Source organism: Salmo salar, chromosome 11, assembly GCF_965601325.2.
Source record: "Salmo salar chromosome 11, fSalSal1, whole genome shotgun sequence".
NCBI lineage: Eukaryota > Metazoa > Chordata > Actinopteri > Salmoniformes > Salmonidae > Salmo > Salmo salar.
Window position 1 is genome coordinate 14,211,549 of NC_138301.1, and position 72,089 is coordinate 14,283,637.

Consider the following 72,089-nt stretch of genomic DNA (forward strand, 5'->3'; position numbering starts at 1 on the left):
TTGTCTGTAGTCTACTGTACATGGTGGAGGAACATATTGTCTGTAGTCTACTGTACATGGTGGAGGAACATATTGTCTGTAGTCTACTGTACATGGTGGAGGAACAAATGTTCTGTAGTCTACTGTACATGGTGGAGGAACATATTGTCTGTAGTCTACTGTACATGGTGGAGGAACATATTGTCTGTAGTCTACTGTACATGGTGGAGGAACATATTGTCTGTAGCCTACTGTACATGGTGGAGGAACATATTGTCTGTAGTCTACTGTACATGGTGGAGGAACATATTGTCTGTAGTCTACTGTACATGATGGAGGAACATATTGTCTGTAGTCTACTGTACATGGTGGAGGAACATATTGTCTGTTGTCTACTGTACATGGTGGAGGAACATATTGTCTGTTGCCTACTGTACATGGTGGAGGAACATATTGTCTGTAGTCTACTGTACATGGTGGAGGAACATATTGTCTGTAATCTATAGACATGGTGGAGTTACATATTGTCTGTATTCTACTGTACACGATGGAGAAACATATTGTTTGGAGTCTACTGTACATGGTGGGGAAACTTATTGTCTGGCTGTAGTCTACTGTACATGTTGGAGGAACATTATGTCTGTTCTCTACTGTACACTGTGGAGGAACATATTGTCTTTAGTCTACTGTACATGGTGGGGGAACATATTGTCTTGCTGTAGTCTACTGTACATGGTGGAGGAACATATTGTCTGTCTTCTACTGTACATGTTGGAGGAACATATTGTCTGTAGTCTACTGTACATGGTGGGGGAACATATTGTCTGTAGTCAACTGTACATGTTGGAGGAACATATTGTAAGTAGTCCACTCTACATGGTGGAGGAACATATTGTCTGTAGTCTACTGTACATGGTGGAGGAACATATTGTCTGTAGCCTACTGTACATGTTGGAGGAACATAATGTCTGTAGTCTACTGTACATGGTGGGGGAACATATTGTCTGTAGCCTACTGTACATGGTGGACGAACATATTGTCTGTAGTCTACTTTACATGGTGGAGGAACATAATGTCTGTAGCCTACTGTTCAAGGTGGAGGAACATATTGTCAGTAGTCTACTGTACATGGTGGAGGAACATATTGTCTGTAGCCTACTGTACATGGTGGAGGAACATATTGTCTGTAGTCTACTGTACATGGTGGAGGAACATATTGTCTGTAGTCTACTGTACATGATGGAGGAACATATTGTCTGTAGTCTACTGTACATGGTGGAGGAACATATTGTCTGTTGTCTACTGTACATGGTGGAGGAATATATTGTCTGTTGCCTACTGTACATGGTGGAGGAACATATTGTCTGTAGTCTACTGTACATGGTGGAGGAACATATTGTCTGTAATCTATGGACATGGTGGAGTTACATATTGTCTGTATTCTACTGTACACGATGGAGAAACATATTGTTTGGAGTCTACTGTACATGGTGGGGAAACTTATTGTCTGGCTGTAGTCTACTGTACATGTTGGAGGAACATTATGTCTGTTCTCTACTGTACACTGTGGAGGAACATATTGTCTGTAGTCTACTGTACATGGTGGGGGAACATATTGTCTTGCTGTAGTCTACTGTACATGGTGGAGGAACATATTGTCTGTCTTCTACTGTACATGTTGGAGGAACATATTGTCTGTAGTCTACTGTACATGGTGGGGGAACATATTGTCTGTAGTCAACTGTACATGTTGGAGGAACATATTGTAAGTAGTCTACTCTACATGGTGGAGGAACATATTGTCTGTAGTCTACTGTACATGGTGGAGGAACATATTGTCTGTAGCCTACTGTACATGTTGGAGGAACATAATGTCTGTAGTCTACTGTACATGGTGGGGGAACATATTGTCTGTAGCCTACTGTACATGGTGGACGAACATATTGTCTGTAGTCTACTTTACATGGTGGAGGAACATAATGTCTGTAGCCTACTGTTCACGGTGGAGGAACATATTGTCAGTAGTCTACTGTACATGGTGGAGGAACATATTGTCAGTAGTCTTCTGTACATGGTGGAGTTACATATTGTCTGTATTCTACGGTATATGGTGGAGGAACATATTGTCTGTAGCCAACTGTACATGGTTGAGGAACGAATTGTCTGGCTGGAGGCTACTGTACATGGTGAAGGAACATATTGTCTGTAGTCTACTGTACATGGTGGAGGAACATATTGTCTGTAGTCTACTGTACATGGTGGAGGAACATTGTCTGGCTGTAGCCTACTGTAAATGGTTGAGGAACATATTGTCTGTAGCCTACTGTAGATGGTGGAGGAACATATTGTCTGTAGTCTACTGTACACAGTGGAGGAACATATTATCTGGCTGTAGTATACTTTACATAATGGAGGAACATATTGCCTGTAGACTACTGTACATGATGGAGGAACATATTGTCTGTACTCTACTGTACACAGTGGAGGAACATATTGTCAGTATTCTACTGTAAATGATGGAGGAACATATTGTCTGTAGTCTACTGTAAATGATGGAGGAACATATTGTCTGTAGTCTACTGTACATGGTGAAGGAACATATTGTCTGGCTGTAGTCTACTGTACATGGTGGAGGAACATATTGTCTGTAGTCTACTGTATACTGTGGAGGAACATATTGTCTGTAGTCTGCTGTACATGGTGAAGGAACATATTGTCTGGCTGTAGTCTACTGTACATGATGGAGGAACATATTGTCTGTACTCTACTGTACACAGTGGAGGAACATATTGTCAGTATTCTACTGTAAATGATGGAGGAACATATTGTCCGTAGTCTACTGTACATGATGGAGTAACATATTGTCTGTAGTCTACTGTACATGGTGGAGGAACATATTGTCTGTAGTCTACTGTACATGGTTTAGGAACATATTTCCAGTAGTCTACTGTACATGATGGAGGAACATATTGTCTGCAGTCTACTGTACACGGTGGAGGAACATATTGCCTGTAGTGTACTGTACATGGCGGAGGAACATATTGTCTGTAGTCTACTGTACATGGTGGAAGAACATATTGTCAATTGTCTACTGTACATGATGGAGGAACATATTGTCTGTAGTCTACTGTACACGGTGGAGGAACATATTGTCTGTAGTCTACTGTACATGGTGGAGGAACATATTGTCTGTAGTCTACTGTACATGGCGCAGGAACATATTGTCTGTAGTCTACTGTACATGGTGGAGGAACATATTGTCTGTTGTCTACTGTACATGGTGGAGGAACATATTGTCTGTTGCCTACTGTACATGGTGGAGGAACATATTGTCTGTAGTCTACTGTACATGGTGGAGGAACATATTGTCTGTAATCTATGGACATGGTGGAGTTACATATTGTCTGTATTCTACTGTACACGATGGAGAAACATATTGTTTGGAGTCTACTGTACATGGTGGGGAAACTTATTGTCTGGCTGTAGTCTACTGTACATGTTGGAGGAACATTATGTCTGTTCTCTACTGTACACTGTGGAGGAACATATTGTCTGTAGTCTACTGTACATGGTGGGGCAACATATTGTCTTGCTGTAGTCTACTGTACATGTTGGAGGAACATTATGTCTGTTCTCTACTGTACACTGTGGAGGAACATATTGTCAGTAGTCTTCTGTACATGGTGGAGTTACATATTGTCTGTATTCTACGGTATATGGTGGAGGAACATATTGTCTGTAGCCAACTGTACATGGTTGAGGAACGAATTGTCTGGCTGGAGGCTACTGTACATGGTGAAGGAACATATTGTCTGTAGTCTACTGTACATGGTGGAGGAACATATTGTCTGTAGTCTACTGTACATGGTGGAGGAACATTGTCTGGCTGTAGCCTACTGTAAATGGTTGAGGAACATATTGTCTGTAGCCTACTGTAGATGGTGGAGGAACATATTGTCTGTAGTCTACTGTACACAGTGGAGGAACATATTATCTGGCTGTAGTATACTTTACATAATGGAGGAACATATTGCCTGTAGACTACTGTACATGATGGAGGAACATATTGTCTGTACTCTACTGTACACAGTGGAGGAACATATTGTCAGTATTCTACTGTAAATGATGGAGGAACATATTGTCTGTAGTCTACTGTAAATGATGGAGGAACATATTGTCTGTAGTCTACTGTACATGGTGAAGGAACATATTGTCTGGCTGTAGTCTACTGTACATGGTGGAGGAACATATTGTCTGTAGTCTACTGTATACTGTGGAGGAACATATTGTCTGTAGTCTGCTGTACATGGTGAAGGAACATATTGTCTGGCTGTAGTCTACTGTACATGATGGAGGAACATATTGTCTGTACTCTACTGTACACAGTGGAGGAACATATTGTCAGTATTCTACTGTAAATGATGGAGGAACATATTGTCCGTAGTCTACTGTACATGATGGAGTAACATATTGTCTGTAGTCTACTGTACATGGTGGAGGAACATATTGTCTGTAGTCTACTGTACATGGTTTAGGAACATATTTCCAGTAGTCTACTGTACATGATGGAGGAACATATTGTCTGCAGTCTACTGTACACGGTGGAGGAACATATTGCCTGTAGTGTACTGTACATGGCGGAGGAACATATTGTCTGTAGTCTACTGTACATGGCGGAGGAACATATTGTCTGTAGTCTACTGTACATGGTGGAAGAACATATTGTTCATTGTCTACTGTACATGATGGAGGAACATATTGTCTGTAGTCTACTGTACACGGTGGAGGAACATATTCTCTGTAGTCTACTGTACATGGTGGAGGAACATATTGTCTGTAGTCTAGGGTACATGGCGGAGGAACATATTGTCTGTAGTCTACTGTACATGGTGGAGGAACATATTGTCTGTTGTCTACTGTACATGGTGGAGGAACATATTGTCTGTTTCCTACTGTACATGGTGGAGGAACATATTGTCTGTAGTCTACTGTACATGGTGGAGGAACATATTGTCTGTAATCTATGGACATGGTGGAGTTACATATTGTCTGTATTCTACTGTACACGATGGAGAAACATATTGTTTGGAGTCTACTGTACATGGTGGGGAAACTTATTGTCTGGCTGTAGTCTACTGTACATGTTGGAGGAACATTATGTCTGTTCTCTACTGTACACTGTGGAGGAACATATTGTCTGTAGTCTACTGTACATGGTGGGGGAACATATTGTCTTGCTGTAGTCTACTGTACATGGTGGAGGAACATATTGTCTGTCTTCTACTGTACATGTTGGAGGAACATATTGTTTGTAGTCTACTGTACATGGTGGGGGAACATATTGTCTGTAGTCTACTGTACATGTTGGAGGAACATATTGTAAGTAGTCTACTCTACATGGTGGAGGAACATATTGTCTGTAGTCTACTGTACATGGTGGAGGAACATATTGTCTGTAGCCTACTGTACATGTTGGAGGAACATAATGTCTGTAGTCTACTGTACATGGTGGGGGAACATATTGTCTGTAGCCTACTGTACATGGTGGACGAACATATTGTCTGTAGTCTACTTTACATGGTGGAGGAACATAATGTCTGTAGCCTACTGTTCACGGTGGAGGAACATATTGTCAGTAGTCTACTGTACATGGTGGAGGAACATATTGTCAGTAGTCTTCAGTACATGGTGGAGTTACATATTGTCTGTATTCTACTGTATATGGTGGAGGAACATATTGTCTGTAGCCAACTGTACATGGTTGAGGAACATATTGTCTGTAGCCTACTGTAGATGGTGGAGGAACATATTGTCTGTAGTCTACTGTACACAGTGGAGGAACATATTATCTGGCTGTAGTATACTTTACATAATGGAGGAACATATTGCCTGTAGACTACTGTACATGATGGAGGAACATATTGTCTGTACTCTACTGTACACAGTGGAGGAACATATTGTCAGTATTCTACTGTAAATGATGGAGGAACATATTGTCTGTAGTCTACTGTAAATGATGGAGGAACATATTGTCTGTAGTCTACTGTACATGGTGAAGGAACATATTGTCTGGCTGTAGTCTACTGTACATGGTGGAGGAACATATTGTCTGTAGTCTACTGTATACTGTGGAGGAACATATTGTCTGTAGTCTGCTGTACATGGTGAAGGAACATATTGTCTGGCTGTAGTCTACTGTACATGATGGAGGAACATATTGTCTGTACTCTACTGTACACAGTGGAGGAACATATTGTCAGTATTCTACTGTAAATGATGGAGGAACATATTGTCCGTAGTCTACTGTACATGATGGAGTAACATATTGTCTGTAGTCTACTGTACATGGTGGAGGAACATATTGTCTGTAGTCTACTGTACATGGTTTAGGAACATATTTCCAGTAGTCTACTGTACATGATGGAGGAACATATTGTCTGCAGTCTACTGTACACGGTGGAGGAACATATTGCCTGTAGTGTACTGTACATGGCGGAGGAACATATTGTCTGTAGTCTACTGTACATGGCGGAGGAACATATTGTCTGTAGTCTACTGTACATGGTGGAAGAACATATTGTTCATTGTCTACTGTACATGATGGAGGAACATATTGTCTGTAGTCTACTGTACACGGTGGAGGAACATATTCTCTGTAGTCTACTGTACATGGTGGAGGAACATATTGTCTGTAGTCTACTGTACATGGCGGAGGAACATATTGTCTGTAGTCTACTGTACATGGTGGAGGAACATATTGTCTGTTGTCTACTGTACATGGTGGAGGAACATATTGTCTGTTGCCTACTGTACATGGTGGAGGAACATATTGTCTGTAGTCTACTGTACATGGTGGAGGAACATATTGTCTGTAATCTATGGACATGGTGGAGTTACATATTGTCTGTATTCTACTGTACACGATGGAGAAACATATTGTTTGGAGTCTACTGTACATGGTGGGGAAACGTATTGTCTGGCTGTAGTCTACTGTACATGTTGGAGGAACATTATGTCTGTTCTCTACTGTACACTGTGGAGGAACATATTGTCTGTAGTCTACTGTACATGGTGGGGGAACATATTGTCTTGCTGTAGTCTACTGTACATGGTGGAGGAACATATTGTCTGTCTTCTACTGTACATGTTGGAGGAACATATTGTTTGTAGTCTACTGTACATGGTGGGGGAACATATTGTCTGTAGTCTACTGTACATGTTGGAGGAACATATTGTAAGTAGTCTACTCTACATGGTGGAGGAACATATTGTCTGTAGTCTACTGTACATGGTGGAGGAACATATTGTCTGTAGCCTACTGTACATGTTGGAGGAACATAATGTCTGTAGTCTACTGTACATGGTGGGGGAACATATTGTCTGTAGCCTACTGTACATGGTGGACGAACATATTGTCTGTAGTCTACTTTACATGGTGGAGGAACATAATGTCTGTAGCCTACTGTTCACGGTGGAGGAACATATTGTCAGTAGTCTACTGTACATGGTGGAGGAACATATTGTCAGTAGTGTTCAGTACATGGTGGAGTTACATATTGTCTGTATTCTACTGTATATGGTGGAGGAACATATTGTCTGTAGCCAACTGTACATGGTTGAGGAACATATTGTCTGTAGCCTACTGTAGATGGTGGAGGAACATATTGTCTGTAGTCTACTGTACACAGTGGAGGAACATATTATCTGGCTGTAGTATACTTTACATAATGGAGGAACATATTGCCTGTAGACTACTGTACATGATGGAGGAACATATTGTCTGTACTCTACTGTACACAGTGGAGGAACATATTGTCAGTATTCTACTGTAAATGATGGAGGAACATATTGTCTGTAGTCTACTGTAAATGATGGAGGAACATATTGTCTGTAGTCTACTGTACATGGTGAAGGAACATATTGTCTGGCTGTAGTCTACTGTACATGGTGGAGGAACATATTGTCTGTAGTCTACTGTATACTGTGGAGGAACATATTGTCTGTAGTCTGCTGTACATGGTGAAGGAACATATTGTCTGGCTGTAGTCTACTGTACATGATGGAGGAACATATTGTCTGTACTCTACTGTACACAGTGGAGGAACATATTGTCAGTATTCTACTGTAAATGATGGAGGAACATATTGTCCGTAGTCTACTGTACATGATGGAGTAACATATTGTCTGTAGTCTACTGTACATGGTGGAGGAACATATTGTCTGTAGTCTACTGTACATGGTTTAGGAACATATTTCCAGTAGTCTACTGTACATGATGGAGGAACATATTGTCTGCAGTCTACTGTACACGGTGGAGGAACATATTGCCTGTAGTGTACTGTACATGGCGGAGGAACATATTGTCTGTAGTCTACTGTACATGGCGGAGGAACATATTGTCTGTAGTCTACTGTACATGGTGGAAGAACATATTGTTCATTGTCTACTGTACATGATGGAGGAACATATTGTCTGTAGTCTACTGTACACGGTGGAGGAACATATTCTCTGTAGTCTACTGTACATGGTGGAGGAACATATTGTCTGTAGTCTACTGTACATGGCGGAGGAACATATTGTCTGTAGTCTACTGTACATGGTGGAGGAACATATTGTCTGTTGTCTACTGTACATGGTGGAGGAACATATTGTCTGTTGCCTACTGTACATGGTGGAGGAACATATTGTCTGTAGTCTACTGTACATGGTGGAGGAACATATTGTCTGTAATCTATAGACATGGTGGAGTTACATATTGTCTGTATTCTACTGTACACGATGGAGAAACATATTGTTTGGAGTCTACTGTACATGGTGGGGAAACTTATTGTCTGGCTGTAGTCTACTGTACATGTTGGAGGAACATTATGTCTGTTCTCTACTGTACACTGTGGAGGAACATATTGTCTGTAGTCTACTGTACATGGTGGGGGAACATATTGTCTTGCTGTAGTCTACTGTACATGGTGGAGGAACATATTGTCTGTCTTCTACTGTACATGTTGGAGGAACATATTGTCTGTAGTCTACTGTACATGGTGGGGGAACATATTGTCTGTAGTCTACTGTACATGTTGGAGGAACATATTGTAAGTAGTCTACTCTACATGGTGGAGGAACATATTGTCTGTAGTCTACTGTACATGGTGGAGGAACATATTGTCTGTAGCCTACTGTACATGTTGGAGGAACATAATGTCTGTAGTCTACTGTACATGGTGGGGGAACATATTGTCTGTAGCCTACTGTACATGGTGGACGAACATATTGTCTGTAGTCTACTTTACATGGTGGAGGAACATAATGTCTGTAGCCTACTGTTCACGGTGGAGGAACATATTGTCAGTAGTCTACTGTACATGGTGGAGGAACATATTGTCAGTAGTCTTCAGTACATGGTGGAGTTACATATTGTCTGTATTCTACTGTATATGGTGGAGGAACATATTGTCTGTAGCCAACTGTACATGGTTGAGGAACGAATTGTCTGGCTGGAGGCTACTGTACATGGTGAAGGAACATATTGTCTGTAGTCTACTGTACATGGTGGAGGAACATATTGTCTGTAGTCTACTGTACATGGTGGAGGAACATTGTCTGGCTGTAGCCTACTGTACATGGTTGAGGAACATATTGTCTGTAGCCTACTGTAGATGGTGGAGGAACATATTGTCTGTAGTCTACTGTACACAGTGGAGGAACATATTATCTGGCTGTAGTATACTTTACATAATGGAGGAACATATTGCCTGTAGACTACTGTACATGATGGAGGAACATATTGTCTGTACTCTACTGTACACAGTGGAGGAACATATTGTCAGTATTCTACTGTAAATGATGGAGGAACATATTGTCTGTAGTCTACTGTAAATGATGGAGGAACATATTGTCTGTAGTCTACTGTACATGGTGAAGGAACATATTGTCTGGCTGTAGTCTACTGTACATGGTGGAGGAACATATTGTCTGTAGTCTACTGTATACTGTGGAGGAACATATTGTCTGTAGTCTGCTGTACATGGTGAAGGAACATATTGTCTGGCTGTAGTCTACTGTACATGTTGGAGGAACATATTGTCTGTACTCTACTGTACACAGTGGAGGAACATATTGTCAGTATTCTACTGTAAATGATGGAGGAACATATTGTCCGTAGTCTACTGTACATGATGGAGTAACATATTGTCTGTAGTCTACTGTACATGGTGGAGGAACATATTGTCTGTAGTCTACTGTACATGGTTTAGGAACATATTTCCAGTAGTCTACTGTACATGATGGAGGAACATATTGTCTGCAGTCTACTGTACACGGTGGAGGAACATATTGCCTGTAGTGTACTGTACATGGCGGAGGAACATATTGTCTGTAGTCTACTGTACATGGCGGAGGAACATATTGTCTGTAGTCTACTGTACATGGTGGAAGAACATATTGTCCATTGTCTACTGTACATGATGGAGGAACATATTGTCTGTAGTCTACTGTACACGGTGGAGGAACATATTGTCTGTAGTCTACTGTACATGGTGGAGGAACATATTGTCTGTAGTCTACTGTACATGGCGGAGGAACATATTGTCTGTAGTCTACTGTACATGGTGGAAGAACATATTGTCCATTGTCTACTGTACATGATGGAGGAACATATTGTCTGTAGTCTACTGTACATGGTGGAGGAACATATTGCCTGTAGTCTGCTCTACATGGTGGAGGAACATATTGTCTGTAGTCTACTGTACATGGTGGAGGAACATATTGTCTGTAGTCTACTGTACATGGCGGAGGAACATATTGTCTGTAGTCTACTGTACATGGTGGAGGAACAAATGTTCTGTAGTCTACTGTACATGGTGGAGGAACATATTGTCTGTAGTCTACTGTACATGGTGGAGGAACATATTGTCTGTAGTCTACTGTACATGGTGGAGGAACATATTGTCTGTAGCCTACTGTACATGGTGGAGGAACATATTGTCTGTAGTCTACTGTACATGGTGGAGGAACATATTGTCTGTAGTCTACTGTACATGATGGAGGAACATATTGTCTGTAGTCTACTGTACATGGTGGAGGAACATATTGTCTGTTGTCTACTGTACATGGTGGAGGAACATATTGTCTGTTGCCTACTGTACATGGTGGAGGAACATATTGTCTGTAGTCTACTGTACATGGTGGAGGAACATATTGTCTGTAATCTATGGACATGGTGGAGTTACATATTGTCTGTATTCTACTGTACACGATGGAGAAACATATTGTTTGGAGTCTACTGTACATGGTGGGGAAACTTATTGTCTGGCTGTAGTCTACTGTACATGTTGGAGGAACATTATGTCTGTTCTCTACTGTACACTGTGGAGGAACATATTGTCTGTAGTCTACTGTACATGGTGGGGGAACATATTGTCTGTAGTCTACTGTACATGGTGGAGGAACATATTGTCTGTCTTCTACTGTACATGTTGGAGGAACATATTGTCTGTAGTCTACTGTACATGGTGGGGGAACATATTGTCTGTAGTCTACTGTACATGTTGGAGGAACATATTGTATGTAGTCTACTCTACATGGTGAAGGAACATATTGTCTGTAGTCTACTGTACATGGTGGAGGAACATATTGTCTGTAGTCTACTGTATACTGTGGAGGAACATATTGTCTGTAGTCTGCTGTACATGGTGAAGGAACATATTGTCTGGCTGTAGTCTACTGTACATGTTGGAGGAACATATTGTCTGTACTCTACTGTACACAGTGGAGGAACATATTGTCAGTATTCTACTGTAAATGATGGAGGAACATATTGTCCGTAGTCTACTGTACATGATGGAGTAACATATTGTCTGTAGTCTACTGTACATGGTGGAGGAACATATTGTCTGTAGTCTACTGTACATGGTTTAGGAACATATTTCCAGTAGTCTACTGTACATGATGGAGGAACATATTGTCTGCAGTCTACTGTACACGGTGGAGGAACATATTGCCTGTAGTGTACTGTACATGGCGGAGGAACATATTGTCTGTAGTCTACTGTACATGGCGGAGGAACATATTGTCTGTAGTCTACTGTACATGGTGGAAGAACATATTGTCCATTGTCTACTGTACATGATGGAGGAACATATTGTCTGTAGTCTACTGTACACGGTGGAGGAACATATTGTCTGTAGTCTACTGTACATGGTGGAGGAACATATTGTCTGTAGTCTACTGTACATGGCGGAGGAACATATTGTCTGTAGTCTACTGTACATGGTGGAAGAACATATTGTCCATTGTCTACTGTACATGATGGAGGAACATATTGTCTGTAGTCTACTGTACATGGTGGAGGAACATATTGCCTGTAGTCTGCTCTACATGGTGGAGGAACATATTGTCTGTAGTCTACTGTACATGGTGGAGGAACATATTGTCTGTAGTCTACTGTACATGGCGGAGGAACATATTGTCTGTAGTCTACTGTACATGGTGGAGGAACATATTGTCTGTAGTCTACTGTACATGGTGGAGGAACATATTGTCTGTAGTCTACTGTACATGGTGGAGGAACATATTGTCTGTAGCCTACTGTACATGGTGGAGGAACATATTGTCTGTAGTCTACTGTACATGGTGGAGGAACATATTGTCTGTAGTCTACTGTACATGATGGAGGAACATATTGTCTGTAGTCTACTGTACATGGTGGAGGAACATATTGTCTGTTGTCTACTGTACATGGTGGAGGAACATATTGTCTGTTGCCTACTGTACATGGTGGAGGAACATATTGTCTGTAGTCTACTGTACATGGTGGAGGAACATATTGTCTGTAATCTATGGACATGGTGGAGTTACATATTGTCTGTATTCTACTGTACACGATGGAGAAACATATTGTTTGGAGTCTACTGTACATGGTGGGGAAACTTATTGTCTGGCTGTAGTCTACTGTACATGTTGGAGGAACATTATGTCTGTTCTCTACTGTACACTGTGGAGGAACATATTGTCTGTAGTCTACTGTACATGGTGGGGGAACATATTGTCTGTAGTCTACTGTACATGGTGGAGGAACATATTGTCTGTCTTCTACTGTACATGTTGGAGGAACATATTGTCTGTAGTCTACTGTACATGGTGGGGGAACATATTGTCTGTAGTCTACTGTACATGTTGGAGGAACATATTGTATGTAGTCTACTCTACATGGTGAAGGAACATATTGTCTGTAGTCTACTGTACATGGTGGAGGAACATATTGTCTGTAGTCTACTGTACATGGTGGAGGAACATATTGTCTGTAGTCTACTGTACATGGCGGAGGAACATATTGTCTGTAGTCTACTGTACATGGTGGAGGAACAAATGTTCTGTAGTCTACTGTACATGGTGGAGGAACATATTGTCTGTAGTCTACTGTACATGGTGGAGGAACATATTGTCTGTAGTCTACTGTACATGGTGGAGGAACATATTGTCTGTAGCCTACTGTACATGGTGGAGGAACATTTTGTCTGTAGTCTACTGTACATGGTGGAGGAACATATTGTCTGTAGTCTACTGTACATGATGGAGGAACATATTGTCTGTAGTCTACTGTACATGGTGGAGGAACATATTGTCTGTTGTCTACTGTACATGGTGGAGGAACATATTGTCTGTTGCCTACTGTACATGGTGGAGGAACATATTGTCTGTAGTCTACTGTACATGGTGGAGGAACATATTGTCTGTAATCTATGGACATGGTGGAGTTACATATTGTCTGTATTCTACAGTACACGATGGAGAAACATATTGTTTGGAGTCTACTGTACATGGTGGGGAAACTTATTGTCTGGCTGTAGTCTACTGTACATGTTGGAGGAACATTATGTCTGTTCTCTACTGTACACTGTGGAGGAACATATTGTCTGTAGTCTACTGTACATGGTGGGGGAACATATTGTCTTGCTGTAGTCTACTGTACATGGTGGAGGAACATATTGTCTGTCTTCTACTGTACATGTTGGAGGAACATATTGTCTGTAGTCTACTGTACATGGTGGGGGAACATATTGTCTGTAGTCTACTGTACATGGTGGAGGAACATATTGTCTGTAGCCTACTGTACATGTTGGAGGAACATAATGTCTGTAGTCTACTGTACATGGTGGGGGAACATATTGTCTGTAGCCTACTGTACATGGTGGACGAACATATTGTCTGTAGTCTACTTTACATGGTGGAGGAACATAATGTCTGTAGCCTACTGTTCACGGTGGAGGAACATATTGTCAGTAGTCTACTGTACATGGTGGAGGAACATATTGTCAGTAGTCTTCTGTACATGGTGGAGTTACATTTTGTCTGTATTCTACTGTATATGGTGGAGGAACATATTGTCTGTAGCCAACTGTACATGGTTGAGGAACGAATTGTCTGGCTGGAGGCTACTGTACATGGTGAAGGAACATATTGTCTGTAGTCTACTGTACATGGTGGAGGAACATATTGTCTGTAGTCTACTGTACATGGTGGAGGAACATTGTCTGGCTGTAGCCTACTGTACATGGTTGAGGAACATATTGTCTGTAGCCTACTGTAGATGGTGGAGGAACATATTGTCTGTAGTCTACTGTACACAGTGGAGGAACATATTATCTGGCTGTAGTATACTTTACATAATGGAGGAACATATTGCCTGTAGACTACTGTACATGATGGAGGAACATATTGTCTGTACTCTACTGTACACAGTGGAGGAACATATTGTCAGTATTCTACTGTAAATGATGGAGGAACATATTGTCTGTAGTCTACTGTAAATGATGGAGGAACATATTGTCTGTAGTCTACTGTACATGGTGAAGGAACATATTGTCTGGCTGTAGTCTACTGTACATGGTGGAGGAACATATTGTCTGTAGTCTACTGTATACTGTGGAGGAACATATTGTCTGTAGTCTGCTGTACATGGTGAAGGAACATATTGTCTGGCTGTAGTCTACTGTACATGATGGAGGAACATATTGTCTGTACTCTACTGTACACAGTGGAGGAACATATTGTCAGTATTCTACTGTAAATGATGGAGGAACATATTGTCCGTAGTCTACTGTACATGATGGAGTAACATATTGTCTGTAGTCTACTGTACATGGTGGAGGAACATATTGTCTGTAGTCTACTGTACATGGTTTAGGAACATATTTCCAGTAGTCTACTGTACATGATGGAGGAACATATTGTCTGCAGTCTACTGTACACGGTGGAGGAACATATTGCCTGTAGTGTACTGTACATGGCGGAGGAACATATTGTCTGTAGTCTACTGTACATGGCGGAGGAACATATTGTCTGTAGTCTACTGTACATGGTGGAAGAACATATTGTTCATTGTCTACTGTACATGATGGAGGAACATATTGTCTGTAGTCTACTGTACATGGTGGAGGAACATATTCTCTGTAGTCTACTGTACATGGTGGAGGAACATATTGTCTGTAGTCTACTGTACATGGCGGAGGTACATATTGTCTGTAGTCTACTGTACATGGTGGAGGAACATATTGTCTGTTGTCTACTGTACATGGTGGAGGAACATATTGTCTGTTGCCTACTGTACATGGTGGAGGAACATATTGTCTGTAGTCTACTGTACATGGTGGAGGAACATATTGTCTGTAATCTATGGACATGGTGGAGTTACATATTGTCTGTATTCTACTGTACACGATGGAGAAACATATTGTTTGGAGTCTACTGTACATGGTGGGGAAACTTATTGTCTGGCTGTAGTCTACTGTACATGTTGGAGGAACATTATGTCTGTTCTCTACTGTACACTGTGGAGGAACATATTGTCTGTAGTCTACTGTACATGGTGGGGGAACATATTGTCTTGCTGTAGTCTACTGTACATGGTGGAGGAACATATTGTCTGTCTTCTACTGTACATGTTGGAGGAACATATTGTCTGTAGTCTACTGTACATGGTGGGGGAACATATTGTCTGTAGTCTACTGTACATGTTGGAGGAACATATTGTAAGTAGTCTACTCTACATGGTGGAGGAACATATTGTCTGTAGTCTACTGTACATGGTGGAGGAACATATTGTCTGTAGCCTACTGTACATGTTGGAGGAACTTAATGTCTGTAGTCTACTGTACATGGTGGGGGAACATATTGTCTGTAGCCTACTGTACATGGTGGACGAACATATTGTCTGTAGTCTAATTTACATGGTGGAGGAACATAATGTCTGTAGCCTACTGTTCACGGTGGAGGAACATATTGTCAGTAGTCTACTGTACATGGTGGAGGAACATATTGTCAGTAGTCTTCAGTACATGGTGGAGTTACATATTGTCTGTATTCTACTGTATATGGTGGAGGAACATATTGTCTGTAGCCAACTGTACATGGTTGAGGAACGAATTGTCTGGCTGGAGGCTACTGTACATGGTGAAGGAACATATTGTCTGTAGTCTACTGTACATGGTGGAGGAACATATTGTCTGTAGTCTACTGTACATGGTGGAGGAACATTGTCTGGCTGTAGCCTACTGTACATGGTTGAGGAACATATTGTCTGTAGCCTACTGTAGATGGTGGAGGAACATATTGTCTGTAGTCTACTGTACACAGTGGAGGAACATATTATCTGGCTGTAGTATACTTTACATAATGGAGGAACATATTGCCTGTAGACTACTGTACATGATGGAGGAACATATTGTCTGTACTCTACTGTACATGGTGAAGGAACATATTGTCTGGCTGTAGTCTACTGTACATGGTGGAGGAACATATTGTCTGTAGTCTACTGTATACTGTGGAGGAACATATTGTCTGTAGTCTGCTGTACATGGTGAAGGAACATATTGTCTGGCTGTAGTCTACTGTACATGTTGGAGGAACATATTGTCTGTACTCTACTGTACACAGTGGAGGAACATATTGTCAGTATTCTACTGTAAATGATGGAGGAACATATTGTCCGTAGTCTACTGTACATGATGGAGTAACATATTGTCTGTAGTCTACTGTACATGGTGGAGGAACATATTGTCTGTAGTCTACTGTACATGGTTTAGGAACATATTTCCAGTAGTCTACTGTACATGATGGAGGAACATATTGTCTGCAGTCTACTGTACACGGTGGAGGAACATATTGCCTGTAGTGTACTGTACATGGCGGAGGAACATATTGTCTGTAGTCTACTGTACATGGCGGAGGAACATATTGTCTGTAGTCTACTGTACATGGTGGAAGAACATATTGTCCATTGTCTACTGTACATGATGGAGGAACATATTGTCTGTAGTCTACTGTACACGGTGGAGGAACATATTGTCTGTAGTCTACTGTACATGGTGGAGGAACATATTGTCTGTAGTCTACTGTACATGGCGGAGGAACATATTGTCTGTAGTCTACTGTACATGGTGGAAGAACATATTGTCCATTGTCTACTGTACATGATGGAGGAACATATTGTCTGTAGTCTACTGTACATGGTGGAGGAACATATTGCATGTAGTCTGCTCTACATGGTGGAGGAACATATTGTCTGTAGTCTACTGTACATGGTGGAGGAACATATTGTCTGTAGTCTACTGTACATGGCGGAGGAACATATTGTCTGTAGTCTACTGTACATGGTGGAGGAACAAATGTTCTGTAGTCTACTGTACATGGTGGAGGAACATATTGTCTGTAGTCTACTGTACATGGTGGAGGAACATATTGTCTGTAGTCTACTGTACATGGTGGAGGAACATATTGTCTGTAGCCTACTGTACATGGTGGAGGAACATATTGTCTGTAGTCTACTGTACATGGTGGAGGAACATATTGTCTGTAGTCTACTGTACATGATGGAGGAACATATTGTCTGTAGTCTACTGTACATGGTGGAGGAACATATTGTCTGTTGTCTACTGTACATGGTGGAGGAACATATTGTCTGTTGCCTACTGTACATGGTGGAGGAACATATTGTCTGTAGTCTACTGTACATGGTGGAGGAACATATTGTCTGTAATCTATGGACATGGTGGAGTTACATATTGTCTGTATTCTACTGTACACGATGGAGAAACATATTGTTTGGAGTCTACTGTACATGGTGGGGAAACTTATTGTCTGGCTGTAGTCTACTGTACATGTTGGAGGAACATTATGTCTGTTCTCTACTGTACACTGTGGAGGAACATATTGTCTGTAGTCTACTGTACATGGTGGGGGAACATATTGTCTTGCTGTAGTCTACTGTACATGGTGGAGGAACATATTGTCTGTCTTCTACTGTACATGTTGGAGGAACATATTGTCTGTAGTCTACTGTACATGGTGGGGGAACATATTGTCTGTAGTCTACTGTACATGTTGGAGGAACATATTGTATGTAGTCTACTCTACATGGTGAAGGAACATATTGTCTGTAGTCTACTGTACATGGTGGAGGAACATATTGTCTGTAGCCTACTGTACATGTTGGAGGAACATAATGTCTGTAGTCTACTGTACATGGTGGGGGAACATATTGTCTGTAGCCTACTGTACATGGTGGACGAACATATTGTCTGTAGTCTACTGTACATGGTGGAGGAACATAATGTCTGTAGCCTACTGTTCACGGTGGAGGAACATATTGTCAGTAGTCTACTGTACATGGTGGAGGAACATATTGTCAGTAGTCTTCTGTACATGGTGGAGTTACATATTGTCTGTATTCTACTGTATATGGTGGAGGAACATATTGTCTGTAGCCAACTGTACATGGTTGAGGAACGAATTGTCTGGCTGGAGGCTACTGTACATGGTGAAGGAACATATTGTCTGTAGTCTACTGTACATGGTGGAGGAACATATTGTCTGTAGTCTACTGTACATGGTGGAGGAACATTGTCTGGCTGTAGCCTACTGTAAATGGTTGAGGAACATATTGTCTGTAGCCTACTGTAGATGGTGGAGGAACATATTGTCTGTAGTCTACTGTACACAGTGGAGGAACATATTATCTGGCTGTAGTATACTTTACATAATGGAGGAACATATTGCATGTAGACTACTGTACATGATGGAGGAACATATTGTCTGTACTCTACTGTACACAGTGGAGGAACATATTGTCAGTATTCTACTGTAAATGATGGAGGAACATATTGTCTGTAGTCTACTGTAAATGATGGAGGAACATATTGTCTGTAGTCTACTGTACATGGTGAAGGAACATATTGTCTGGCTGTAGTCTACTGTACATGGTGGAGGAACATATTGTCTGTAGTCTACTGTATACTGTGGAGGAACATATTGTCTGTAGTCTGCTGTACATGGTGAAGGAACATATTGTCTGGCTGTAGTCTACTGTACATGATGGAGGAACATATTGTCTGTACTCTACTGTACACAGTGGAGGAACATATTGTCAGTATTCTACTGTAAATGATGGAGGAACATATTGTCCGTAGTCTACTGTACATGATGGAGTAACATATTGTCTGTAGTCTACTGTACATGGTGGAGGAACATATTGTCTGTAGTCTACTGTACATGGTTTAGGAACATATTTCCAGTAGTCTACTGTACATGATGGAGGAACATATTGTCTGCAGTCTACTGTAGACGGTGGAGGAACATATTGCCTGTAGTGTACTGTACATGGCGGAGGAACATATTGTCTGTAGTCTAATGTACATGGTGGAAGAACATATTGTCCATTGTCTACTGTACATGATGGAGGAACATATTGTCTGTAGTCTACTGTACACGGTGGAGGAACATATTGTCTGTAGTCTACTGTACATGGTGGAGGAACATATTGTCTGTAGTCTACTGTACATGGCGGAGGAACATATTGTCTGTAGTCTACTGAACATGGTGGAGGAACATATTGTCTGTAGCCTACTGTACATGGTGGAGGAACATATTGTCTGTAGTCTACTGTACATGGTGGAGGAACATATTGTCTGTAGTCTACTGTACATGATGGAGGAACATATTGTCTGTAGTCTACTGTACATGGTGGAGGAACATATTGTCTGTTGTCTACTGTACATGGTGGAGGAACATATTGTCTGTTGCCTACTGTACATGGTGGAGGAACATATTGTCTGTAGTCTACTGTACATGGTGGAGGAACATATTGTCTGTAATCTATGGACATGGTGGAGTTACATATTGTCTGTATTCTACTGTACACGATGGAGAAACATATTGTTTGGAGTCTACTGTACATGGTGGGGAAACTTATTGTCTGGCTGTAGTCTACTGTACATGTTGGAGGAACATTATGTCTGTTCTCTACTGTACACTGTGGAGGAACATATTGTCTGTAGTCTACTGTACATGGTGGGGCAACATATTGTCTTGCTGTAGTCTACTGTACATGTTGGAGGAACATTATGTCTGTTCTCTACTGTACACTGTGGAGGAACATATTGTCAGTAGTCTTCTGTACATGGTGGAGTTACATATTGTCTGTATTCTACGGTATATGGTGGAGGAACATATTGTCTGTAGCCAACTGTACATGGTTGAGGAACGAATTGTCTGGCTGGAGGCTACTGTACATGGTGAAGGAACATATTGTCTGTAGTCTACTGTACATGGTGGAGGAACATATTGTCTGTAGTCTACTGTACATGGTGGAGGAACATTGTCTGGCTGTAGCCTACTGTAAATGGTTGAGGAACATATTGTCTGTAGCCTACTGTAGATGGTGGAGGAACATATTGTCTGTAGTCTACTGTACACAGTGGAGGAACATATTATCTGGCTGTAGTATACTTTACATAATGGAGGAACATATTGCCTGTAGACTACTGTACATGATGGAGGAACATATTGTCTGTACTCTACTGTACACAGTGGAGGAACATATTGTCAGTATTCTACTGTAAATGATGGAGGAACATATTGTCTGTAGTCTACTGTAAATGATGGAGGAACATATTTTCTGTAGTCTACTGTACATGGTGAAGGAACATATTGTCTGGCTGTAGTCTACTGTACATGGTGGAGGAACATATTGTCTGTAGTCTACTGTATACTGTGGAGGAACATATTGTCTGTAGTCTGCTGTACATGGTGAAGGAACATATTTTCTGGCTGTAGTCTACTGTACATGATGGAGGAACATATTGTCTGTACTCTACTGTACACAGTGGAGGAACATATTGTCAGTATTCTACTGTAAATGATGGAGGAACATATTGTCCGTAGTCTACTGTACATGATGGAGTAACATATTGTCTGTAGTCTACTGTACATGGTGGAGGAACATATTGTCTGTAGTCTACTGTACATGGTTTAGGAACATATTTCCAGTAGTCTACTGTACATGATGGAGGAACATATTGTCTGCAGTCTACTGTACACGGTGGAGGAACATATTGCCTGTAGTGTACTGTACATGGCGGAGGAACATATTGTCTGTAGTCTACTGTACATGGTGGAAGAACATATTGTCCATTGTCTACTGTACATGATGGAGGAACATATTGTCTGTAGTCTACTGTACACGGTGGAGGAACATATTGTCTGTAGTCTACTGTACATGGTGGAGGAACATATTGTCTGTAGTCTACTGTACATGGCGGAGGAACATATTGTCTGTAGTCTACTGTACATGGTGGAGGAACATATTGTCTGTAGCCTACTGTACATGGTGGAGGAACATATTGTCTGTAGTCTACTGTACATGGTGGAGGAACATATTGTCTGTAGTCTACTGTACATGATGGAGGAACATATTGTCTGTAGTCTACTGTACATGGTGGAGGAACATATTGTCTGTTGTCTACTGTACATGGTGGAGGAACATATTGTCTGTTGCCTACTGTACATGGTGGAGGAACATATTGTCTGTAGTCTACTGTACATGGTGGAGGAACATATTGTCTGTAATCTATGGACATGGTGGAGTTACATATTGTCTGTATTCTACTGTACACGATGGAGAAACATATTGTTTGGAGTCTACTGTACATGGTGGGGAAACTTATTGTCTGGCTGTAGTCTACTGTACATGTTGGAGGAACATTATGTCTGTTCTCTACTGTACACTGTGGAGGAACATATTGTCTGTAGTCTACTGTACATGGTGGGGCAACATATTGTCTTGCTGTAGTCTACTGTACATGGTGGAGGAACATATTGTCTGTCTTCTACTGTACATGTTGGAGGAACATATTGTCTGTAGTCTACTGTACATGGTGGGGGAACATATTGTCTGTAGTCTACTGTACATGTTGGAGGAACATATTGTATGTAGTCTACTCTACATGGTGGAGGAACATATTGTCTGTAGTCTACTGTACATGGTGGAGGAACATATTGTCTGTAGCCTACTGTACATGTTGGAGGAACATAATGTCTGTAGTCTACTGTACATGGTGGGGGAACATATTGTCTGTAGCCTACTGTACATGGTGGACGAACATATTGTCTGTAGTCTACTGTACATGGTGGACGAACATAATGTCTGTAGCCTACTGTTCACGGTGGAGGAACATATTGTCAGTAGTCTACTGTACATGGTGGAGGAACATATTGTCAGTAGTCTTCTGTACATGGTGGAGTTACATATTGTCTGTATTCTACTGTATATGGTGGAGGAACATATTGTATGTAGCCAACTGTACATGGTTGAGGAACGAATTGTCTGGCTGGAGGCTACTGTACATGGTGAAGGAACATATTGTCTGTAGTCTACTGTACATGGTGGAGGAACATATTGTCTGTCTTCTACTGTACATGTTGGAGGAACATATTGTCTGTAGTCTACTGTACATGGTGGGGGAACATATTGTCTGTAGTCAACTGTACATGTTGGAGGAACATATTGTAAGTAGTCTACTCTACATGGTGGAGGAACATATTGTCTGTAGTCTACTGTACATGGTGGAGGAACATATTGTCTGTAGCCTACTGTACATGTTGGAGGAACATAATGTCTGTAGTCTACTGTACATGGTGGGGGAACATATTGTCTGTAGCCTACTGTACATGGTGGACGAACATATTGTCTGTAGTCTACTTTACATGGTGGAGGAACATAATGTCTGTAGCCTACTGTTCACGGTGGAGGAACATATTGTCAGTAGTCTACTGTACATGGTGGAGGAACATATTGTCAGTAGTCTTCTGTACATGGTGGAGTTACATATTGTCTGTATTCTACTGTATATGGTGGAGGAACATATTGTCTGTAGCCAACTGTACATGGTTGAGGAACGAATTGTCTGGCTGGAGGCTACTGTACATGGTGAAGGAACATATTGTCTGTAGTCTACTGTACATGGTGGAGGAACATATTGTCTGTAGTCTACTGTACATGGTGGAGGAACATTGTCTGGCTGTAGCCTACAGTACATGGTTGAGGAACATATTGTCTGTAGCCTACTGTAGATGGTGGAGGAACATATTGTCTGTAGTCTACTGTACACAGTGGAGGAACATATTATCTGGCTGTAGTATACTTTACATAATGGAGGAACATATTGCCTGTAGACTACTGTACATGATGGAGGAACATATTGTCTGTACTCTACTGTACACAGTGGAGGAACATATTGTCAGTATTCTACTGTAAATGATGGAGGAACATATTGTCTGTAGTCTACTGTAAATGATGGAGGAACATATTGTCTGTAGTCTACTGTACATGGTGAAGGAACATATTGTCTGGCTGTAGTCTACTGTACATGGTGGAGGAACATATTGTCTGTAGTCTACTGTATACTGTGGAGGAACATATTGTCTGTAGTCTGCTGTACATGGTGAAGGAACATATTGTCTGGCTGTAGTCTACTGTACATGATGGAGGAACATATTGTCTGTACTCTACTGTACACAGTGGAGGAACATATTGTCAGTATTCTACTGTAAATGATGGAGGAACATATTGTCCGTAGTCTACTGTACATGATGGAGTAACATATTGTCTGTAGTCTACTGTACATGGTGGAGGAACATATTGTCTGTAGTCTACTGTACATGGTTTAGGAACATATTTCCAGTAGTCTACTGTACATGATGGAGGAACATATTGTCTGCAGTCTACTGTACACGGTGGAGGAACATATTGCCTGTAGTGTACTGTACATGGCGGAGGAACATATTGTCTGTAGTCTACTGTACATGGTGGAAGAACATATTGTCCATTGTCTACTGTACATGATGGAGGAACATATTGTCTGTAGTCTACTGTACACGGTGGAGGAACATATTGTCTGTAGTCTACTGTACATGGTGGAGGAACATATTGTCTGTAGTCTACTGTACATGGCGGAGGAACATATTGTCTGTAGTCTACTGTACATGGTGGAGGAACATATTGTCTGTAGCCTACTGTACATGGTGGAGGAACATATTGTCTGTAGTCTACTGTACATGGTGGAGGAACATATTGTCTGTAGTCTACTGTACATGATGGAGGAACATATTGTCTGTAGTCTACTGTACATGGTGGAGGAACATATTGTCTGTTGTCTACTGTACATGGTGGAGGAACATATTGTCTGTTGCCTACTGTACATGGTGGAGGAACATATTGTCTGTAGTCTACTGTACATGGTGGAGGAACATATTGTCTGTAATCTATGGACATGATGGAGTTACATATTGTCTGTATTCTACTGTACACGATGGAGAAACATATTGTTTGGAGTCTACTGTACATGGTGGGGAAACTTATTGTCTGGCTGTAGTCTACTGTACATGTTGGAGGAACATTATGTCTGTTCTCTACTGTACACTGTGGAGGAACATATTGTCTGTAGTCTACTGTACACTGTGGAGGAACATATTGTCTGTATTCTACTGTACACTGTGGAGGAACATATTGTCTGTAGTCTACTGTACATGGTGGGGCAACATATTGTCTTGCTGTAGTCTACTGTACATGGTGGAGGAACATATTGTCTGTCTTCTACTGTACATGTTGGAGGAACATATTGTCTGTAGTCTACTGTACATGGTGGGGGAACATATTGTCTGTAGTCTACTGTACATGTTGGAGGAACATATTGTATGTAGTCTACTCTACATGGTGGAGGAACATATTGTCTGTAGTCTACTGTACATGGTGGAGGAACATATTGTCTGTAGCCTACTGTACATGTTGGAGGAACATAATGTCTGTAGTCTACTGTACATGGTGGGGGAACATATTGTCTGTAGCCTACTGTACATGGTGGACGAACATATTGTCTGTAGTCTACTGTACATGGTGGAGGAACATAATGTCTGTAGCCTACTGTTCACGGTGGAGGAACATATTGTCAGTAGTCTACTGTTCATGGTGGAGGAACATATTGTCAGTAGTCTTCTGTACATGGTGGAGTTACATATTGTCTGTATTCTACTGTATATGGTGGAGGAACATATTGTCTGTAGCCAACTGTACATGGTTGAGGAACGAATTGTCTGGCTGGAGGCTACTGTACATGGTGAAGGAACATATTGTCTGTAGTCTACTGTACATGGTGGAGGAACATATTGTCTGTAGCCAACTGTACATGGTTGAGGAACGAATTGTCTGGCTGGAGGCTACTGTACATGGTGAAGGAACATATTGTCTGTAGTCTACTGTACATGGTGGAGGAACATATTGTCTGTAGTCTACTGTACATGGTGGAGGAACATTGTCTGGCTGTAGCCTACAGTACATGGTTGAGGAACATATTGTCTGTAGCCTACTGTAGATGGTGGAGGAACATATTGTCTGTAGTCTACTGTACACAGTGGAGGAACATATTATCTGGCTGTAGTATACTTTACATAATGGAGGAACATATTGCCTGTAGACTACTGTACATGATGGAGGAACATATTGTCTGTACTCTACTGTACACAGTGGAGGAACATATTGTCAGTATTCTACTGTAAATGATGGAGGAACATATTGTCTGTAGTCTACTGTAAATGATGGAGGAACATATTGTCTGTAGTCTACTGTACATGGTGAAGGAACATATTGTCTGGCTGTAGTCTACTGTACATGGTGGAGGAACATATTGTCTGTAGTCTACTGTATACTGTGGAGGAACATATTGTCTGTAGTCTGCTGTACATGGTGAAGGAACATATTGTCTGGCTGTAGTCTACTGTACATGATGGAGGAACATATTGTCTGTACTCTACTGTACACAGTGGAGGAACATATTGTCAGTATTCTACTGTAAATGATGGAGGAACATATTGTCCGTAGTCTACTGTACATGATGGAATAACATATTGTCTGTAGTCTACTGTACATGGTGGAGGAACATATTGTCTGTAGTCTACTGTACATGGTTTAGGAACATATTTCCAGTAGTCTACTGTACATGATGGAGGAACATATTGTCTGCAGTCTACTGTACACGGTGGAGGAACATATTGCCTGTAGTGTACTGTACATGGCGGAGGAACATATTGTCTGTAGTCTACTGTACATGGTGGAAGAACATATTGTCCATTGTCTACTGTACATGATGGAGGAACATATTGTCTGTAGTCTACTGTACACGGTGGAGGAACATATTGTCTGTAGTCTACTGTACATGGTGGAGGAACATATTGTCTGTAGTCTACTGTACATGGCGGAGGAACATATTGTCTGTAGTCTACTGTACATGGTGGAGGAACATATTGTCTGTAGCCTACTGTACATGGTGGAGGAACATATTGTCTGTAGTCTACTGTACATGGTGGAGGAACATATTGTCTGTAGTCTACTGTACATGATGGAGGAACATATTGTCTGTAGTCTACTGTACATGGTGGAGGAACATATTGTCTGTTGTCTACTGTACATGGTGGAGGAACATATTGTCTGTTGCCTACTGTACATGGTGGAGGAACATATTGTCTGTAGTCTACTGTACATGGTGGAGGAACATATTGTCTGTAATCTATGGACATGATGGAGTTACATATTGTCTGTATTCTACTGTACACGATGGAGAAACATATTGTTTGGAGTCTACTGTACATGGTGGGGCAACATATTGTCTTGCTGTAGTCTACTGTACATGGTGGAGGAACATATTGTCTGTCTTCTACTGTACATGTTGGAGGAACATATTGTCTGTAGTCTACTGTACATGGTGGGGGAACATATTGTCTGTAGTCTACTGTACATGTTGGAGGAACATATTGTATGTAGTCTACTCTACATGGTGGAGGAACATATTGTCTGTAGTCTACTGTACATGGTGGAGGAACATATTGTCTGTAGCCTACTGTACATGTTGGAGGAACATAATGTCTGTAGTCTACTGTACATGGTGGGGGAACATATTGTCTGTAGCCTACTGTACATGGTGGACGAACATATTGTCTGTAGTCTACTGTACATGGTGGAGGAACATAATGTCTGTAGCCTACTGTTCACGGTGGAGGAACATATTGTCAGTAGTCTACTGTTCATGGTGGAGGAACATATTGTCAGTAGTCTTCTGTACATGGTGGAGTTACATATTGTCTGTATTCTACTGTATATGGTGGAGGAACATATTGTCTGTAGCCAACTGTACATAGTTGAGGAACGAATTGTCTGGCTGGAGGCTACTGTACATGGTGAAGGAACATATTGTCTGTAGTCTACTGTACATGGTGGAGGAACATATTGTCTGTAGTCTACTGTACATGGTGGAGGAACATTGTCTGGCTGTAGCCTACTGTACATGGTTGAGGAACATATTGTCTGTAGCCTACTGTAGATGGTGGAGGAACATATTGTCTGTAGTCTACTGTACACAGTGGAGGAACATATTATCTGGCTGTAGTATACTTTACATAATGGAGGAACATATTGCATGTAGACTACTGTACATGATGGAGGAACATATTGTCTGTACTCTACTGTACACAGTGGAGGAACATATTGTCAGTATTCTACTGTAAATGATGGAGGAACATATTGTCTGTAGTCTACTGTAAATGATGGAGGAACATATTGTCTGTAGTCTACTGTACATGGTGGGGGAACATATTGTCTGGCTGTAGTCTACTGTACATGGTGGAGGAACATATTGTCTGTAGTCTACTGTATACTGTGGAGGAACATATTGTCTGTAGTCTGCTGTACATGGTGAAGGAACATATTGTCTGGCTGTAGTCTACTGTACATGATGGAGGAACATATTGTCTGTACTCTACTTTACACAGTGGAGGAACATATTGTCAGTATTCTACTGTAAATGATGGAGGAACATATTGTCCGTAGTCTACTGTACATGATGGAGTAACATATTGTCTGTAGTCTACTGTACATGGTGGAGGAACATATTGTCTGTAGTCTACTGTACATGGTTTAGGAACATATTTCCAGTAGTCTACTGTACATGATGGAGGAACATATTGTCTGCAGTCTACTGTACACGGTGGAGGAACATATTGCCCGTAGTGTACTGTACATGGCGGAGGAACATATTGTCTGTAGTCTACTGTACATGGCGGAGGAACATATTGTCTGTAGTCTACTGTACATGGTGGAAGAACATATTGTCCATTGTCTACTGTACATGATGGAGGAACATATTGTCTGTAGTCTACTGTACACGGTGGAGGAACATATTGTCTGTAGTCTACTGTACATGGTGGAGGAACATATTGTCTGTAGTCTACTGTACATGGCGGAGGAACATATTGTCTGTAGTCTACTGTACATGGTGGAGGAACAAATGTTCTGTAGTCTACTGTACATGGTGGAGGAACATATTGTCTGTAGTCTACTGTACATGATGGAGGAACATATTGTCTGTAGTCTACTGTACATGGTGGAGGAACATATTGCCTGTAGTCTACTGTACATGATGGAGGAACATATTGTCTGTAGTCTACTGTACATGGTGGAGGAACATATTGTCTGTAGTGTACTGTACATGGTGGAGGAACATATTGTCTGTAGTCTACTGTACATGGAAGGGGAACATATTGTCTGTAGCCTACTGTACATGGTGGAGGAACATATTGTCTGTAGTCTACTGTACATGGAAGGGGAACATTTTGTCTGTAGCCTACTGTACATGGTGGAGGAACATATTGTCTGGCAGTAGTCTACTGTACATGGTGGAGGAACATAATGCCTGTAGTCTACTGTTCACGGTGGAGGAACATATTGTCTGTAGCCTACTGTACAAAGTGGAGGAAATTATTGTCTGAAGTCTACTGTATATGGTGGAGGAACATATTGTCTGTAGCCTACTATACATGTTGGAGGAACATAATGTCTGTAGTCAACTGTACATGGTGGAGGAACATATTGTCTGTAGTCTACTGTACATGGTGGAGGAACATATTGTCTGTAGCCTACTGTACATGTTGGAGGAACATAATGTCTGTAGTCTACTGTACATGGTGGGGGAACATATTGTCTGTAGCCTACTGTACATGGTGGACGAACATATTGTCTGTAGTCTACTGTACATGTTGGAGGAACATAATGTCTGTAGTCTACTGTACATGGTGGGGGAACATATTGTCTGTAACCTACTGTACATGGTGGACGAACATATTGTCTGTAGTCTACTGTACATGGTGGAGGAACATAATGTCTGTAGCCTACTGTTCACGGTGGAGGAACATATTGTCAGTAGTCTACTGTACATGGTGGAGGAACATATTGTCAGTAGTCTTCTGTACATGGTGGAGTTACATATTGTCTGTATTCTACTGTATATGGTGGAGGAACATATTGTCTGTATCCAACTGTACATGGTTGAGGAACGAATTGTCTGGCTGGAGGCTACTGTACATGGTGGAGGAACATATTGTCTGTAGTCTACTGTACATGGTGGAGGAACATATTGTCTGTAGTCTACTGTACATGGTGGAGGAACATTGTCTGGCTGTAGCCTACTGTACATGGTGGAGGAACATATTGTCTGTAGCCTACTGTAGATGGTGGAGGAACATATTGTCTGTAGTCTACTGTACACAGTGGAGGAACATATTATCTGGCTGTAGTATACTGTACATAATGGAGGAACATATTGCCTGTAGACTACTGTACATGATGGAGGAACATATTGTCTGTACTCTACTGTACACAGTGGAGGAACATATTGTCAGTATTCTACTGTAAATGATGGAGGAACATATTGTCCGTAGTCTACTGTAAATGATGGAGGAACATATTGTCTGTAGCCTACTGTACAAAGTGGAGGAAATTATTGTCTGAAGTCTACTGTATATGGTGGAGGAACATATTGTCTGTAGCCTACTATACATGTTGGAGGAACATAATGTCTGTAGTCAACTGTACATGGTGGAGGAACATATTGTCTGTAGTCTACTGTACATGGTGGAGGAACATATTGTCTGTAGCCTACTGTACATGTTGGAGGAACATAATGTCTGTAGTCTACTGTACATGGTGGGGGAACATATTGTCTGTAGCCTACTGTACATGGTGGACGAACATATTGTCTGTAGTCTACTGTACATGTTGGAGGAACATAATGTCTGTAGTCTACTGTACATGGTGGGGGAACATATTGTCTGTAACCTACTGTACATGGTGGACGAACATATTGTCTGTAGTCTACTGTACATGGTGGAGGAACATAATGTCTGTAGCCTACTGTTCACGGTGGAGGAACATATTGTCAGTAGTCTACTGTACATGGTGGAGGAACATATTGTCAGTAGTCTTCTGTACATGGTGGAGTTACATATTGTCTGTATTCTACTGTATATGGTGGAGGAACATATTGTCTGTATCCAACTGTACATGGTTGAGGAACGAATTGTCTGGCTGGAGGCTACTGTACATGGTGGAGGAACATATTGTCTGTAGTCTACTGTACATGGTGGAGGAACATATTGTCTGTAGTCTACTGTACATGGTGGAGGAACATTGTCTGGCTGTAGCCTACTGTACATGGTGGAGGAACATATTGTCTGTAGCCTACTGTAGATGGTGGAGGAACATATTGTCTGTAGTCTACTGTACACAGTGGAGGAACATATTATCTGGCTGTAGTATACTGTACATAATGGAGGAACATATTGCCTGTAGACTACTGTACATGATGGAGGAACATATTGTCTGTACTCTACTGTACACAGTGGAGGAACATATTGTCAGTATTCTACTGTAAATGATGGAGGAACATATTGTCCGTAGTCTACTGTAAATGATGGAGGAACATATTGTCTGTAGTCTACTGTACATGGTGAAGGAACATATTGTCTGGCTGTAGTCTACTGTACATGATGGAGGAACATATTGTCTGTAGTCTACTGTATACTGTGGAGGAACATATTGTCTGTAGTCTACTGTACATGGTGAAGGAACATATTGTCTGGCTGTAGTCTACTGTACATGATGGAGGAACATATTGTCTGTACTCTACTGTACACAGTGGAGGAACATATTGTCAGTATTCTACTGTACACAGTGGAGGAACATATTGTCAGTATTCTACTGTAAATGATGGAGGAACATATTGTCCGTAGTCTACTGTACATGATGGAGTAACATATTGTCTGTAGTCTACTGTACATGGTGGAGGAACATATTGTCTGTAGTCTACTGTACATGGTTTAGGAACATATTTCCAGTAGTCTACTGTACATGATGGAGGAACATATTGTCTGTAGTCTACTGTACATGGTGGAGGAACATATTGCCTGTAGTGTACTGTACATGGCGGAGGAACATATTTTCTGTAGTCTACTGTACATGGCGGAGGAACATATTGTCTGTAGTCTACTGTACATGGTGGAAGAACATATTGTCCATTGTCTACTGTACATGATGGAGGAACATATTGTCTGTAGTCTACTGTACATGGTGGAGGAACATATTGTCTGTAGTCTACTGTACATGGCGGAGGAACATATTGTCTGTAGTCTACTGTACATGGTGGAGGAAAAAATGTTCTGTAGTCTACTGTACATGGTGGAGGAACATATTGTCTGTAGTCTACTGTACATGGTAGAGGAACATATTGTCTGTAGTCTACTGTACATGGTGGAGGAACATATTGTCTGTAGCCTACTGTACATGGTGGAGGAACATATTGTCTGTAGTCTACTGTACATGGTGGAGGAACATATTGTCTGTAGTCTACTGTACATGATGGAGGAACATATTGTCTGTAGTCTACTGTACATGGTGGAGGAACATATTGTCTGTTGTCTACTGTACATGGTGGAGGAACATATTGTCTGTTGCCTACTGTACATGGTGGAGGAACATATTGTCTGTAGTCTACTGTACATGGTGGAGGAACATATTGTCTGTAATCTATGGACATGGTGGAGTTACATATTGTCTGTATTCTACTGTACACGATGGAGAAACATATTGTTTGGAGTCTACTGTACATGGTGGGGAAACTTATTGTCTGGCTGTAGTCTACTGTACATGTTGGAGGAACATTATGTCTGTTCTCTACTGTACACTGTGGAGGAACATATTGTCTGTAGTCTACTGTACATGGTGGGGGAACATTGTCTTGCTGTAGTCTACTGTACATGGTGGAGGAACATATTGTCTGTCTTCTACTGTACATGTTGGAGGAACATATTGTCTGTAGTCTACTGTACATGGTGGGGGAACATATTGTCTGTAGTCTACTGTACATGGTGGAGGAACATATTGTCTGTAGCCTACTGTACATGTTGGAGGAACATAATGTCTGTAGTCTACTGTACATGGTGGGGGAACATATTGTCTGTAGCCTACTGTACATGGTGGACGAACATATTGTCAGTAGTCTACTGTACATGGTGGAGGAACATATTGTCAGTAGTCTTCTGTACATGGTGGAGTTACATATTGTCTGTATTCTACTGTATATGGTGGAGGAACATATTGTCTGTAGCCAACTGTACATGGTTGAGGAACGAATTGTCTGGCTGGAGGCTACTGTACATGGTGAAGGAACATATTGTCTGTAGTCTACTGTACATGGTGGAGGAACATATTGTCTGTAGTCTACTGTACATGGTGGAGGAACATTGTCTGGCTGTAGCCTACTGTACATGGTTGAGGAACATATTGTCTGTAGCCTACTGTAGATGGTGGAGGAACATATTGTCTGTAGTCTACTGTACACAGTGGAGGAACATATTATCTGGCTGTAGTATACTTTACATAATGGAGGAACATATTGCCTGTAGACTACTGTACATGATGGAGGAACATATTGTCTGTACTCTACTGTACACAGTGGAGGAACATATTGTCAGTATTCTACTGTAAATGATGGAGGAACATATTGTCTGTAGTCTACTGTAAATGATGGAGGAACATATTGTCTGTAGTCTACTGTACATGGTGAAGGAACATATTGTCTGGCTGTAGTCTACTGTACATGGTGGAGGAACATATTGTCTGTAGTCTACTGTATACTGTGGAGGAACATATTGTCTGTAGTCTGCTGTACATGGTGAAGGAACATATTGTCTGGCTGTAGTCTAATGTACATGATGGAGGAACATATTGTCTGTACTCTACTGTACACAGTGGAGGAACATATTGTCAGTATTCTACTGTAAATGATGGAGGAACATATTGTCCGTAGTCTACTGTACATGATGGAGTAACATATTGTCTGTAGTCTACTGTACATGGTGGAGGAACATATTGTCTGTAGTCTACTGTACATGGTTTAGGAACATATTTCCAGTAGTCTACTGTACATGATGGAGGAACATATTGTCTACAGTCTACTGTACACGGTGGAGGAACATATTGCCTGTAGTGTACTGTACATGGCGGAGGAACATATTGTCTGTAGTCTACTGTACATGGCGGAGGAACATATTGTCTGTAGTCTACTGTACATGGTGGAAGAACATATTGTTCATTGTCTACTGTACATGATGGAGGAACATATTGTCTGTAGTCTACTGTACACGGTGGAGGAACATATTCTCTGTAGTCTACTGTACATGGTGGACGAACATATTGTCTGTAGTCTACTGTACATGTTGGAGGAACATAATGTCTGTAGTCTACTGTACATGGTGGGGGAACATATTGTCTGTAACCTACTGTACATGGTGGACGAACATATTGTCTGTAGTCTACTGTACATGGTGGAGGAACATAATGTCTGTAGCCTACTGTTCACGGTGGAGGAACATATTGTCAGTAGTCTACTGTACATGGTGGAGGAACATATTGTCAGTAGTCTTCTGTACATGGTGGAGGAACATTGTCTGGCTGTAGCCTACTGTACATGGTGGAGGAACATATTGTCTGTAGTCTACTGTACATGGTGGAGGAACATATTGTCTGTAGTCTACTGTACATGGTGGAGGAACATTGTCTGGCTGGAGGCTACTGTACATGGTGGAGGAACATATTGTCTGTAGTCTACTGTACATGGTGGAGGAACATATTGTCTGTAGTCTACTGTACATGGTGGAGGAACATTGTCTGGCTGTAGCCTACTGTACATGGTGGAGGAACATATTGTCTGTAGCCTACTGTAGATGGTGGAGGAACATATTGTCTGTAGTCTACTGTACACAGTGGAGGAACATATTATCTGGCTGTAGTATACTGTACATAATGGAGGAACATATTGCCTGTAGACTACTGTACATGATGGAGGAACATATTGTCTGTACTCTACTGTACACAGTGGAGGAACATATTGTCAGTATTCTACTGTAAATGATGGAGGAACATATTGTCCGTAGTCTACTGTAAATGATGGAGGAACATATTGTCTGTAGTCTACTGTACATGGTGAAGGAACATATTGTCTGGCTGTAGTCTACTGTACATGATGGAGGAACATATTGTCTGTAGTCTACTGTATACTGTGGAGGAACATATTGTCTGTAGTCTACTGTACATGGTGAAGGAACATATTGTCTGGCTGTAGTCTACTGTACATGATGGAGGAACATATTGTCTGTACTCTACTGTACACAGTGGAGGAACATATTGTCAGTATTCTACTGTAAATGATGGAGGAACATATTGTCCGTAGTCTACTGTACATGATGGAGTAACATATTGTCTGTAGTCTACTGTACATGGTGGAGGAACATATTGTCTGTAGTCTACAGTACATGGTTTAGGAACATATTTCCAGTAGTCTACTGTACATGATGGAGGAACATATTGTCTGTAGTCTACTGTACATGGTGGAGGAACATATTGCCTGTAGTGTACTGTACATGGCGGAGGAACATATTTTCTGTAGTCTACTGTACATGGCGGAGGAACATATTGTCTGTAGTCTACTGTACATGGTGGAAGAACATATTGTCCATTGTCTACTGTACATGATGGAGGAACATATTGTCTGTAGTCTACTGTACATGGTGGAGGAACATATTGTCTGTAGTCTACTGTACATGGCGGAGGAACATATTGTCTGTAGTCTACTGTACATGGTGGAGGAAAAAATGTTCTGTAGTCTACTGTACATGGTGGAGGAACATATTGTCTGTAGTCTACTGTACATGGTGGAGGAACATATTGTCTGTAGTCTACTGTACATGGTGGAGGAACATATTGTCTGTAGCCTACTGTACATGGTGGAGGAACATATTGTCTGTAGTCTACTGTACATGGTGGAGGAACATATTGTCTGTAGTCTACTGTACATGATGGAGGAACATATTGTCTGTAGTCTACTGTACATGGTGGAGGAACATATTGTCTGTTGTCTACTGTACATGGTGGAGGAACATATTGCCTGTTGCCTACTGTACATGGTGGAGGAACATATTGTCTGTAGTCTACTGTACATGGTGGAGGAACATATTGTCTGTAATCTATGGACATGGTGGAGTTACATATTGTCTGTATTCTACTGTACACGATGGAGAAACATATTGTTTGGAGTCTACTGTACATGGTGGGGAAACTTATTGTCTGGCTGTAGTCTACTGTACATGTTGGAGGAACATTATGTCTGTTCTCTACTGTACACTGTGGAGGAACATATTGTCTGTAGTCTACTGTACATGGTGGGGGAACATATTGTCTTGCTGTAGTCTACTGTACATGGTGGAGGAACATATTGTCTGTCTTCTACTGTACATGTTGGAGGAACATATTGTCTGTAGTCTACTGTACATGGTGGGGGAACATATTGTCTGTAGTCTACTGTACATGGTGGAGGAACATATTGTCTGTAGCCTACTGTACATGTTGGAGGAACATAATGTCTGTAGTCTACTGTACATGGTGGGGGAACATATTGTCTGTAGCCTACTGTACATGGTGGACGAACATATTGTCTGTAGTCTACTTTACATGGTGGAGGAACATAATGTCTGTAGCCTACTGTTCACGGTGGAGGAACATATTGTCAGTAGTCTACTGTACATGGTGGAGGAACATATTGTCAGTAGTCTTCTGTACATGGTGGAGTTACATATTGTCTGTATTCTACTGTATATGGTGGAGGAACATATTGTCTGTAGCCAACTGTACATGGTTGAGGAACGAATTGTCTGGCTGGAGGCTACTGTACATGGTGAAGGAACATATTGTCTGTAGTCTACTGTACATGGTGGAGGAACATATTGTCTGTAGTCTACTGTACATGGTGGAGGAACATTGTCTGGCTGTAGCCTACTGTACATGGTTGAGGAACATATTGTCTGTAGCCTACTGTAGATGGTGGAGGAACATATTGTCTGTAGTCTACTGTACACAGTGGAGGAACATATTATCTGGCTGTAGTATACTTTACATAATGGAGGAACATATTGCCTGTAGACTACTGTACATGATGGAGGAACATATTGTCTGTACTCTACTGTACACAGTGGAGGAACATATTGTCAGTATTCTACTGTAAATGATGGAGGAACATATTGTCTGTAGTCTACTGTAAATGATGGAGGAACATATTGTCTGTAGTCTACTGTACATGGTGAAGGAACATATTGTCTGGCTGTAGTCTACTGTACATGGTGGAGGAACATATTGTCTGTAGTCTACTGTATACTGTGGAGGAACATATTGTCTGTAGTCTGCTGTACATGGTGAAGGAACATATTGTCTGGCTGTAGTCTAATGTACATGATGGAGGAACATATTGTCTGTACTCTACTGTACACAGTGGAGGAACATATTGTCAGTATTCTACTGTAAATGATGGAGGAACATATTGTCCGTAGTCTACTGTGCATGATGGAGTAACATATTGTCTGTAGTCTACTGTACATGGTGGAGGAACATATTGTCTGTAGTCTACTGTACATGGTTTAGGAACATATTTCCAGTAGTCTACTGTACATGATGGCGGAACATATTGTCTGCAGTCTACTGTACACGGTGGAGGAACATATTGCCTGTAGTGTACTGTACATGGCGGAGGAACATATTGTCTGTAGTCTACTGTACATGGCGGAGGAACATATTGTCTGTAGTCTACTGTACATGGTGGAAGAACATATTGTTCATTGTCTACTGTACATGATGGAGGAACATATTGTCTGTAGTCTACTGTACACGGTGGAGGAACATATTCTCTGTAGTCTACTGTACATGGTGGAGGAACATATTGTCTGTAGTCTACTGTACATGGCGGAGGAACATATTGTCTGTAGTCTACTGTACATGGTGGAGGAACATATTGTCTGTTGTCTACTGTACATGGTGGAGGAACATATTGTCTGTTGCCTACTGTACATGGTGGAGGAACATATTGTCTGTAGTCTACTGTACATGGTGGAGGAACATATTGTCTGTAATCTATGGACATGGTGGAGTTACATATTGTCTGTATTCTACTGTACACGATGGAGAAACATATTGTTTGGAGTCTACTGTACATGGTGGGGAAACTTATTGTCTGGCTGTAGTCTACTGTACATGTTGGAGGAACATTATGTCTGTTCTCTACTGTACACTGTGGAGGAACATATTGTCTGTAGTCTACTGTACATGGTGGGGGAACATATTGTCTTGCTGTAGTCTACTGTACATGGTGGAGGAACATATTGTCTGTCTTCTACTGTACATGTTGGAGGAACATATTGTCTGTAGTCTACTGTACATGGTGGGGGAACATATTGTCTGTAGTCTACTGTACATGTTGGAGGAACATATTGTAAGTAGTCTACTCTACATGGTGGAGGAACATATTGTCTGTAGTCTACTGTACATGGTGGAGGAACATATTGTCTGTAGCCTACTGTACATGTTGGAGGAACATAATGTCTGTAGTCTACTGTACATGGTGGGGGAACATATTGTCTGTAGCCTACTGTACATGGTGGACGAACATATTGTCAGTAGTCTACTGTACATGGTGGAGGAACATATTGTCAGTAGTCTTCTGTACATGGTGGAGTTACATATTGTCTGTATTCTACTGTATATGGTGGAGGAACATATTGTCTGTAGCCAACTGTACATGGTTGAGGAACGAATTGTCTGGCTGGAGGCTACTGTACATGGTGAAGGAACATATTGTCTGTAGTCTACTGTACATGGTGGAGGAACATATTGTCTGTAGTCTACTGTACATGGTGGAGGAACATTGTCTGGCTGTAGCCTACTGTACATGGTTGAGGAACATATTGTCTGTAGCCTACTGTAGATGGTGGAGGAACATATTGTCTGTAGTCTACTGTACACAGTGGAGGAACATATTATCCTGCTGTAGTATACTTTACATAATGGAGGAACATATTGCCTGTAGACTACTGTACATGATGGAGGAACATATTGTCTGTACTCTACTGTACACAGTGGAGGAACATATTGTCAGTATTCTACTGTAAATGATGGAGGAACATATTGTCTGTAGTCTACTGTAAATGATGGAGGAACATATTGTCTGTAGTCTACTGTACATGGTGAAGGAACATATTGTCTGGCTGTAGTCTACTGTACATGGTGGAGGAACATATTGTCTGTAGTCTACTGTATACTGTGGAGGAACATATTGTCTGTAGTCTGCTGTACATGGTGAAGGAACATATTGTCTGGCTGTAGTCTACTGTACATGATGGAGGAACATATTGTCTGTACTCTACTGTACACAGTGGAGGAACATATTGTCAGTATTCTACGGTAAATGATGGAGGAACATATTGTCCGTAGTCTACTGTACATGATGGAGTAACATATTGTCTGTAGTCTACTGTACATGGTGGAGGAACATATTGTCTGTAGTCTACTGTACATGGTTTAGGAACATATTTCCAGTAGTCTACTGTACATGATGGAGAAACATATTGTCTGCAGTCTACTGTACATGATGGAGGAACATATTGTCTGTAGTCTACTGTACACGGTGGAGGAACATATTGTCTGTAGTCTACTGTACATGGTGGAGGAACATATTGTCTGTAGTCTACTGTACATGGCGGAGGAACATATTGTCTGTAGTCTACTGTACATGGTGGAAGAACATATTGTCCATTGTCTACTGTACATGATGGAGGAACATATTGTCTGTAGTCTACTGTACATGGTGGAGGAACATATTGTCTGTAGTCTACTGTACATGGCGGAGGAACATATTGTCTGTAGTCTACTGTACATGGTGGAGGAACAAATGTTCTGTAGTCTACTGTCCATGGTGGAGGAACATATTGTCTGTAGTCTACTGTACATGGTGGAGGAACATATTGTCTGTAGTCTACTGTACATGGTGGAGGAACATATTGTCTGTAGCCTACTGTACATGGTGGAGGAACATATTGTCTGTAGTCTACTGTACATGGTGGAGGAACATATTGTCTGTAGTCTACTGTACATGATGGAGGAACATATTGTCTGTAGTCTACTGTACACGGTGGAGGAACATATTGTCTGTAGTCTACTGTACACGATGGAGAAACATATTGTTTGGAGTCTGCTGTACATGGTGGGGAAACTTATTGTCTGGCTGTAGTCTACTGTACATGTTGGAGGAACATTATGTCTGTTCTCTACTGTACACTGTGGAGGAACATATTGTCTGTAGTCTACTGTACATGGTGGGGGAACATATTGTCTTGCTGTAGTCTACTGTACATGGTGGAGGAACATATTGTCTGTCTTCTACTGTACATGTTGGAGGAACATATTGTCTGTAGTCTACTGTACATGGTGGGGGAACATATTGTCTGTAGTCTACTGTACATGGCGGAGGAACATATTGTCTGTAGTCTACTGTACATGGCGGAGGAACATATTGTCTGTAGTCTACTGTACATGGTGGAGGAAAAAATGTTCTGTAGTCTACTGTACATGGTGGAGGAACATATTGTCTGTAGTCTACTGTACATGGTGGAGGAACATATTGTCTGTAGTCTACTGTACATGGTGGAGGAACATATTGTCTGTAGCCTACTGTACATGGTGGAGGAACATATTGTCTGTAGTCTACTGTACATGGTGGAGGAACATATTGTCTGTAGTCTACTGTACATGATGGAGGAACATATTGTCTGTAGTCTACTGTACATGGTGGAGGAACATATTGTCTGTTGTCTACTGTACATGGTGGAGGAACATATTGCCTGTTGCCTACTGTACATGGTGGAGGAACATATTGTCTGTAGTCTACTGTACATGGTGGAGGAACATATTGTCTGTAATCTATGGACATGGTGGAGTTACATATTGTCTGTATTCTACTGTACACGATGGAGAAACATATTGTTTGGAGTCTACTGTACATGGTGGGGAAACTTATTGTCTGGCTGTAGTCTACTGTACATGTTGGAGGAACATTATGTCTGTTCTCTACTGTACACTGTGGAGGAACATATTGTCTGTAGTCTACTGTACATGGTGGGGGAACATATTGTCTTGCTGTAGTCTACTGTACATGGTGGAGGAACATATTGTCTGTCTTCTACTGTACATGTTGGAGGAACATATTGTCTGTAGTCTACTGTACATGGTGGGGGAACATATTGTCTGTAGTCTACTGTACATGGTGGAGGAACATATTGTCTGTAGCCTACTGTACATGTTGGAGGAACATAATGTCTGTAGTCTACTGTACATGGTGGGGGAACATATTGTCTGTAGCCTACTGTACATGGTGGACGAACATATTGTCTGTAGTCTACTTTACATGGTGGAGGAACATAATGTCTGTAGCCTACTGTTCACGGTGGAGGAACATATTGTCAGTAGTCTACTGTACATGGTGGAGGAACATATTGTCAGTAGTCTTCTGTACATGGTGGAGTTACATATTGTCTGTATTCTACTGTATATGGTGGAGGAACATATTGTCTGTAGCCAACTGTACATGGTTGAGGAACGAATTGTCTGGCTGGAGGCTACTGTACATGGTGAAGGAACATATTGTCTGTAGTCTACTGTACATGGTGGAGGAACATATTGTCTGTAGTCTACTGTACATGGTGGAGGAACATTGTCTGGCTGTAGCCTACTGTACATGGTTGAGGAACATATTGTCTGTAGCCTACTGTAGATGGTGGAGGAACATATTGTCTGTAGTCTACTGTACACAGTGGAGGAACATATTATCTGGCTGTAGTATACTTTACATAATGGAGGAACATATTGCCTGTAGACTACTGTACATGATGGAGGAACATATTGTCTGTACTCTACTGTACACAGTGGAGGAACATATTGTCAGTATTCTACTGTAAATGATGGAGGAACATATTGTCTGTAGTCTACTGTAAATGATGGAGGAACATATTGTCTGTAGTCTACTGTACATGGTGAAGGAACATATTGTCTGGCTGTAGTCTACTGTACATGGTGGAGGAACATATTGTCTGTAGTCTACTGTATACTGTGGAGGAACATATTGTCTGTAGTCTGCTGTACATGGTGAAGGAACATATTGTCTGGCTGTAGTCTAATGTACATGATGGAGGAACATATTGTCTGTACTCTACTGTACACAGTGGAGGAACATATTGTCAGTATTCTACTGTAAATGATGGAGGAACATATTGTCCGTAGTCTACTGTGCATGATGGAGTAACATATTGTCTGTAGTCTACTGTACATGGTGGAGGAACATATTGTCTGTAGTCTACTGTACATGGTTTAGGAACATATTTCCAGTAGTCTACTGTACATGATGGCGGAACATATTGTCTGCAGTCTACTGTACACGGTGGAGGAACATATTGCCTGTAGTGTACTGTACATGGCGGAGGAACATATTGTCTGTAGTCTACTGTACATGGCGGAGGAACATATTGTCTGTAGTCTACTGTACATGGTGGAAGAACATATTGTTCATTGTCTACTGTACATGATGGAGGAACATATTGTCTGTAGTCTACTGTACACGGTGGAGGAACATATTCTCTGTAGTCTACTGTACATGGTGGAGGAACATATTGTCTGTAGTCTACTGTACATGGCGGAGGAACATATTGTCTGTAGTCTACTGTACATGGTGGAGGAACATATTGTCTGTTGTCTACTGTACATGGTGGAGGAACATATTGTCTGTTGCCTACTGTACATGGTGGAGGAACATATTGTCTGTAGTCTACTGTACATGGTGGAGGAACATATTGTCTGTAATCTATGGACATGGTGGAGTTACATATTGTCTGTATTCTACTGTACACGATGGAGAAACATATTGTTTGGAGTCTACTGTACATGGTGGGGAAACTTATTGTCTGGCTGTAGTCTACTGTACATGTTGGAGGAACATTATGTCTGTTCTCTACTGTACACTGTGGAGGAACATATTGTCTGTAGTCTACTGTACATGGTGGGGGAACATATTGTCTTGCTGTAGCCTACTGTACATGGTTGAGGAACATATTGTCTGTAGCCTACTGTAGATGGTGGAGGAACATATTGTCTGTAGTCTACTGTACACAGTGGAGGAACATATTATCCTGCTGTAGTATACTTTACATAATGGAGGAACATATTGCCTGTAGACTACTGTACATGATGGAGGAACATATTGTCTGTACTCTACTGTACACAGTGGAGGAACATATTGTCAGTATTCTACTGTAAATGATGGAGGAACATATTGTCTGTAGTCTACTGTAAATGATGGAGGAACATATTGTCTGTAGTCTACTGTACATGGTGAAGGAACATATTGTCTGGCTGTAGTCTACTGTACATGGTGGAGGAACATATTGTCTGTAGTCTACTGTATACTGTGGAGGAACATATTGTCTGTAGTCTGCTGTACATGGTGAAGGAACATATTGTCTGGCTGTAGTCTACTGTACATGGTGAAGGAACATATTGTCTGGCTGTAGTCTACTGTACATGATGGAGGAACATATTGTCTGTACTCTACTGTACACAGTGGAGGAACATATTGTCAGTATTCTACGGTAAATGATGGAGGAACATATTGTCCGTAGTCTACTGTACATGATGGAGTAACATATTGTCTGTAGTCTACTGTACATGGTGGAGGAACATATTGTCTGTAGTCTACTGTACATGGTTTAGGAACATATTTCCAGTAGTCTACTGTACATGATGGAGAAACATATTGTCTGCAGTCTACTGTACATGATGGAGGAACATATTGTCTGTAGTCTACTGTACACGGTGGAGGAACATATTGTCTGTAGTCTACTGTACATGGTGGAGGAACATATTGTCTGTAGTCTACTGTACATGGCGGAGGAACATATTGTCTGTAGTCTACTGTACATGGTGGAAGAACATATTGTCCATTGTCTACTGTACATGATGGAGGAACATATTGTCTGTAGTCTACTGTACATGGTGGAGGAACATATTGTCTGTAGTCTACTGTACATGGCGGAGGAACATATTGTCTGTAGTCTACTGTACATGGTGGAGGAACAAATGTTCTGTAGTCTACTGTCCATGGTGGAGGAACATATTGTCTGTAGTCTACTGTACATGGTGGAGGAACATATTGTCTGTAGTCTACTGTACATGGTGGAGGAACATATTGTCTGTAGCCTACTGTACATGGTGGAGGAACATATTGTCTGTAGTCTACTGTACATGGTGGAGGAACATATTGTCTGTAGTCTACTGTACATGATGGAGGAACATATTGTCTGTAGTCTACTGTACACGGTGGAGGAACATATTGTCTGTAGTCTACTGTACACGATGGAGAAACATATTGTTTGGAGTCTGCTGTACATGGTGGGGAAACTTATTGTCTGGCTGTAGTCTACTGTACATGTTGGAGGAACATTATGTCTGTTCTCTACTGTACACTGTGGAGGAACATATTGTCTGTAGTCTACTGTACATGGTGGGGGAACATATTGTCTTGCTGTAGTCTACTGTACATGGTGGAGGAACATATTGTCTGTCTTCTACTGTACATGTTGGAGGAACATATTGTCTGTAGTCTACTGTACATGGTGGGGGAACATATTGTCTGTAGTCTACTGTACATGGCGGAGGAACATATTGTCTGTAGTCTACTGTACATGGTGGAAGAACATATTGTCCATTGTCTACTGTACATGATGGAGGAACATATTGTCTGTAGTCTACTGTACACGGTGGAGGAACATATTGTCTGTAGTCTACTGTACATGGTGGAGGAACATATTGTCTGTAGTCTACTGTACATGGCGGAGGAACATATTGTCTGTAGTCTACTGTACATGGTGGAAGAACATATTGTCCATTGTCTACTGTACATGATGGAGGAACATATTGTCTGTAGTCTACTGTACATGGTGGAGGAACATATTGCCTGTAGTCTGCTCTACATGGTGGACGAACATATTGTCTGTAGTCTACTGTACATGGCGGAGGAACATATTGTCTGTAGTCTACTGTACATGGTGGAGGAACAAATGTTCTGTAGTCTACTGTACATGGTGGAGGAACATATTGTCTGTAGTCTACTGTACATGGTGGAGGAACATATTGTCTGTAGTCTACTGTACATGGTGGAGGAACATATTGTCTGTAGCCTACTGTACATGGTGGAGGAACATATTGTCTGTAGTCTACTGTACATGGTGGAGGAACATATTGTCTGTAGTCTACTGTACATGATGGAGGAACATATTGTCTGTAGTCTACTGTACATGGTGGAGGAACATATTGTCTGTTGTCTACTGTACATGGTGGAGGAACATATTGTCTGTTGCCTACTGTACATGGTGGAGGAACATATTGTCTGTAGTCTACTGTACATGGTGGAGGAACATATTGTCTGTAATCTATGGACATGGTGGAGTTACATATTGTCTGTATTCTACTGTACACGATGGAGAAACATATTGTTTGGAGTCTACTGTATATGGTGGAGGAACATATTGTCTTGCTGTAGTCTACTGTACATGGTGGAGGAACATATTGTCTGTCTTCTACTGTACATGTTGGAGGAACATATTGTCTGTAGTCTACTGTACATGGTGGGGGAACATATTGTCTGTAGTCTACTGTACATGTTGGAGGAACATATTGTAAGTAGTCTACTCTACATGGTGGAGTAACATATTGTCTGTAGTCTACTGTACATGGTGGAGGAACATATTGTCTGTAGCCTACTGTACATGTTGGAGGAACATAATGTCTGTAGTCTACTGTACATGGTGGGGGAACATATTGTCTGTAGCCTACTGTACATGGTGGACGAACATATTGTCTGTAGTCTACTTTACATGGTGGAGGAACATAATGTCTGTAGCCTACTGTTCACGGTGGAGGAACATATTGTCAGTAGTCTACTGTACATGGTGGAGGAACATATTGTCAGTAGTCTTCTGTACATGGTGGAGTTACATATTGTCTGTATTCTACTGTATATGGTGGAGGAACATATTGTCTGTAGCCAACTGTACATGGTTGAGGAACGAATTGTCTGGCTGGAGGCTACTGTACATGGTGAAGGAACATATTGTCTGTAGTCTACTGTACATGGTGGAGGAACATATTGTCTGTAGTCTACTGTACATGGTGGAGGAACATTGTCTGGCTGTAGCCTACTGTACATGGTTGAGGAACATATTGTCTGTAGCCTACTGTAGATGGTGGAGGAACATATTGTCTGTAGTCTACTGTACACAGTGGAGGAACATATTATCTGGCTGTAGTATACTTTACATAATGGAGGAACATATTGCCTGTAGACTACTGTACATGATGGAGGAACATATTGTCTGTACTCTACTGTACACAGTGGAGGAACATATTGTCAGTATTCTACTGTAAATGATGGAGGAACATATTGTCTGTAGTCTACTGTAAATGATGGAGGAACATATTGTCTGTAGTCTACTGTACATGGTGAAGGAACATATTGTCTGGCTGTAGTCTACTGTACATGGTGGAGGAACATATTGTCTGTAGTCTACTGTATACTGTGGAGGAACATATTGTCTGTAGTCTACTGTACATGGTGAAGGAACATATTGTCTGGCTGTAGTCTACTGTACATGATGGAGGAACATATTGTCTGTACTCTACTGTACACAGTGGAGGAACATATTGTCAGTATTCTACTGTAAATGATGGAGGAACATATTGTCCGTAGTCTACTGTACATGATGGAGTAACATATTGTCTGTAGTCTACTGTACATGGTGGAGGAACATATTGTCTGTAGTCTACTGTACATGGTTTAGGAACATATTTCCAGTAGTCTACTGTACATGATGGAGGAACATATTGTCTGCAGTCTACTGTACACGGTGGAGGAACATATTGCCTGTTGTGTACTGTACATGGCGGAGGAACATATTGTCTGTAGTCTACTGTACATGGCGGAGGAACATATTGTCTGTAGTCTACTGTACATGGTGGAAGAACATATTGTCCATTGTCTACTGTACATGATGGAGGAACATATTGTCTGTAGTCTACTGTACACGGTGGAGGAACATATTGTCTGTAGTCTACTGTACATGGTGGAGGAACATATTGTCTGTAGTCTACTGTACACGGTGGAGGAACATATTGTCTGTAGTCTACTGTACATGGTGGAGGAACATATTGTCTGTAGTCTACTGTACATGGTGGAGGAACATATTGTCTGTAGTCTACTGTACATGGTGGAGGAACATATTGTCTGTAGTCTACTGTACATGATGGAGGAACATATTGTCTGTAGTCTACTGTACATGGTGGAGGAACATATTGTCTGGCTGTAGTCTACTGTACATGTTGGAGGAACATTATGTCTGTTCTCTACTGTACACTGTGGAGGAACATATTGTCTGTAGTCTACTGTACATGGTGGAGGAACATATTGTCTGTAGTCTACTGTACATGGTGGAGGAACATATTGTCTGTAGTCTACTGTACATGGTGGAGGAACATATTGTCTGTAGTCTACTGTACATGATGGAGGAACATATTGTCTGTAGTCTACTGTACACGGTGGAGGAACATATTGTCTGTAGTCTACTGTACACGATGGAGAAACATATTGTTTGGAGTCTGCTGTACATGGTGGGGAAACTTATTGTCTGGCTGTAGTCTACTGTACATGTTGGAGGAACATTATGTCTGTTCTCTACTGTACACTGTGGAGGAACATATTGTCTGTAGTCTACTGTACATGGTGGGGGAACATATTGTCTTGCTGTAGTCTACTGTACATGGTGGAGGAACATATTGTCTGTCTTCTACTGTACATGTTGGAGGAACATATTGTCTGTAGTCTACTGTACATGGTGGGGGAACATATTGTCTGTAGTCTACTGTACATGGCGGAGGAACATATTGTCTGTAGTCTACTGTACATGGTGGAAGAACATATTGTCCATTGTCTACTGTACATGATGGAGGAACATATTGTCTGTAGTCTACTGTACACGGTGGAGGAACATATTGTCTGTAGTCTACTGTACATGGTGGAGGAACATATTGTCTGTAGTCTACTGTACATGGCGGAGGAACATATTGTCTGTAGTCTACTGTACATGGTGGAAGAACATATTGTCCATTGTCTACTGTACATGATGGAGGAACATATTGTCTGTAGTCTACTGTACATGGTGGAGGAACATATTGCCTGTAGTCTGCTCTACATGGTGGACGAACATATTGTCTGTAGTCTACTGTACATGGCGGAGGAACATATTGTCTGTAGTCTACTGTACATGGTGGAGGAACAAATGTTCTGTAGTCTACTGTACATGGTGGAGGAACATATTGTCTGTAGTCTACTGTACATGGTGGAGGAACATATTGTCTGTAGTCTACTGTACATGGTGGAGGAACATATTGTCTGTAGCCTACTGTACATGGTGGAGGAACATATTGTCTGTAGTCTACTGTACATGGTGGAGGAACATATTGTCTGTAGTCTACTGTACATGATGGAGGAACATATTGTCTGTAGTCTACTGTACATGGTGGAGGAACATATTGTCTGTTGTCTACTGTACATGGTGGAGGAACATATTGTCTGTTGCCTACTGTACATGGTGGAGGAACATATTGTCTGTAGTCTACTGTACATGGTGGAGGAACATATTGTCTGTAATCTATGGACATGGTGGAGTTACATATTGTCTGTATTCTACTGTACACGATGGAGAAACATATTGTTTGGAGTCTACTGTATATGGTGGAGGAACATATTGTCTTGCTGTAGTCTACTGTACATGGTGGAGGAACATATTGTCTGTCTTCTACTGTACATGTTGGAGGAACATATTGTCTGTAGTCTACTGTACATGGTGGGGGAACATATTGTCTGTAGTCTACTGTACATGTTGGAGGAACATATTGTAAGTAGTCTACTCTACATGGTGGAGTAACATATTGTCTGTAGTCTACTGTACATGGTGGAGGAACATATTGTCTGTAGCCTACTGTACATGTTGGAGGAACATAATGTCTGTAGTCTACTGTACATGGTGGGGGAACATATTGTCTGTAGCCTACTGTACATGGTGGACGAACATATTGTCTGTAGTCTACTTTACATGGTGGAGGAACATAATGTCTGTAGCCTACTGTTCACGGTGGAGGAACATATTGTCAGTAGTCTACTGTACATGGTGGAGGAACATATTGTCAGTAGTCTTCTGTACATGGTGGAGTTACATATTGTCTGTATTCTACTGTATATGGTGGAGGAACATATTGTCTGTAGCCAACTGTACATGGTTGAGGAACGAATTGTCTGGCTGGAGGCTACTGTACATGGTGAAGGAACATATTGTCTGTAGTCTACTGTACATGGTGGAGGAACATATTGTCTGTAATCTATGGACATGGTGGAGTTACATATTGTCTGTATTCTACTGTACACGATGGAGAAACATATTGTTTGGAGTCTACTGTATATGGTGGAGGAACATATTGTCTTGCTGTAGTCTACTGTACATGGTGGAGGAACATATTGTCTGTCTTCTACTGTACATGTTGGAGGAACATATTGTCTGTAGTCTACTGTACATGGTGGGGGAACATATTGTCTGTAGTCTACTGTACATGTTGGAGGAACATATTGTAAGTAGTCTACTCTACATGGTGGAGTAACATATTGTCTGTAGTCTACTGTACATGGTGGAGGAACATATTGTCTGTAGCCTACTGTACATGTTGGAGGAACATAATGTCTGTAGTCTACTGTACATGGTGGGGGAACATATTGTCTGTAGCCTACTGTACATGGTGGACGAACATATTGTCTGTAGTCTACTTTACATGGTGGAGGAACATAATGTCTGTAGCCTACTGTTCACGGTGGAGGAACATATTGTCAGTAGTCTACTGTACATGGTGGAGGAACATATTGTCAGTAGTCTTCTGTACATGGTGGAGTTACATATTGTCTGTATTCTACTGTATATGGTGGAGGAACATATTGTCTGTAGCCAACTGTACATGGTTGAGGAACGAATTGTCTGGCTGGAGGCTACTGTACATGGTGAAGGAACATATTGTCTGTAGTCTACTGTACATGGTGGAGGAACATATTGTCTGTAGTCTACTGTACATGGTGGAGGAACATTGTCTGGCTGTAGCCTACTGTACATGGTTGAGGAACATATTGTCTGTAGCCTACTGTAGATGGTGGAGGAACATATTGTCTGTAGTCTACTGTACACAGTGGAGGAACATATTATCTGGCTGTAGTATACTTTACATAATGGAGGAACATATTGCCTGTAGACTACTGTACATGATGGAGGAACATATTGTCTGTACTCTACTGTACACAGTGGAGGAACATATTGTCAGTATTCTACTGTAAATGATGGAGGAACATATTGTCTGTAGTCTACTGTAAATGATGGAGGAACATATTGTCTGTAGTCTACTGTACATGGTGAAGGAACATATTGTCTGGCTGTAGTCTACTGTACATGGTGGAGGAACATATTGTCTGTAGTCTACTGTATACTGTGGAGGAACATATTGTCTGTAGTCTACTGTACATGGTGAAGGAACATATTGTCTGGCTGTAGTCTACTGTACATGATGGAGGAACATATTGTCTGTACTCTACTGTACACAGTGGAGGAACATATTGTCAGTATTCTACTGTAAATGATGGAGGAACATATTGTCCGTAGTCTACTGTACATGATGGAGTAACATATTGTCTGTAGTCTACTGTACATGGTGGAGGAACATATTGTCTGTAGTCTACTGTACATGGTTTAGGAACATATTTCCAGTAGTCTACTGTACATGATGGAGGAACATATTGTCTGCAGTCTACTGTACACGGTGGAGGAACATATTGCCTGTTGTGTACTGTACATGGCGGAGGAACATATTGTCTGTAGTCTACTGTACATGGCGGAGGAACATATTGTCTGTAGTCTACTGTACATGGTGGAAGAACATATTGTCCATTGTCTACTGTACATGATGGAGGAACATATTGTCTGTAGTCTACTGTACACGGTGGAGGAACATATTGTCTGTAGTCTACTGTACATGGTGGAGGAACATATTGTCTGTAGTCTACTGTACATGATGGAGGAACATATTGTCTGTAGTCTACTGTACATGGTGGAGGAACATATTGTCTGTAGTCTACTGTACATGGTGGAGGAACATATTGTCTGTTGCCTACTGTACATGGTGGAGGAACATATTGTCTGTAATCTATGGACATGGTGGAGTTACATATTGTCTGTATTCTACTGTACACGATGGAGAAACATATTGTTTGGAGTCTACTGTACATGGTGGAGGAACATATTGTCTGGCTGTAGTCTACTGTACATGTTGGAGGAACATTATGTCTGTTCTCTACTGTACACTGTGGAGGAACATATTGTCTGAAGTCTACTGTACATGGTGGGGCAACATATTGTCTTGCTGTAGTCTACTGTACATGGTGGAGGAACATATTGTCTTGCTGTAGTCTACTGTACATGGTGGAGGAACATATTGTCTGTATTCTACTGTACATGTTGGAGGAACATATTGTCTGTAGTCTACTGTACATAGTGGGGGAACATATTGTCTGTAGTCTACTGTACATGTTGGAGGAACATATTGTATGTAGTCTACTCTACATGGTGGAGGAACATATTGTCTGTAGTCTACTGAACATGGTGGATTAACATATTGTCTGTAGTCTACTATAAATGGTGGAGTTACATATTGTCTGTATTCTACTGTACATGGTGGAGGAACATATTGTCTGTAGTCTACTGTACATGGTGGAGTAACATATTGTCTGTAGTCTACTGTACATGGTGGAGGAACATATTGTCTGTAGTCTACTGTACATGGTGGAGGAACATATTGTCTGTAGTCTACTGTACATGGTGGAGGAACATATTGTCTGTAGTCTACTGTACATGATGGAGGAACATATTGTCTGTAGTCTACTGTACATGGTGGAGGAACATATTGTCTGTTGTCTACTGTACATGGTGGAGGAACATATTGTCTGTTGCCTACTGTACATGGTGGAGGAACATATTGTCTGTAGTCTACTGTACATGGTGGAGGAACATATTGTCTGTAATCTATGGACATGGTGGAGTTACATATTGTCTGTATTCTACTGTACACGATGGAGAAACATATTGTTTGGAGTCTACTGTATATGGTGGAGGAACATATTGTCTTGCTGTAGTCTACTGTACATGGTGGAGGAACATATTGTCTGTCTTCTACTGTACATGTTGGAGGAACATATTGTCTGTAGTCTACTGTACATGGTGGGGGAACATATTGTCTGTAGTCTACTGTACATGTTGGAGGAACATATTGTAAGTAGTCTACTCTACATGGTGGAGTAACATATTGTCTGTAGTCTACTGTACATGGTGGAGGAACATATTGTCTGTAGCCTACTGTACATGTTGGAGGAACATAATGTCTGTAGTCTACTGTACATGGTGGGGGAACATATTGTCTGTAGCCTACTGTACATGGTGGACGAACATATTGTCTGTAGTCTACTTTACATGGTGGAGGAACATAATGTCTGTAGCCTACTGTTCATGGTGGAGGAACATATTGTCAGTAGTCTACTGTACATGGTGGAGGAACATATTGTCAGTAGTCTTCTGTACATGGTGGAGTTACATATTGTCTGTATTCTACTGTATATGGTGGAGGAACATATTGTCTGTAGCCAACTGTACATGGTTGAGGAACGAATTGTCTGGCTGGAGGCTACTGTACATGGTGAAGGAACATATTGTCTGTAGTCTACTGTACATGGTGGAGGAACATATTGTCTGTAGTCTACTGTACATGGTGGAGGAACATTGTCTGGCTGTAGCCTACTGTACATGGTTGAGGAACATATTGTCTGTAGCCTACTGTAGATGGTGGAGGAACATATTGTCTGTAGTCTACTGTACACAGTGGAGGAACATATTATCTGGCTGTAGTATACTTTACATAATGGAGGAACATATTGCCTGTAGACTACTGTACATGATGGAGGAACATATTGTCTGTACTCTACTGTACACAGTGGAGGAACATATTGTCAGTATTCTACTGTAAATGATGGAGGAACATATTGTCTGTAGTCTACTGTAAATGATGGAGGAACATATTGTCTGTAGTCTACTGTACATGGTGAAGGAACATATTGTCTGGCTGTAGTCTACTGTACATGGTGGAGGAACATATTGTCTGTAGTCTACTGTATACTGTGGAGGAACATATTGTCTGTAGTCTACTGTACATGGTGAAGGAACATATTGTCTGGCTGTAGTCTACTGTACATGATGGAGGAACATATTGTCTGTACTCTACTGTACACAGTGGAGGAACATATTGTCAGTATTCTACTGTAAATGATGGAGGAACATATTGTCCGTAGTCTACTGTACATGATGGAGTAACATATTGTCTGTAGTCTACTGTACATGGTGGAGGAACATATTGTCTGTAGTCTACTGTACATGGTTTAGGAACATATTTCCAGTAGTCTACTGTACATGATGGAGGAACATATTGTCTGCAGTCTACTGTACACGGTGGAGGAACATATTGCCTGTTGTGTACTGTACATGGCGGAGGAACATATTGTCTGTAGTCTACTGTACATGGCGGAGGAACATATTGTCTGTAGTCTACTGTACATGGTGGAAGAACATATTGTCCATTGTCTACTGTACATGATGGAGGAACATATTGTCTGTAGTCTACTGTACACGGTGGAGGAACATATTGTCTGTAGTCTACTGTACATGGTGGAGGAACATATTGTCTGTAGTCTACTGTACACGGTGGAGGAACATATTGTCTGTAGTCTACTGTACATGGTGGAGGAACATATTGTCTGTAGTCTACTGTACATGGTGGAGGAACATATTGTCTGTAGTCTACTGTACATGGTGGAGGAACATATTGTCTGTAGTCTACTGTACATGATGGAGGAACATATTGTCTGTAGTCTACTGTACATGGTGGAGGAACATATTGTCTGGCTGTAGTCTACTGTACATGTTGGAGGAACATTATGTCTGTTCTCTACTGTACACTGTGGAGGAACATATTGTCTGTAGTCTACTGTACATGGTGGAGGAACATATTGTCTGTAGTCTACTGTACATGGTGGAGGAACATATTGTCTGTAGTCTACTGTACATGGTGGAGGAACATATTGTCTGTAGTCTACTGTACATGATGGAGGAACATATTGTCTGTAGTCTACTGTACACGGTGGAGGAACATATTGTCTGTAGTCTACTGTACACGATGGAGAAACATATTGTTTGGAGTCTGCTGTACATGGTGGGGAAACTTATTGTCTGGCTGTAGTCTACTGTACATGTTGGAGGAACATTATGTCTGTTCTCTACTGTACACTGTGGAGGAACATATTGTCTGTAGTCTACTGTACATGGTGGGGGAACATATTGTCTTGCTGTAGTCTACTGTACATGGTGGAGGAACATATTGTCTGTCTTCTACTGTACATGTTGGAGGAACATATTGTCTGTAGTCTACTGTACATGGTGGGGGAACATATTGTCTGTAGTCTACTGTACATGGCGGAGGAACATATTGTCTGTAGTCTACTGTACATGGTGGAAGAACATATTGTCCATTGTCTACTGTACATGATGGAGGAACATATTGTCTGTAGTCTACTGTACACGGTGGAGGAACATATTGTCTGTAGTCTACTGTACATGGTGGAGGAACATATTGTCTGTAGTCTACTGTACATGGCGGAGGAACATATTGTCTGTAGTCTACTGTACATGGTGGAAGAACATATTGTCCATTGTCTACTGTACATGATGGAGGAACATATTGTCTGTAGTCTACTGTACATGGTGGAGGAACATATTGCCTGTAGTCTGCTCTACATGGTGGACGAACATATTGTCTGTAGTCTACTGTACATGGCGGAGGAACATATTGTCTGTAGTCTACTGTACATGGTGGAGGAACAAATGTTCTGTAGTCTACTGTACATGGTGGAGGAACATATTGTCTGTAGTCTACTGTACATGGTGGAGGAACATATTGTCTGTAGTCTACTGTACATGGTGGAGGAACATATTGTCTGTAGCCTACTGTACATGGTGGAGGAACATATTGTCTGTAGTCTACTGTACATGGTGGAGGAACATATTGTCTGTAGTCTACTGTACATGATGGAGGAACATATTGTCTGTAGTCTACTGTACATGGTGGAGGAACATATTGTCTGTTGTCTACTGTACATGGTGGAGGAACATATTGTCTGTTGCCTACTGTACATGGTGGAGGAACATATTGTCTGTAGTCTACTGTACATGGTGGAGGAACATATTGTCTGTAATCTATGGACATGGTGGAGTTACATATTGTCTGTATTCTACTGTACACGATGGAGAAACATATTGTTTGGAGTCTACTGTATATGGTGGAGGAACATATTGTCTTGCTGTAGTCTACTGTACATGGTGGAGGAACATATTGTCTGTCTTCTACTGTACATGTTGGAGGAACATATTGTCTGTAGTCTACTGTACATGGTGGGGGAACATATTGTCTGTAGTCTACTGTACATGTTGGAGGAACATATTGTAAGTAGTCTACTCTACATGGTGGAGTAACATATTGTCTGTAGTCTACTGTACATGGTGGAGGAACATATTGTCTGTAGCCTACTGTACATGTTGGAGGAACATAATGTCTGTAGTCTACTGTACATGGTGGGGGAACATATTGTCTGTAGCCTACTGTACATGGTGGACGAACATATTGTCTGTAGTCTACTTTACATGGTGGAGGAACATAATGTCTGTAGCCTACTGTTCACGGTGGAGGAACATATTGTCAGTAGTCTACTGTACATGGTGGAGGAACATATTGTCAGTAGTCTTCTGTACATGGTGGAGTTACATATTGTCTGTATTCTACTGTATATGGTGGAGGAACATATTGTCTGTAGCCAACTGTACATGGTTGAGGAACGAATTGTCTGGCTGGAGGCTACTGTACATGGTGAAGGAACATATTGTCTGTAGTCTACTGTACATGGTGGAGGAACATATTGTCTGTAGTCTACTGTACATGGTGGAGGAACATTGTCTGGCTGTAGCCTACTGTACATGGTTGAGGAACATATTGTCTGTAGCCTACTGTAGATGGTGGAGGAACATATTGTCTGTAGTCTACTGTACACAGTGGAGGAACATATTATCTGGCTGTAGTATACTTTACATAATGGAGGAACATATTGCCTGTAGACTACTGTACATGATGGAGGAACATATTGTCTGTACTCTACTGTACACAGTGGAGGAACATATTGTCAGTATTCTACTGTAAATGATGGAGGAACATATTGTCTGTAGTCTACTGTAAATGATGGAGGAACATATTGTCTGTAGTCTACTGTACATGGTGAAGGAACATATTGTCTGGCTGTAGTCTACTGTACATGGTGGAGGAACATATTGTCTGTAGTCTACTGTATACTGTGGAGGAACATATTGTCTGTAGTCTACTGTACATGGTGAAGGAACATATTGTCTGGCTGTAGTCTACTGTACATGATGGAGGAACATATTGTCTGTACTCTACTGTACACAGTGGAGGAACATATTGTCAGTATTCTACTGTAAATGATGGAGGAACATATTGTCCGTAGTCTACTGTACATGATGGAGTAACATATTGTCTGTAGTCTACTGTACATGGTGGAGGAACATATTGTCTGTAGTCTACTGTACATGGTTTAGGAACATATTTCCAGTAGTCTACTGTACATGATGGAGGAACATATTGTCTGCAGTCTACTGTACACGGTGGAGGAACATATTGCCTGTTGTGTACTGTACATGGCGGAGGAACATATTGTCTGTAGTCTACTGTACATGGCGGAGGAACATATTGTCTGTAGTCTACTGTACATGGTGGAAGAACATATTGTCCATTGTCTACTGTACATGATGGAGGAACATATTGTCTGTAGTCTACTGTACACGGTGGAGGAACATATTGTCTGTAGTCTACTGTACATGGTGGAGGAACATATTGTCTGTAGTCTACTGTACATGATGGAGGAACATATTGTCTGTAGTCTACTGTACATGGTGGAGGAACATATTGTCTGTAGTCTACTGTACATGGTGGAGGAACATATTGTCTGTTGCCTACTGTACATGGTGGAGGAACATATTGTCTGTAATCTATGGACATGGTGGAGTTACATATTGTCTGTATTCTACTGTACACGATGGAGAAACATATTGTTTGGAGTCTACTGTACATGGTGGAGGAACATATTGTCTGGCTGTAGTCTACTGTACATGTTGGAGGAACATTATGTCTGTTCTCTACTGTACACTGTGGAGGAACATATTGTCTGAAGTCTACTGTACATGGTGGGGGAACATATTGTCTTGCTGTAGTCTACTGTACATGGTGGAGGAACATATTGTCTGTATTCTACTGTACATGTTGGAGGAACATATTGTCTGTAGTCTACTGTACATAGTGGGGGAACATATTGTCTGTAGTCTACTGTACATGTTGGAGGAACATATTGTATGTAGTCTACTCTACATGGTGGAGGAACATATTGTCTGTAGTCTACTGAACATGGTGGATTAACATATTGTCTGTAGTCTACTATAAATGGTGGAGTTACATATTGTCTGTATTCTACTGTACATGGTGGAGGAACATATTGTCTGTAGTCTACTGTACATGGTGGAGTAACATATTGTCTGTAGTCTACTGTACATGGTGGAGGAACATATTGTCTGTAGTCTACTGTACATGGTGGAGGAACATATTGTCTGTAGCCTACTGTACATGGTGGAGGAACATATTGTCTGTAGTCTACTGTACATGGTGGAGGAACATATTGTCTGTAGTCTACTGTACATGATGGAGGAACATATTGTCTGTAGTCTACTGTACATGGTGGAGGAACATATTGTCTGTTGTCTACTGTACATGGTGGAGGAACATATTGTCTGTTGCCTACTGTACATGGTGGAGGAACATATTGTCTGTAGTCTACTGTACATGGTGGAGGAACATATTGTCTGTAATCTATGGACATGGTGGAGTTACATATTGTCTGTATTCTACTGTACACGATGGAGAAACATATTGTTTGGAGTCTACTGTATATGGTGGAGGAACATATTGTCTTGCTGTAGTCTACTGTACATGGTGGAGGAACATATTGTCTGTCTTCTACTGTACATGTTGGAGGAACATATTGTCTGTAGTCTACTGTACATGGTGGGGGAACATATTGTCTGTAGTCTACTGTACATGTTGGAGGAACATATTGTAAGTAGTCTACTCTACATGGTGGAGTAACATATTGTCTGTAGTCTACTGTACATGGTGGAGGAACATATTGTCTGTAGCCTACTGTACATGTTGGAGGAACATAATGTCTGTAGTCTACTGTACATGGTGGGGGAACATATTGTCTGTAGCCTACTGTACATGGTGGACGAACATATTGTCTGTAGTCTACTTTACATGGTGGAGGAACATAATGTCTGTAGCCTACTGTTCATGGTGGAGGAACATATTGTCAGTAGTCTACTGTACATGGTGGAGGAACATATTGTCAGTAGTCTTCTGTACATGGTGGAGTTACATATTGTCTGTATTCTACTGTATATGGTGGAGGAACATATTGTCTGTAGCCAACTGTACATGGTTGAGGAACGAATTGTCTGGCTGGAGGCTACTGTACATGGTGAAGGAACATATTGTCTGTAGTCTACTGTACATGGTGGAGGAACATATTGTCTGTAGTCTACTGTACATGGTGGAGGAACATTGTCTGGCTGTAGCCTACTGTACATGGTTGAGGAACATATTGTCTGTAGCCTACTGTAGATGGTGGAGGAACATATTGTCTGTAGTCTACTGTACACAGTGGAGGAACATATTATCTGGCTGTAGTATACTTTACATAATGGAGGAACATATTGCCTGTAGACTACTGTACATGATGGAGGAACATATTGTCTGTACTCTACTGTACACAGTGGAGGAACATATTGTCAGTATTCTACTGTAAATGATGGAGGAACATATTGTCTGTAGTCTACTGTAAATGATGGAGGAACATATTGTCTGTAGTCTACTGTACATGGTGAAGGAACATATTGTCTGGCTGTAGTCTACTGTACATGGTGGAGGAACATATTGTCTGTAGTCTACTGTATACTGTGGAGGAACATATTGTCTGTAGTCTACTGTACATGGTGAAGGAACATATTGTCTGGCTGTAGTCTACTGTACATGATGGAGGAACATATTGTCTGTACTCTACTGTACACAGTGGAGGAACATATTGTCAGTATTCTACTGTAAATGATGGAGGAACATATTGTCCGTAGTCTACTGTACATGATGGAGTAACATATTGTCTGTAGTCTACTGTACATGGTGGAGGAACATATTGTCTGTAGTCTACTGTACATGGTTTAGGAACATATTTCCAGTAGTCTACTGTACATGATGGAGGAACATATTGTCTGCAGTCTACTGTACACGGTGGAGGAACATATTGCCTGTTGTGTACTGTACATGGCGGAGGAACATATTGTCTGTAGTCTACTGTACATGGCGGAGGAACATATTGTCTGTAGTCTACTGTACATGGTGGAAGAACATATTGTCCATTGTCTACTGTACATGATGGAGGAACATATTGTCTGTAGTCTACTGTACACGGTGGAGGAACATATTGTCTGTAGTCTACTGTACATGGTGGAGGAACATATTGTCTGTAGTCTACTGTACATGATGGAGGAACATATTGTCTGTAGTCTACTGTACATGGTGGAGGAACATATTGTCTGTAGTCTACTGTACATGGTGGAGGAACATATTGTCTGTTGCCTACTGTACATGGTGGAGGAACATATTGTCTGTAATCTATGGACATGGTGGAGTTACATATTGTCTGTATTCTACTGTACACGATGGAGAAACATATTGTTTGGAGTCTACTGTACATGGTGGAGGAACATATTGTCTGGCTGTAGTCTACTGTACATGTTGGAGGAACATTATGTCTGTTCTCTACTGTACACTGTGGAGGAACATATTGTCTGAAGTCTACTGTACATGGTGGGGGAACATATTGTCTTGCTGTAGTCTACTGTACATGGTGGAGGAACATATTGTCTGTATTCTACTGTACATGTTGGAGGAACATATTGTCTGTAGTCTACTGTACATAGTGGGGGAACATATTGTCTGTAGTCTACTGTACATGTTGGAGGAACATATTGTATGTAGTCTACTCTACATGGTGGAGGAACATATTGTCTGTAGTCTACTGAACATGGTGGATTAACATATTGTCTGTAGTCTACTATAAATGGTGGAGTTACATATTGTCTGTATTCTACTGTACATGGTGGAGGAACATATTGTCTGTAGTCTACTGTACATGGTGGAGTAACATATTGTCTGTAGTCTACTATACATGGTGGAGTTACATATTGTCTGTATTCTACTGTACATGGTGGAGGAACATATTGTCTGTAGTCTACTGTACATGGTGGAGGAACATATTGTCTGTAGTCTACTATACATGGTGGAGTTACATATTGTCTGTATTCTACTGTACATGGTGGAGGAACATATTGTCTGTAGACTACTGTACATGGTGGTGGGACATATTGTCTGTAGTCTACTGTACATGGTGGAGGAACATATTGTCTGTAGTCTACTGTACATGGTGGAGGAACATATTGTCTGTAGTCTACTGTATATTGAAGGGGAACATATTGTCTGTAGCCTACTGTACATGGTGGAGGAACATATTGTCTGTAGTCTACTGTACATGGAAGGGGAACATATTGTCTGTAGCCTACAGTACATCGTGGAGGAACATATTGTCTGGCTGTAGTCTACTGTACATGTTGGAGGAACATAATGTCTGTAGTCTACTGTACATGGTGGAGGAACATATTGTCTGTAGTCTACTGTACATGATGGGGGAACATATTGTCTTGCTGTAGTCTACTGTACATGTTGGAGGAACATATTGTCTGTAGTCTACTGTACATGGTGGGGGAACATATTGTCTGGCTGTAGTCTACTGTACATGGTGGAGGAACATATTGCCTGTAATCTACTGTACATGGTGGTGGGACAAATTGTCTGTTGCCGACTGTATATGGTGGAGGAACATATTGTCTGTAGCCTACTGTACATGGTGGTGGGACATATTGTCTGTAGACTACTGTACATGGTGGTGGGACATATTGTCTGTAGTCTACTGTACATGGTGGAGGAACATATTGTCTGTAGTCTACTGTACATGGTGGAGGAACATATTGTCTGTAGTCTACTGTACATTGAAGGGGAACATATTGTCTGTAGCCTACTGTACATGGTGGAGGAACATATTGTCTGTAGTCTACTGTACATGGAAGGGGAACATATTGTCTGTAGCCTACAGTACATCGTGGAGGAACATATTGTCTGGCTGTAGTCTACTGTACATGTTGGAGGAACATAATGTCTGTAGTCTACTGTACATGGTGGAGGAACATATTGTCTGTAGTCTACTGTACATGGTGGAGGAACATAATGCCTGAAGCCTACTGTTCATGGTGGAGGAACATATTGTCTGTAGCCTACTGTACATGTTGGAGGAACATAATGTCTGTAGTCTACTGTACATGGTGGGGGAACATATTGTCTGTAGCCTACTGTTCATGGTGCGGGAACATATTGTCTGGCTGTAGTCTACTGTACACTGTGGAGGAACATATTGTCTGTAGTCTACTGTACATGGTGGGGGAACATATTGTCTTGCTGTAGTCTACTGTACATGGTGGAGGAACATATTGTCTGTAGTCTACTGTACATGGTGGAGGAACATATTGTCTGTAGCCTACTGTACATGTTGGAGGAACATAATGTCTGTAGTCTACTGTACATGGTGGGGGAACATATTGTCTGTAGCCTACTGTACATGGTGGACGAACATATTGTCTGTAGTCTACTTTACATGGTGGAGGAACATAATGTCTGTAGCCTACTGTTCATGGTGGAGGAACATATTGTCAGTAGTCTACTGTACATGGTGGAGGAACATATTGTCAGTAGTCTTCTGTACATGGTGGAGTTACATATTGTCTGTATTCTACTGTATATGGTGGAGGAACATATTGTCTGTAGCCAACTGTACATGGTTGAGGAACGAATTGTCTGGCTGGAGGCTACTGTACATGGTGAAGGAACATATTGTCTGTAGTCTACTGTACATGGTGGAGGAACATATTGTCTGTAGTCTACTGTACATGGTGGAGGAACATTGTCTGGCTGTAGCCTACTGTACATGGTTGAGGAACATATTGTCTGTAGCCTACTGTAGATGGTGGAGGAACATATTGTCTGTAGTCTACTGTACACAGTGGAGGAACATATTATCTGGCTGTAGTATACTTTACATAATGGAGGAACATATTGCCTGTAGACTACTGTACATGATGGAGGAACATATTGTCTGTACTCTACTGTACACAGTGGAGGAACATATTGTCAGTATTCTACTGTAAATGATGGAGGAACATATTGTCTGTAGTCTACTGTAAATGATGGAGGAACATATTGTCTGTAGTCTACTGTACATGGTGAAGGAACATATTGTCTGGCTGTAGTCTACTGTACATGGTGGAGGAACATATTGTCTGTAGTCTACTGTATACTGTGGAGGAACATATTGTCTGTAGTCTACTGTACATGGTGAAGGAACATATTGTCTGGCTGTAGTCTACTGTACATGATGGAGGAACATATTGTCTGTACTCTACTGTACACAGTGGAGGAACATATTGTCAGTATTCTACTGTAAATGATGGAGGAACATATTGTCCGTAGTCTACTGTACATGATGGAGTAACATATTGTCTGTAGTCTACTGTACATGGTGGAGGAACATATTGTCTGTAGTCTACTGTACATGGTTTAGGAACATATTTCCAGTAGTCTACTGTACATGATGGAGGAACATATTGTCTGCAGTCTACTGTACACGGTGGAGGAACATATTGCCTGTTGTGTACTGTACATGGCGGAGGAACATATTGTCTGTAGTCTACTGTACATGGCGGAGGAACATATTGTCTGTAGTCTACTGTACATGGTGGAGGAACATATTGTCCATTGTCTACTGTACATGATGGAGGAACATATTGTCTGTAGTCTACTGTACACGGTGGAGGAACATATTGTCTGTAGTCTACTGTACATGGTGGAGGAACATATTGTCTGTAGTCTACTGTACATGATGGAGGAACATATTGTCTGTAGTCTACTGTACATGATGGAGGAACATATTGTCTGTAGTCTACTGTACATGGTGGAGGAACATATTGTCTGTAGTCTACTGTACATGGTGGAGGAACATATTGTCTGTTGCCTACTGTACATGGTGGAGGAACATATTGTCTGTAATCTATGGACATGGTGGAGTTACATATTGTCTGTAGTCTACTGTACACGATGGAGAAACATATTGTTTGGAGTCTACTGTACATGGTGGAGGAACATATTGTCTGGCTGTAGTCTACTGTACATGTTGGAGGAACATTATGTCTGTTCTCTACTGTACACTGTGGAGGAACATATTGTCTGAAGTCTACTGTACATGGTGGGGGAACATATTGTCTTGCTGTAGTCTACTGTACATGGTGGAGGAACATATTGTCTGTATTCTACTGTACATGTTGGAGGAACATATTGTCTGTAGTCTACTGTACATAGTGGGGGAACATATTGTCTGTAGTCTACTGTACATGTTGGAGGAACATATTGTATGTAGTCTACTCTACATGGTGGAGGAACATATTGTCTGTAGTCTACTGAACATGGTGGATTAACATATTGTCTGTAGTCTACTATAAATGGTGGAGTTACATATTGTCTGTATTCTACTGTACATGGTGGAGGAACATATTGTCTGTAGTCTACTGTACATGGTGGAGTAACATATTGTCTGTAGTCTACTATACATGGTGGAGTTACATATTGTCTGTATTCTACTGTACATGGTGGAGGAACATATTGTCTGTAGTCTACTGTACATGGTGGAGGAACATATTGTCTGTAGTCTACTATACATGGTGGAGTTACATATTGTCTGTATTCTACTGTACATGGTGGAGGAACATATTGTCTGTAGACTACTGTACATGGTGGTGGGACATATTGTCTGTAGTCTACTGTACATGGTGGAGGAACATATTGTCTGTAGTCTACTGTACATGGTGGAGGAACATATTGTCTGTAGTCTACTGTATATTGAAGGGGAACATATTGTCTGTAGCCTACTGTACATGGTGGAGGAACATATTGTCTGTAGTCTACTGTACATGGAAGGGGAACATATTGTCTGTAGCCTACAGTACATCGTGGAGGAACATATTGTCTGGCTGTAGTCTACTGTACATGTTGGAGGAACATAATGTCTGTAGTCTACTGTACATGGTGGAGGAACATATTGTCTGTAGTCTACTGTACATGATGGGGGAACATATTGTCTTGCTGTAGTCTACTGTACATGTTGGAGGAACATATTGTCTGTAGTCTACTGTACATGGTGGGGGAACATATTGTCTGGCTGTAGTCTACTGTACATGGTGGAGGAACATATTGCCTGTAATCTACTGTACATGGTGGTGGGACAAATTGTCTGTTGCCGACTGTATATGGTGGAGGAACATATTGTCTGTAGCCTACTGTACATGGTGGTGGGACATATTGTCTGTAGACTACTGTACATGGTGGTGGGACATATTGTCTGTAGTCTACTGTACATGGTGGAGGAACATATTGTCTGTAGTCTACTGTACATGGTGGAGGAACATATTGTCTGTAGTCTACTGTACATTGAAGGGGAACATATTGTCTGTAGCCTACTGTACATGGTGGAGGAACATATTGTCTGTAGTCTACTGTACATGGAAGGGGAACATATTGTCTGTAGCCTACAGTACATCGTGGAGGAACATATTGTCTGGCTGTAGTCTACTGTACATGTTGGAGGAACATAATGTCTGTAGTCTACTGTACATGGTGGAGGAACATATTGTCTGTAGTCTACTGTACATGGTGGAGGAACATAATGCCTGAAGCCTACTGTTCATGGTGGAGGAACATATTGTCTGTAGCCTACTGTACATGTTGGAGGAACATAATGTCTGTAGTCTACTGTACATGGTGGGGGAACATATTGTCTGTAGCCTACTGTTCATGGTGCGGGAACATATTGTCTGGCTGTAGTCTACTGTACACTGTGGAGGAACATATTGTCTGTAGTCTACTGTACATGGTGGGGGAACATATTGTCTTGCTGTAGTCTACTGTACATGGTGGAGGAACATATTGTCTGTAGTCTACTGTACATGGTGGAGGAACATATTGTCTGTATTCTACTGTACATGTTGGAGGAACATATTGTCTGTAGTCTACTGTACATAGTGGGGGAACATATTGTCTGTAGTCTACTGTACATGTTGGAGGAACATATTGTATGTAGTCTACTCTACATGGTGGAGGAACATATTGTCTGTAGTCTACTGAACATGGTGGATTAACATATTGTCTGTAGTCTACTATAAATGGTGGAGTTACATATTGTCTGTATTCTACTGTACATGGTGGAGGAACATATTGTCTGTAGTCTACTGTACATGGTGGAGTAACATATTGTCTGTAGTCTACTATACATGGTGGAGTTACATATTGTCTGTATTCTACTGTACATGGTGGAGGAACATATTGTCTGTAGTCTACTGTACATGGTGGAGTAACATATTGTCTGTAGTCTACTATACATGGTGGAGTTACATATTGTCTGTATTCTACTGTACATGGTGGAGGAACATATTGTCTGTATTCTACTCACATGGTGGAGGAACATATTGTCTGTAGTCTACTGTACATGGTGGAGGAACATATTGTCTGTATTCTACTGTACATGGTGGAGGAACATATTGTCAGTAGTCTACTGTACATGGTGGAGTAACATTTTGTCTGTAGTCTACTATACATGGTGGAGTTACATATTGTCTGTATTCTACTGTACATGGTGGAGGAACATATTGTCTGTATTCTACTCACATGTTGGAGGCACATATTGTCTGTAGTCTACTGTACATGGTGGAGTTTCATATTGTCTGTATTCTACTGTACATGGTGGAGTAACATATTTTCTGTAGTCTACTGTACATGGTGGAGGAACATATTGTCTGTAGTCTACTGTACATGGTGGAGGAACATAGTCTGTATTCTACTGTACACGATGGAGAAACATATTGTCTGGAGTCTACTGTTCATGGTGGGGGAACATATTGTCTTGCTGTAGTCTACTGTACATGTTGGAGGAACATATTGTCTGTAGTCTACTGTACATGGTGGGGGAACATATTGTCTGGCTGTAGTCTACTGTACATGGTGGAGGAACATATTGCCTGTAATCTACTGTACATGGTGGTGGGACATATTGTCTGTTGCCGACTGTATATGGTGGAGGAACATATTGTCTGTAGCCTACTGTACATGGTGGTGGGACATATTGTCTGTAGACTACTGTACATGGTGGTGGGACATATTGTCTGTAGTCTACTGTACATGGTGGAGGAACATATTGTCTGTAGTCTACTGTACATGGTGGAGGAACATATTGTCTGTAGTCTACTGTACATTGAAGGGGAACATATTGTCTGTAGCCTACTGTACATGGTGGAGGAACATATTGTCTGTAGTCTACTGTACATGGAAGGGGAACATATTGTCTGTAGCCTACAGTACATCGTGGAGGAACATATTGTCTGGCTGTAGTCTACTGTACATGTTGGAGGAACATAATGTCTGTAGTCTACTGTACATGGTGGAGGAACATATTGTCTGTAGTCTACTGTACATGGTGGAGGAACATAATGCCTGAAGCCTACTGTTCATGGTGGAGGAACATATTGTCTGTAGCCTACTGTACATGTTGGAGGAACATAATGTCTGTAGTCTACTGTACATGGTGGGGGAACATATTGTCTGTAGCCTACTGTTCATGGTGCGGGAACATATTGTCTGGCTGTAGTCTACTGTACACTGTGGAGGAACATATTGTCTGTAGTCTACTGTACATGGTGGAGGAACATATTGTCTGTAGTCTACTGTACATGGTGAAGGAACATATTGTCTGGCTGTAGTCTACTGTACATGGTGGAGGAACAAATTGGTTGTAGTCTACAGTACACAGTGGAGGAACTTATTGCCTGTAGTCTACTGTACATGGTGGTGGAACATATTGTCTGTAGTCTACTGTACATGGTGGTGGGACATATTGTCTGTAGTCTACTGTACATGGTGGAGGAACATATTGTCTGTAGTCTACTGTACATGGTGGTGGGACATATTGTCTGTAGTCTACTGTACATTGTGGTGGGACATATTGTCTGTAGCCTACTGTACATGGTGGAGGAACATATTGTCTGTAGCCTACTGTACATGGTGGAGGAACATATTGTCTGTAGCCTACTGTACATGATGGAGGAACATATTGTCTGTAGCCTACTGTACACGGTGGAGGAACATATTGTCTGTAGCCTACTGTACATGGTGGAGGAACATATTGTCTGTAGTCTACTGTACATGGTGGTGGGACATATTGTCTGTCGCCTACTGTACATGGTGGAGGATCATAGTCTGTAGTTAAGTGTACATGGTGGAGGCAAATATTGTCTGTAGTCTACTGTACACGGTGGAGGAACATATTGTCTGTAGTCTACTGTACATGGTGGAGGAACATATTGTCTGTATTCTACTGTACATGTTGGAGCCACATATTGTCTGTAGTCTACTGTACATGGTGGAGTAACATATTGTCTGTAGTCTACTATACATGGTGGAGTTACATATTGTCTGTATTCTACTGTACATGGTGGAGGAACATATTGTCTGTAGTCTACTGTACATGATGGAGGAACATATTGTCTGTTGCCTACTGTACATGGTGGAGGACCATATTGTCTGACTGTAGCCTACTGTACATGGAGGAGAAACATATTCTGAAGCCTACTGAATGTGGTGGAGGAACATATTGTCTGTAGTGTAATGTACATTATGGAGGAACATATTGTCTGTTGCCTACTGTACATGGTGGAGGAACATATTGTCTGTAGTCTACTGTACATGGTGGAGGAACATATTGTCTGTAGCCTACTGTACATGTTGGAGGAACATAATGTCTGTAGTCTACTGTACATGGTGGGGGAACATATTGTCTGTAGCCTACTGTACATGGTGGACGAACATATTGTCTGTAGTCTACTTTACATGGTGGAGGAACATAATGTCTGTAGCCTACTGTTCACGGTGGAGGAACATATTGTCAGTAGTCTACTGTACATGGTGGAGGAACATATTGTCAGTAGTCTTCTGTACATGGTGGAGTTACATATTGTCTGTATTCTACTGTATATGGTGGAGGAACATATTGTCTGTAGCCAACTGTACATGGTTGAGGAACGAATTGTCTGGCTGGAGGCTACTGTACATGGTGAAGGAACATATTGTCTGTAGTCTACTGTACATGGTGGAGGAACATATTGTCTGTAGTCTACTGTACATGGTGGAGGAACATATTGTCTGTAGTCTACTGTACATGGTGAAGGAACATATTGTCTGGCTGTAGTCTACTGTACATGATGGAGGAACATATTGTCTGTACTCTACTGTACACAGTGGAGGAACATATTGTCAGTATTCTACTGTAAATGATGGAGGAACATATTGTCCGTAGTCTACTGTACATGATGGAGTAACATATTGTCTGTAGTCTACTGTACATGGTGGAGGAACATATTGTCTGTAGTCTACTGTACATGGTTTAGGAACATATTTCCAGTAGTCTACTGTACATGATGGAGGAACATATTGTCTGCAGTCTACTGTACACGGTGGAGGAACATATTGCCTGTAGTGTACTGTACATGGCGGAGGAACATATTGTCTGTAGTCTACTGTACATGGTGGAAGAACATATTGTCCATTGTCTACTGTACATGATGGAGGAACATATTGTCTGTAGTCTACTGTACACGGTGGAGGAACATATTGTCTGTAGTCTACTGTACATGGTGGAGGAACATATTGTCTGTAGTCTACTGTACATGGTGGAGGAACATATTGTCTGTAGTCTACTGTACATGGTGGAGGAACATATTGTCTGTAGTCTACTGTACATGGTGGAGGAACATATTGTCTGTAGTCTACTGTACATGGTGGAGGAACATATTGTCTGTAGTCTACTGTACATGATGGAGGAACATATTGTCTGTATTCTACTGTACATGGTGGAGGAACATATTGTCTGTAGTCTACTGTACATGGTGGAGTAACATTTTGTCTGTAGTCTACTATACATGGTGGAGTTACATATTGTCTGTATTCTACTGTACATGTTGGAGGCACATATTGTCTGTAGTCTACTGTACATGGTGGAGTAACATATTGTCTGTAGTCTACTATACATGGTGGAGTTACATATTGTCTGTATTCTACTGTACATGGTGGAGGAACATATTGTCTGTAGTCTACTGTACATGATGGAGGAACATATTGTCTGTTGCCTACTGTACATGGTGGAGGACCATATTGTCTGGCTGTAGCCTACTGAAAATGGTGGAGAAACATATTCTGAAGCCTACTGAATGTGGTGGAGGAACATATTGTCTGTAGTGTAATGTACATTATGGAGGAACATATTGTCTATTGCCTACTGTACATGGTGGAGGAACATATTGTCTGTAGTCTACTGTACATGGTGCAGGAACATATTGTCTGTAGTCTACTGTACATGGTGGAGGAACATATTGTCTGTAGTCTACTGTACATGGTGGAGGAACATATTGTCTGTATTCTACAGTACATGGTGGAGGAACATATTGTCTATTGCCTACTGTACATGGTGGAGTTTCATATTGTCTGTATTCTACTGTACATGGTGGAGTAACATATTTTCTGTAGTCTACTGTACATGGTGGAGGAACATATTGTCTGTAGTCTACTGTACATGGTGGAGGAACATAGTCTGTATTCTACTGTACACGATGGAGAAACATATTGTCTGGAGTCTACTGTTCATGGTGGGGGAACATATTGTCTTGCTGTAGTCTACTGTACATGTTGGAGGAACATATTGTCTGTAGTCTACTGTACATGGTGGAGGAACATATTGTCTGTAGTCTACTGTACATGGTGGTGGGACATATTGTCTGTAGACTACTGTACATGGTGATGGGACATATTGTCTGTAGTCTACTGTACATGGTGGAGGAACATATTGTCTGTAGTCTACTGTACATGGTGGAGGAACATATTGTCTGTAGTCTACTGTACATTGAAGGGGAACATATTGTCAGCAGTCTACTGTACATGGTGGAGGAACATATTGTCTGTAGTCTACTATACATGGTGGAGGAACATATTGTCTGTAGTCTACTATACATGGTGGAGGAACATATTGTTTGTAGTCTACTGTACATGGTGGAGGAACATATTGTCAGTAGTCTTTTGTACATGGTGGGGGAACATATTGGCTGTAGTCTACTGAACATGGTGGAGGAACATATTGTCTGTAGTCTACTGTACATGGTGGAGGAACATATTGTCAGTAGTCTTCTGTACATGGTGGAAGAACATATTGTCTTTAGTGTAGTGTACATGGTGGAGGAACATATTGTCTGTTGCCTACTGTTCATGATGGAGGAACATATTGTCAGTAATCTACTGTACATGGTGGAGGAACATATTGGCTGTAGTCTACTGTACATGGTGGAGGAACATATTGTCTGTAGCCTACTGTACATGTTGGAGGAACATAATGTCTGTAGTCTACTGTACATGGTGGGGGAACATATTGTCTGTAGCCTACTGTACATGGTGGACGAACATATTGTCTGTAGTCTACTTTACATGGTGGAGGAACATAATGTCTGTAGCCTACTGTTCACGGTGGAGGAACATATTGTCAGTAGTCTACTGTACATGGTGGAGGAACATATTGTCAGTAGTCTTCTGTACATGGTGGAGTTACATATTGTCTGTAGCCAACTGTACATGGTTGAGGAACGAATTGTCTGGCTGGAGGCTACTGTACATGGTGAAGGAACATATTGTCTGTAGTCTACTGTACATGGTGGAGGAACATATTGTCTGTAGTCTACTGTACATGGTGGAGGAACATATTGTCTGTAGTCTACTGTACATGGTGAAGGAACATATTGTCTGGCTGTAGTCTACTGTACATGATGGAGGAACATATTGTCTGTACTCTACTGTACACAGTGGAGGAACATATTGTCAGTATTCTACTGTAAATGATGGAGGAACATATTGTCCGTAGTCTACTGTACATGATGGAGTAACATATTGTCTGTAGTCTACTGTACATGGTGGAGGAACATATTGTCTGTAGTCTACTGTACATGGTTTAGGAACATATTTCCAGTAGTCTACTGTACATGATGGAGGAACATATTGTCTGCAGTCTACTGTACACGGTGGAGGAACATATTGCCTGTAGTGTACTGTACATGGCGGAGGAACATATTGTCTGTAGTCTACTGTACATGGTGGAAGAACATATTGTCCATTGTCTACTGTACATGATGGAGGAACATATTGTCTGTAGTCTACTGTACACGGTGGAGGAACATATTGTCTGTAGTCTACTGTACATGGTGGAGGAACATATTGTCTGTAGTCTACTGTACATGGTGGAGGAACATATTGTCTGTAGTCTACTGTACATGGTGGAGGAACATATTGTCTGTAGTCTACTGTACATGGTGGAGGAACATATTGTCTGTAGTCTACTGTACATGGTGGAGGAACATATTGTCTGTAGTCTACTGTACATGATGGAGGAACATATTGTCTGTAGTCTACTGTACATAGTGGAGGAACATATTGTCTGTAGTCTACTGTACATGGTGGAGGAACATATTGTCTGTTGCCTACTGTACATGGTGGAGGAACATATTGTCTGTAGTCTACTGTACATGGTGGAGGAACATATTGTCAGTAATCTATGGACATGGTGGAGTTACATATTGTCTGTAGTCTACTGTACATGTTGGAGGAACATATTGTCTGTAGTCTACTGTACATGGTGGGGGAACATATTGTCTTGCTGTAGTCTACTGTACATGGTGGAGGAACATATTGTCTGTATTCTACTGTACATGTTGGAGGAACATATTGTCTGTAGTCTACTGTACATGGTGGGGGAACATATTGTCTGTAGTCTACTGTACATGTTGGAGGAACATATTGTATGTAGTCTACTCTACATGGTGGAGGAACATATTGT